This window comes from Ochlerotatus camptorhynchus, unplaced genomic scaffold (genome assembly GCF_037179485.1).
Source record: "Ochlerotatus camptorhynchus isolate MF236.1 unplaced genomic scaffold, CSIRO-AGI_Acam_v1.1 ptg000544l, whole genome shotgun sequence".
Lineage (NCBI taxonomy): Eukaryota > Metazoa > Arthropoda > Insecta > Diptera > Culicidae > Ochlerotatus > Ochlerotatus camptorhynchus.
The window spans coordinates 1-59,317 of record NW_027041027.1 but is presented as its reverse complement, the minus strand read 5'-3'; the positions used below and the strand labels follow the sequence as shown (position 1 = coordinate 59,317).

The 59,317-nt window shown below is 39.4% G+C and overlaps 2 protein-coding genes across 2 annotated transcripts; both read right to left on the bottom strand.

The window, feature by feature from the left end:
* Positions 1-49,373: 49,373 nt before the first annotated feature.
* Positions 49,374-51,331, bottom strand: LOC135713189 (uncharacterized). The gene is made up of 2 exons (XM_065236301.1): positions 49,612-51,331; positions 49,374-49,548 (listed from the first exon to the last, which is right to left on the bottom strand). The coding sequence occupies exon 1, from the start codon at positions 51,283-51,285 to the stop codon at positions 50,095-50,097; it is 1,191 nt and encodes a 396-aa protein (XP_065092373.1). The 5' UTR covers positions 51,286-51,331; the 3' UTR covers positions 49,374-49,548; positions 49,612-50,094.
* Positions 51,332-51,344: 13 nt separating this feature from the next.
* Positions 51,345-55,919, bottom strand: LOC135713198 (uncharacterized). Its single transcript, XM_065236309.1, has one exon. The coding sequence runs from the start codon at positions 55,917-55,919 to the stop codon at positions 51,345-51,347; it is 4,575 nt and encodes a 1,524-aa protein (XP_065092381.1).
* Positions 55,920-59,317: the final 3,398 nt, after the last annotated feature.

Below are 59,317 nucleotides of genomic sequence, written 5' to 3'. Positions count from 1 at the left end.
CAGTTAAAATAATAATCTGTCATCAGCTAAAATGCTATTTTTCGGAATTATGAAACTATGAGATACTATAATGATAATTTTTATTTGTAAGAAGCAAGAATGGGTTGTAAAGTTTGTGTAAGACATAGACAATTAGTCAATTTTGCTTTCATAAGGTCACAGCTAGGAATTTTATAATCGCTGATTGCTCGCTCATCGCGTTGCTAAATTGACAGGTTTTATGTATCATACAAACATTTTACCTTTTCTTATTGCATCTTGTAAATACGAATTATCATTAAATATGTCATAGCTTCATAAATCCGAAAAATAGCTTTTTTAGCTGTAATGAGCATTTGCAAGCTTGCTTCGATTTACTCAAAATGGTGGATATGGTCTATTTGAAAAGTGACGCGAGATTTCTACTTTTTAGTTGGGACGTCATCCAATTATCGAACTCCCACTAACAAGCAGCCCGACGAGAAAACCCCTAATGAGAGAATGATATCTGCAGAACCACCCCAATGACGCCGTCTCAAACGAATCAAGAAAACATAAAGGCTCTCGGAGTGCCAGCCAGCTATCACTCACCTGATCTCGGTAGCCCAGCCGTCGACAGTTCAACTGTGTTGGTCAGATGTGTACACGCAAAATCACCCGCGGGGCTCGGATGCTGAAGCTCTTTTCCGCATCAAGTGAGGCTGAGCTTGTGCAAACAAAGTTCACGTCCGTACGCCGTAGTTCCGCAATTGGGTAAGCTCATGTCGGGTTGGAGGTTTTGCTGCACCTTCGTCTTTGGTTGGACGGGAGTTTCTGGTTGTAGGCATGGTGGGCGATGTGACTTTTCCGCACGCATAGACAGACACGCTGCAGGGTTGGTCATTCGAGCAGCAAATGCATGCAGTAGGAAGTGATTTCGTTTGGCTCTTTTTTTGTGACGTGATCACTGCACGTGTTTTTGATTAGGCACGTGGCTTGTATCCTTTCTAGTTTATGAATATTCACAAATCTGGTTACCTTCGATCGATAGCTGATTGATTTTCATATCCGCATGTTACATTCACTCACGTTTCATACAATATTTGCCGTGCATGTGAGCGTGAATCACCCTCCAGTTGCCCTCGGTTAAGGTCAGAGTGAGAAATAGCTAAGCTGATGCTGGGTGATCTCCTCTCATATCCCTTACTGAATGGCATCAAATAGGGTGACGAGTTGTTTAGCAAGATTTTTTTTTTCAAACCATCAAAGAGCCTATTATAAAAAATGAATAAAATTATATAAAAAAAAAAACATAAATTTAAATCTTTTAAAAGAATTTGGACACACCTTCAGAATTTTCATAACTTCATACAATCTTGTAACTATGAACAAATCTTTTCAAAATTTCAATAAATGTTTATTAATGTTAATCATTTCGTTCGAACTAAAACTTCTACGCAGCAACAAATGTTTACCTGTTTTTATTTCAAATAAGAGACATGCATTATTGGATGCATTATCAAGATAAAATTGACAGCTTAGCATGCCGTGGCAAATTACTGAATCGTACATTCATTTGAAACAGGTAGGGGAAACGCTCTTATAATTGTGGTACTTTATTAGCGTTAGGTTCCTATAGTTGTGCATGGAAACTCAATACACAACTATAGGAACCTAACGCTTCTTACGTACCGCAACTATAGGAGCGTTTACTCTAGCTTGGAAGATTAAATCATTCGCATGCACAGTTGTACACACCAACTGCTAATTTGGTAATAAATTTTCACTCAGATGTTTAAATTTATTTTTCTTTAAAGTAATTGATAGGTTAGGCTCATAGTATACTATAGATATGCAAAGATTAGGTAAAGCTTAACATTTGAATCAATACTAATCAATTTAACACTTCAATTCCGAGATGTGTAGTGAGCATTGCTCACCTCATTTTTACAACGCAAAAACAAATACAGTTTACTACTAGCATTAAAATCTACTTTTTTTTTTACAAATCTATAACAAGCTTACACTCTATTCTATCTACTGCTTCAAAAAGAACTATGTTCCGTCAACTGTGTGCAAAGTTATTAGCAAATGAGCAGTTCGTGACCAAAACTGTGTATGCCAAGCATGGCTACAGCCAGCGCCAGTAGTGTAGTGGTAAGCGTGATTACCTCTCACCCCAGCAGGCCTGGGTTCAATCCCAGTCGGCGCCGCCGGGATGATCTGAGGTATAACATCTCTGATCACGCCTTCCTTAAGGGAAGTAAAGCCGTTGGTTCAATGCAATGTTGCTTTTCCCTCGTTTTGTCAACACGTCAGCTTATTGAATAAAAACAAAACAGATGAAAGTCAGTGATGTCAGTTCTACGCAATTTTTCGTAGTTCTATAGAAATGATTGAGCCGGCGCCGGTGGTGTAGTGGTAAGCGTGACTACTTTCTCACCCCAATAGATCTGGGTTAAATCCCAGCCGAGGATGGTGAGATATTTCTGACGCCTTCGGAAGGGAAGTAAACCTGCCAGGAATGAATACGTATAGATCGGCGAGATGTGGATCTTTGTAGCACGTAGAATATTATCGCTGACGATGATCTCGAATGGCTTCGAATCGGCAGAAACGCTGGTAATTTTTGACATCTCGCCGTTCATCACTTTTGTGCACAGGAAACATGTAAGACAGTTTCCAGCTCATGGGAAATTCTCCTCACTCGAACGAGTGATTGCAAATGAAGGCTAACAGCTTAGTTACTGCGCTTGTACAGCGACAGAGAACAACAGCAGGAATTCCATCCGGGCTAGGAGCAAATGAACTCTTCAACTTTTATGAATCACTGATAATCATTGCAGGCAATATTTCGAACGTGTCCAGATCAAATGCGTCCATCGTAACGTTTGACGTAGCCTGTTCGGCCACGGCGTCGAATGATTTCTCTGATTGGAAGACTGAAGTAAAAAGTGTCGCAAAGAAATCGTACGCTTCTGTATCACTATTGGACTCTCTGATGTCATAGACCACATTTCCGAAGCCCTAAAAGGATTTTGCATCCTAGCGTAGACAAAACTACACCCGTACGATTTGTGGAGTGCAGCATTCAACTTTCGGCAGTCGTCACTCGTTCATTTGAAGTTAGCTGTTGCAAATAAGGATTTATGGACCCGCAAACGACGCTGCCATCCATTGCGTTCTAGTTTTGATTTTCAAGCGATTTGTACTTGCCGAAAGCGGAGTACACCTTGCGTTACCGCAAGCACCATGAATGGACAGGTGTATTTGGAAGAGTGCCTCCGAAAGCGGCTTTTCCCTCTCCTGAAGGCTCACGATGGTCCGACGATCTTCTGGCCGGTTTTAGCATCATGCCACTACACGAAGGACGTGCTAGGTATAAGGCCCTCCAACCGAATCGATTTTTATTTTTATCCGATAAGCCGATGAGAATTCAATGGCGTTTCAATGCGTTTGACTGAATTTAGAATCCGTAGGCCGTGTTTGGGGCAAGAAACAGTGTTAGATTTTTAACTACATAAATATCAACAATTTGTTACTCTTTATCAAATCTTGCGGTACGTACGGAATTGTAAATACATGTAGAAGTCATCTGCAGTAAAAACATTCCATTTTATGAAAAAAATCTGCTTGCGGCAAAGGGCTGGTTGTGCTCAGTAGCATAGCATAGCATAAACCAGCTTGCACAATGTCGTAGGTGGTACGAGCTCCAAACTGTTGTTAAGAAAGAGACCCACCTTCATCCGTTGCAGTTAGATAGTAATTTGTGATTAATTACTACCTCTTAGATAAAGGATGTGTCTTCCTCCAACAGAACAGAGCTGTCCTGGTTACGTCCTTGCATCTGGTGGGGAAAGGGGAGGAATGTCAGTCCGACACTTACTTAAGAGAGATGCAGAGAACTCTACGACCCCTTATAAGTGTCACGGGAAGGGTGGATTTTTGTTAGTAGGGAGGGTAAGCCATAGGATACGCCCAGCCGGCGTTGCTGGCAATCGTTATATCAAGAATTTAATAAATTGAAGCTGTAAGTAGTTTATCTATCCGTTGTTGCTGCCCATTACCTTAACATATTATTCAAAACAGTCTTCAGATTTTGGCATTAAGAAACGTTATCAGCTCGATCTTGTTGCTCCTTTGCGTCTGAAAATGTTTGTTGATCCTAAACATCCAATTCATTCTGATGTGTAAAAGGTTATTAATAGTATGTGGAATTGTAGATTAGAATAAAGATTCGCCCTTGGCCTAACTCCCACTGTCTGGTAGTGATATTATGGATATTATGCCTGCAATAATTTCTTATGAATGCAAAGAAGCTTGAACCCGGGAGTTAGAAGGTGACAGCTCTACCACTGCTACAATAGCCCATTTCAAGAACTCAAGCATTCCGAAGCTATTTTCACACATGATAAGCCCCGCTCCGATAATGATGCAAATATACACCATTGATAATGTACTGAAATTTCCAATCAAGCAGTAGTGCAATACTTGATTGACACGTATTTAGTAAGTTTTCAAATAATCGTCTTGAATCAGATGGATATTTCCTATCCAGGGCAGAGGAACGAAAAGGTATACAAACTTAGCTGAGCAAAGCTACGCGTAGGTTAGAACAGTCGGCACCATATGCAACGAGTAGGAATTTGAAAATTTTCTCTTAATGCACTTTTCAACATCACTTCTGTACTTTCAAATTAACAATTTTTAAAAATGAAATTGTAAATTTATAACATTTTCACTAGAACGAAAACGACGCAGCAAAACAAAAACACGCATTTTTGCAGAGCGGCCTAATATATGTAACATAAGTCCTGGGAAAAAATCAAATGCATGCCATTTGAAATCAAACAATTTAATTTTAAAATCTTCTTCAGGGTATTTCATTCTATTTATAAACTGTTGAAAATGCATTTACAGTACACTCAATGGACCGTTATCTTCGATTTTTCGCAGTGTGCAGCGAAATTGTTGAATCAGGGTTTGGACGGTGTCTTTGACGATTTCTTTTAAATTTTGCTTGATTCTATCAACCAATTGTTGCTCAATTTGAGCTTCCCAGCCGTTGTCGTACACCGTAGCCTTGAGTACACCCGATTGGACGAGCCTGAGGCACGTTTGATGGATTGTCCTTTTTCGGTACAAATGGTATTTTTTGCTCAGTTCCAAAATTATGCATTTTCCATTCGCAAAAGGTTCACGACGAAGTGCACGGCAACATTTTGGTATTTTTCGAGTTGTTGTTGTGTATATTTAAGAGCACGATGACGTTTCCGATAGATTACGTTGTATTTTTTTTATCCAATGGATTGTCATGTTTGAAACATGAAATTTTCGTGCTAATTTGCGTGTTGATTGACCAAATTTGTTTTCAGCACTTGACAACATTTTTTGGTTGTTCTGGCACTCAATTTTGTTGGGCGACCGCATTTCTTTTTATTTTCCGGTTCTTGGCCATCACGACAATCCTTTAAAACACGATAAATAGTTGATTTTGATATTGGCTTGTCTTTGAACACGCTTAGAATTTCACTTGTACTGAGCCGTCCAAAAAAAGGTTGGCCACTTGTGCACATAAATCCACCTTGTACGACATTTTAAATGGAAACTACTGCGCAATTTGAGTTTGACAGTTCAGTAGTAGTATAGATAAACGTGACAAGTGCATTGGTTGACATATGTGTGTTTGTTCATGCCGTCAAATAAACACCTGAAAGTAATCCCAGGACTTATGTTATATATGTTACTTCGATCCATCGGCAAAGGGCGGGTTGTCCAAAAATTAGATCTAAGTCCTATCGAAATGTTAGGCTTTTTATTTATGATCAATCCCTTTTGAGCGATTTTCATCTGGTAGCCCTAATACCGAGCAAGCCATTTTGCCGATGTTGTCATCAAATGACACTTCTCATATTGAATTGATGGCTAATTGTCCGCGTGCGAGATGGAGCCACCTGAACGACAATACTACACGTTCACTCGAGGCGGTTCAGTGTGCTACCGGTTCTTAGCTAAGGAATTCAACGTTGTCGACGCGACATTAGATGCAACACCTTATAAAGGAAGTTAGGACACATACATGTACATTACAACCCGACATTGCATCGACACATCAGTAGCGTGTGCGATATGAGCGCGAGCAAAACGTGTTTCGTGAGGTTATTTCAGAATCATAAATTAATCTAACCTCTCTTCTCCCCCTTCGGAAACGTAGAATCAAGAAGTCTAGAGGAAAAAAGCGCACGCGAGAAGATGATCGTAATTCTGGTGCCTTTGTGGGCTGCTGCCCTGTCGGATGGAATCGCATTTCATTATTATTGTAAATTTAATAATAATAGAAGCCGAGCTATTTAGCATTGACTTTTAAGTCTACTACGGCAGGCTTCGACGTGAATTAAACGGTTTCGTGTTTTCTCATTTGTAGCCGATGTACTGTTTTTTTTGTTCTTTGGCATCTGATGAGCGCACGTTGACTGGACGGGGAATACGTGTGAGTGTACTGAGTGCACGATTGAGTAGCAACCTAGAGGTCATAAATCGAGATGAAGGTTTTCTGGTGCTGATTGGATTTGTGTCCTTACCGAATCGAACAAATCGGTCGATTTAGTTATGTTTATAAATCCAACTAAAAAATATGGATTTAATTATGATTAAGATGAATGTGATGTTGATGATGTTTTTTTCTTGCATAATGTTATTTAACTTGAAAACGCATAATTTTGTAGTAGCAGTCCATGTCCAAGATTATATTGAATACAGTTAGTGGAATTTACATCAATCTAAGCACCGTCCGTGCTTCTATTCAGGGTTACTTCCTCTCACTTGCTATACAAAATCCTGATGAATGTGGGCCTCTTAGTCGAATACCTGTATAAAGAGAGAGAGAGAGAGAGAGAGAGAGAGAGAGAGAGAGAGAGAGAGAGAGAGAGAGAGAGAGAGAGAGAGAGAGAGAGAGAGAGAGAGAGAGAGAGAGAGAGAGAGAGAGAGAGAAGGTTAGTAATTTCCATTTAATTCCACAGTTATATAGCATCTCGGGATTCGATTGTCATAAGAAACATAGTAGGTAGTCAATTTGTAGCTAGTTTGCTGCACTTTCATGCACAACAATCGCGTAATTTTATTGAAACTGAATTTAATTTTTGCACACTCTTCTGGGTAGTGGCAACTGTTAGCTAACTCTACAGCATCTCGAGTCACCTTTCCAGTTTTCTTCAACTTCCACTTGATGATCGCTTTTATTGATTGGGTGGAATTGGTGGCAATTGGTTGGATTAATGTCCTTTTCGAATAAATCCACTCCGATGTCACGATACCAATAAAATAGCTCTCAGCTATAGTTGACAGCTAACAATATATGGCCAATGCCTCTAAGGATCTTTCGGTGTCATAATAAACGGTCAAGTGCGGGTTAGCTTCGAGTCCATCGTTTTTTTTTTGTGGAGAAAATTTACGACCACAACTGCAGATCTACTGTTATATCAGCAGCTTCCAGGAGAGCATGTTAGCAGAAATGAGCCTAAACTTGCCAGGGACATCTCCTCGTGCCGTGGCCATTTCTTGTATTCACCAATTTTAAAATTTTCTCTATGAGTGAAGCTGACCGATTCTCAACGATTTGTGTAAAACAAATTTTATTTTTTCGTCTTCCAACTGTAAAATTAAATCCCTAATGGTTCGATTTTATGTGGGCCACCGTAAAGCAAACCACACGCATCAATATATTGACGCGAAGGGGAATTATTGACAATAATATTGATGATGTAAATTCAGAAATATTGTCAATCTCGATATGTTGACGTCAATATAGAATGTATTGACAATACGATTATTGTCAATAAAAGCAATCGTTTAGGGTCCACTTAAGTGCATATGCGCTCTTGAAGCTGAAATATTCCTTCGCCCATGGTGATATAAAGAATCGTTTGGAAACAATTTCACCTTCTTCTTCTTCTTCCTCGCATTTCAAGCTTATTGCATATCTCATATTAGCTTATTGCGTGCTCTCAACTTAGTGTTCTAGATGCACTTCCACAGTTATTAATTGAGAGCTTTCGATGCCTGTACCATTTTTGCATTGGTATAATTGTGTGACAAGTCCAATCATACTTTTATGCCCAGGGGAGTTGAGAAATTTTCCAACCCGTAAAATTCCTAGACCGGACCGGGAATTGAACCCAGCCACTTCCAGCATGGTCTTGCTTTGTAGCTGCGCCTTTACCGACTGAGCTGAGGGAGGCTCCAACAATTTCACATACAAATGTAATATAAAAATGTTCTGTGCTCATTAGGTATAAAATTTGTTGCGTACATAATAAACAAATAATCATATTTCTGCCATTCAATGAATGCTTACATACTACTGTGAAGATGAAGACATGTACCTACACTGAATAAACTATCCCTTCTATTTTCATAATGATCATAATTCATGTAAAATAGTCACCATCCCTTCGAAGATCTTGTCTTGTATGCAGCTCCATTTAATAGCAAGATCAATTTGAGCTATCGATCTGAATCCACAATATCGTTGTATGAAGGGCCAAAAACGTAGGAGTGGACCCGGAAGCAGAGACACTTACGCGAAATCCACGAGAATTTAAGAATCTCCTTCCAACCATTCGATCCAACAAATCGATTAACGCAATACTTATTAAGCTTCCTACAGGATAGTTTGTTAAGAAGGGTGCGTCAATCAATTTTAAGAAGGGTGCGTCAATTTTCATAAACTGCATCGCACACAGAAAAAAATGGTATTATGCTAGTGATTTAAACATCCACACATGCAAGCATTCCTGCATGTAAACTTCCTTTTCACGTAAACTATCAACTTGCAAGAAATTTTGTTTACAATGATGGACGGGTGAATACAATTTATAAGATAGCTAATGCCATATCTCATAAATTTACATGATCTATAATGTATACGTGTACGATTTATGATGCTCCATTAACAATTGCTAATGACGTTTATGCTTGAATTCCAGAACAGTTTTTGACTTTCTTGCTAGACTATAAAAGGTTTTAAAACAGCAAAAAGCTGAATTACTAAGCAGGAATGTTTTACACTTTGAAATGCTGTATTTAAACTCAATGGATTGTTCATAACCGTTATAAAACCATCATTAATCAGAGTGGATGACAAATGGTTACTGAATTGTTACTTGGGTGTATAAGGCTTCGTAAACCTTTAAGTTGAATCAAATTTAAGTTATTTATGTTCTTAATTCTATAGTTTTAAATTTACAGATAAGCTTCTGGAGCTTCCGCTTCCATCGCACATAGCTGCACCGACGGACTTCCCCAATTGCATCAAAGTCGAACGCTAACGGAACGAGAAGTTTGTCGAATCCTTTGAACTTTTTTTCCAGTTTTCGCAGCTGCATCGGTCTATCAACACCGATTGCATCAGGATATCAATCTATTGCAGCCAACGTTTCAACGGGAAAATTCGTCAAATGTTGTAGAAAGTGAGTAAGTAAATTGAATGAGAAACGAGTGAATGTTGCCAATGAATTAGTTTTTATTGAATTCCCACATAACGAAAAGACGTAATTAATAGTTAAATCCATCATCCAGATCCATCATCGTTTGTATTCAAATCCAAAGTCGTGAAAAATCATGTAACGGCAGGTTGGAAAAATCAGACAGTTCTTTTTGATCCGATCGTATGAAATCCAACATAAAATCTTGGCGCAAAAACCATTCGATATTTCTATGAAATTTTATGGAATAATAATCTCAGTGTACAGTAGTGTATTGTTTGGAATTGTTGCATGAACCATTTTATTAGGCGTTCTCTAAATGGTGAAGTATTGCTCTGCCCCTCGTGATCAAAACAAATGCTGGAGATAAAATCTCGGCGCATGAAAAATAAATTTATTGGCTTTAGCTGCTTAAATTGCATGGAAAATCATAATCCAAACATTTTTGAAAATATTTTATCGTGTGAATGTATCAACCTTCTAGGGCGGTTTTCATACGTTTTGTTTACGTGGTATATATCAGAGAACTTTAGGACAGTTCCATTAACTTGAGGAAAATTTCAGGAACATTATAGATGTCCTGAGACATTCAAGGAAATTCAGAAAAAAACTTGTTCTGAAAAATTCAGAAAACTTTTAAGTACTTCAGGTTCGCTCGATTAACTTCAGAAAAATTTCAGTAACATTACAAATGTTACAAGTACAAAGTCCACAAAACTCCAAAAAAGTCGGGAGTCCCATGAACGTCAGGAAATTTGCAGGAACTTGAATGAAGTTCCGAGAACTTATGGAAACTTAATTCCATTAACATCACAAAAATTGCAGAAATCTTCGAGAAGTTTTGAAAATTTTATGGAAGTTCCATGAATGTAAAGTGTAGTTTCGAGAACTTCAATAATTTCCAGAAGAACATGGAAGTTTTAAGATCTTTAAGGTTAATTCCGATAGCTTCAGAGGAGTTTCATTGATTTCAGGAAAATTTTGAGAACTTCAATAAAGATCAAAGAGCTACAACTTCATAAAAATTGCAAGAACTTTACTGAAGTCGCCAAAACATCAGTTGATTATAAAGCTCTAATTAGATGCTATGTAGCATCAGCAGTTATGAGAATTCCGGACAGTGCCATGATTATCAGAAAAATTTCCGGAACTTCAGGGAAGTTCCGAGAGCTCCAGTGAATCTTCAGTGAAGTTCGAAGAATTTCAGTTAAGCTCCGATAACCTCAGGTAAATTTTGAGTATTTTATGGTAGGTCCATAACATTCAGGAAATAACAAGAACCTTACAAGAATCCTTAAAAATTCTCGGAACTGCAGAAAACGTTGGGACAGACAGGATAGTACCAAGATCCCTATCTTTAGGGCAGTTTTATTACATTCAGCGCAATTCTTTCAGAAAACTTTCAAGAACTTCAGAAGAGATTATAGAACTTCAGGATGGTCAAAAAATTGTAGAAGCTTTAAAGGAGAACCTAAGAAATAGCTAAAGAAAACTCTAAGAAAATGTGCAAAGAACTTTCAGAAAATTGTGGAATCTTTAAAAAAAAGTTCCATGAACCTCGGGCTAGCTCTAGTAACCTTCGAAAAAGCGCAGAGATCTCAAGGACATTCACAATAATTTCAGGATCATTGAAATATTGGGACAAGCTTAATGATCTGTGAAAGTTAGAATCGATAAATTCAGGACAGCTCCATGAATATCAGCAAAACTTTCAGAACTGAAAATCGTTTTCTAAAATTTCATAGCAGTTTTTCGATTTAAACCGATATTCTCTAAAAAGCAATGTGTTCACTGTGTTCCTGTTGGCAAGTTGAATACAGCGAGCATATATTCATGAACAGAATTCTGGTGTTGGTACCAAAAAACTACTGTTGAAATGTTTGAAATCTCGCGTAACATTTGAAATTGGTCTATCAGCTTTTGTAAGCAAAATTTATAATGTGCTTTTCATACGAAACGAACCTTGGCTACGTAAACCAACAACACTATCGGGAAGGGGAATGTTTCCACTTTTAGATGGTGTTGTTGGTTTGTATAGGCAAGCTTAGATTCGCGTGTAAAGGGAATTACGTGTTTTGTTTACAAAAGATGATAGCCCATTTTCGAATGTTAAGCGAGAAATATGTTCTGCGTCCCCTAACCCAGTAAGAAGTTCTTGAAATTTCAGACACATTTTCAGGGAAGATCTAAGATTTTAAGGATAGTTCCATTAATTTAAGGAAAGTACCAAGAACTTCAGGATAGTATTCCAAACATCAAAGATGATCAGAGATCCTCAGAGCAATTCAATTAACTTCGAGCAAATTTCAGGAACTTTACATTAGTTCCATGATACTCTAGGCATTTACGAAAACTTTAACAAAGTTCCGAGATCTTTAGGGATCCAGTCCAGAGACGTTTAAAGATTTTTGAGAAATCCTATTATTTTCATAGATGTTCCAAGTATTTCGAGGAAGATCAGAGATCTTCAGAGCAGTTTTATTATTAACTACAGGAACTTTCATCGAAATAGTTAATTAATAGCAAAGCACAAGTCAAGGAACTATCAATCTGCCTGGGCGAGTTAGTGACTCAGCATATCGAAATAAGTTCTACGAAAGTCGAGCTCATTTATATCAACGGTGTTATTGCAGTGAACATGTACCGATAGATTTATTGGACTTTCCAACTGATTGGCGTCGAGGCTTATCAAAGGCTATGAGGCTTCAAGAGCAAATATTCCAGTACTGTACTCACCTGAATGAGATCAAGCAGAGTTCTGTTTAGTATCGTGTTGATTTTAGTTAACCATGCATACTGAAACAGCAGGAAGCAGGTATACTTGAACGAAGATCATCAATGGTTCGATGATCGTTTGCAAGTACGTTTAAAGTTGGCCCAGATTGATTGTGGTCACCAAATAACAAAACGAGGTCGTTTTGTTCTAGTGGAGACAACATATCATACAATCAGATTTCCGATCTGGATGTAGGTACATAATGCCTAATACTTAATGATCTATGTGGCGTCGTAATTTTGACTCACCTCTGCTCAAGGGAACTACAAACCGGAGCAGGATCAAAGCAGCAGCTTAGACGCTTGGATAACGCAATTAAGACGCCACGTTATTTGGCACTATTCAGGTTGCTACGGTCATTTGGAAATACCACAAGTAGACTGCCAAATAATTTTGATGAATTATTTTGGTCATCGAGCCACAATAGCATCTTAGTTGGATTAGTTCATAGCAAAAAATATGTTTTAATATTACATCCAAGAGCATGCACTTCAATCATGTTGAAAATCTCATGTAATTTTTATGGCCACAAAAATAAACAAATGTAGTAAAAGCAGGGTAATGTCAGTTCATGCACTATATTAATGATAATTTTGTCCATTTTGGCAAGTAATATTACACCATATTTTCGACACGATTGAAGTGCATCCACTTTAATGTGATATCAAAATTAATTTTTTGCTGTGTTGGTAAGTACACAGCAAAAAAATAATTTTGATATCACGTCAAAGTGGATGCACTACAATCATGTCGAAAATATGGTGTAATATTACTTGCTAAAAAGGACAAAATTATCATTAATACAATGCATGAACTGACATTACGCTGCTTTTACTGCATTTGTTTATTTATGTGGTCATAAAAATTACATGAAATTTTCGACATGATTGTAGTGCATCCACTTTGATGTGATATCAAAATTATTTTTTTGCTGTGTAGTTGTCTCAATTTTAGTTCTCCGATAAACCATCCGGGGTTGCATCTATGAATGAGAAAACGAGTCGAACAATGTGAATTTGTCTCTATTTTTCAACACTATCTCGTGGAACGTGGTGTGACATTCAATAGGAAAAATGTAGTAAACAAACAGGCGACCAATCCACATTTCCAGATCGTCCTAACTATTGAGGAAAAACCCATTGCAGGGTGATTCATATAGGGGTGGTGGAGGTAAAATGGACACCCTTAGGGGATTCTTCATGGTGAAAATAAATCTCAATAGTATAATTTTACTTTAACTTATTTTTTTTTATACGAAATAAAGATATTAACTTAGAAATATAGAGTTGGTTGGAAATGCTACCATGAAGCTTTAGTGTGATGGTTTATTAGCTAGAGAATGATTTTTAGAAGAGGGTAGGTGGATGCAGTATGAAAATTGAATAGAAGTTGAAAATGAGCGAAGGGCCATTAATGCGATAGTTTTTTGAAGATAGACGCACATCTTTTGCCTAACCCGTACGTTGTACGCGGAGACTTGAAGTATGTCTCCAAGTCTACAGGCAAAAAATGTGCGTCCCTATTTTGCTCATAAACTGACTGCGGCTGCCGTACTCTAACGGAACTATCCACCTACCCTCTTCTAAAGATCATTCTCTAGCTAATAAATCATCACACTAAAGCTTCATGTTAGCATTTCCAACCAACTCTGAAAATCGCTAACTTCACGTATGAAGTAACATAAAAACACTTTGAATGTTAGAAATATAGTATTTAAAAAACAATAATTTATTAACAAAAATGCTTTTTTGTGGAATTTTTTGTTGGGGATGGATGTAAAAATTTGAATAAAATGAGCGTTCAATGGTAAAGTTGGTAAAAGCATTTTTGTTGATTATTTAGCAGTGAGGTTACACGCATAAGATATAAAGTTTTCCAGAATTATTGATTTATTTCTCATAAATATCGTAATTTATTTTTTTTTTTCCTTTGGTTTGTTTTTTCCGTCGATCTTGTTTTCCGTGCTGAGCACCAATGCTACCGACGTGCCAGGAAGGCAGCTCCCACACCTGGACCCTACCTATCGACCCATCAACTCATGAACCGGGGACCAACGGCTTTACTTCCCATCCTAAGGAAGGCGTGATCAGAGATGTTATGCCTCAGAACCCAGGCCTGCTGGGGTGAGAGGTAATCACGCTTACCACTACACCACCGGCGCCGTTAAATATCGTAATTTGTACTGGTTAGTTAGGTACGAATGATCATCATGTGAAATACACAAGATAATAATAATATTTCATTTTATCACATTGACAAAAGTTGTCTCTCATATACCATGTAACTTTATCTCGATTCTTAACATCTATAGTTGTGATGAAGACCTACATTTTTTAAATTGTTTAGTAGTTATGACAGTTTTTTCCCTTTTTTCCTAGTAAAATTATTGCAAAAAAAAACATGCGTCAAACTACCGCATCAAAACCACCAAACCACATAATCAAACACGACCCGGCGTGACTACCGTCAGTCTTCAACCATGGCCCTCATGATCGTGTTAAGGACACACCTAATAACACATAAAAAACTAATCAGTCGAGTGACAAGCTTGCATGTTCGATCGCGACATTTATTTTCTTAACGAATCATGCTTCTACATGAAAAAAAATCTTAATGCATTATTCGTAGGAACCTAAACGTAAAAACCGAGGAACATGCCTTATGCGATCGAGGTCATCCCTCTCGAAAATGGGAAATCTCGATTACTCCTCCGAAGGGACGCATCCGCTCCCGCAAACAATTAATCCGATCCCCGATCTGGTGCAACCGGCATCTCTCCTACGCATGCCAACATCACCATCAGATAGGGGAAATTTTCCCCTACCTAACAGCGGCGCCAGCACGCGCAGGTGAGCCACCAGCCACACCAAACCGACCATCAAACGCACTGGCCACAAAAGCAGACACGTTCTCTCGAAAATGCAACCGAGAAATGTATAAGAACAATCTTCAACTGGAACGTACTCACCAAATCAATATATCCGGGAGCGTATTCCCGATGCTTTATTATAAACAATTGCTTATCCAGCGATTCAACCACACAATAACTATAAAACACTATTCTTTTTCAAATCACTCTGTGCACAAAAGCAATGCACATCGCTCAAACCTAACAATAGCTCAGTGCGGTCGAGTCACACCGGCAACAAAGGGAAGCGAGAGCACAACAGGGGGAAACATCAACACAAACCTTTCCAGATCAAATTATCGCGCCCAACTAATCAAGTGCTAGCACCGAAAAAATCCACGCCAGCACAAAGACAGCCGAACTCAAAAATATAAATAAAATAAATGTCTGCAGTGGTGAAAAAACACAACCGTTTTCGACCAATTCTCAAAGCGAACTCATGATAAAAAAAATAATAAGAACATTAATAACTCTGAATTCATTTTGAGGATGGCGTCTCACATTTTTTCATTCTGCTCACTTGACTGTTTTAGAAAATTACTGAATTATTTGATTGTCATGAAATAAGGAAGCAAGATAGGTGCATGATAAAAACAGTGATATTTAACGTTTTCCCAACCAAACGAGTACCCGCCTGCCCATTTAACATTCACCTCCCCTATTTTTAAACTCTCTTATGGTGGTAAGCACCAACCGGTATTATCATCGGATTAAATCCCAGTCAAGAATGTCCGGCTGCATTGATGTCGACATCAGAGTTCATCAGCACGACTCTTAACAAACATTTTGCAGATCATCCAAATAGGGTCGGTATTAAAATTTAATCCGAGTTGGAGCTTACCGTCATTAAGGTAATCCATAAGGCTCACAATATCCGGTTTAGCAAACGCAAATCCAATCACTCGTCGTCTCGGTTTAATATTGCGCAGCGATTGATAGATAACCATCCATAAAATCAACAAATACGGTCTGAACAGTTGGGCAGTATTTCATCAGAAAGTATGCAAGAACTCACCACTAAGATTAATAGCAACGAATCACGATCGAACAATTTACACCCATGTATCGATTGTTACCAAAGATAAACATTTTGAGGAATTCAAATCCATCAGCACCCCTTTCTGAGCTAAACCAGCTCCATTAGTCGTCTATACGAAACGATACGATATAAAAAAAATCAGACCACCGTCATACAATTAATTCCACTTCCTACAAGTGGTGAACCTACAATATCACGAAATATAATTGACGATCCCCAATCGGTGAGATATAGAATGAAAAAAATCACCCAACAACATAAACACCACCTGCAAAGTTCACACTCCAACGCGGACTTTGAAAAATCCATTCCTTGTCTTGTGTCAGAACCTCGCCGAACTGAGCACACAACTATGCCCATCAGCTAAACCAGCAGCGCACATCGAACGGTTCACAAGTTTATCGTCCACCGAACACTCCAATGGCCCGCGCAATATCTGGAGATTGACCTTGGAATATTTTTTCCTCACTTTGACCGGTAACAACAATAAAAAATGGTTTCAACCACGCGGACTTGCCTTACTGGACGCATTCCTTGCTCTCGACGAGAAGGGGGTTGGTGAAGATTTTTTTTCTTCGTTATTGTTGTTTTTCAGATAGCTGCGTGATCGTTCTGAGAGGCTCAAAGCGGATGGCAGTTTGGCGTTCACTTACCTACCTACATATAAAATTAAAGCGTGCTTCACCAAGTGGAACTGCTAGGCTTCTGTTTGCATTGTAGTGTGGTGCAGGTGATGATCAAATGGCCAATCGGAACAAAATCATCGCAAGAGGGGAAGCACGAGCCCAAGTGAAAAAGTGACCGAGGCTGATATGCAGTTGAATGTGCTCCGTAGATTGTACTCTGCAGGGTTGAAGGATGCCGATATCGGATGTGATTGGCGGCAGCGAAATTAGGCTGGCAATCGATTGTGACTACACACTTAGAAATAACTAATTTTACTCGTGACGGAATCCGTCGTTGACATAAAAGATGAGACGTAAACAAACAGGTCATGTAATATTAAGTTCTCCGAGACTGAAATGTTCGTTGCTTGACGAAATGTACGTTTGATTGAGCTGTATTTCGCATCTGTTATGACTCAAATTTATGTCAAAATTGACGCTCGTATATGTCACTCTCAGAGCACCTAAATTTACATGATTTTTTCTAAGTGTGTATATAATTGGTAAACGTACGATTTGCAGTTTTTTGGGGTCAATCACTCTAACGACTAATAATCGTTTTTCTCGATGAATAGTAATTACTAGCAACTTTCAGATCTGTTTTTAGAATGGTAGCTACCGGAACTGTTTTGTAATTTCATGGCAATTACCGCATATTATGATTAGCAATAAATGCAACTTCAATTGATCGAGTAGCAGACAAATCAATCTATGCGATTGAAGTTCAAAGTCACAAAAAAAAAGCAATAATCATTCACACACATCTCTCACTTGCACATGTTCTTGTTCAGTGCAAGGCTATTGAAGGTTGCCTGCTGAATGGACACTCCCTTTATCGATAACTTGATTTGTAATAGATACAGCCTGATAATTTTCCTTCCTCTTTTCTTATCCGCTGAATTTAATCTTAGACGGTAGTACGCACATATAAATATACGATGTAAAGCTTGAGGTACCGCGGTAGGCCTCCACCACTAGCAAAGTGCTGTATACGAACGTTGTAGCTACAAAGTGCACAATAGCAGCGATTGGAGGTAACGTATAATCAGCACAAATCTACGGCTATGAATCACAACAGGCGGCCTTTGCGAGTGAGTTTTGTCGCAATCATTGCAACGGTTGTCTGGGTAGAATTATTGTACCCTTCGTGGCAAGTGGACGATGACAGCTTTCTGCTGCGAACCCTTGAATTAAGATGTTATCGAGATTAAGTGATCAATGTCACATGGCTGTGCGTTTTTTTCGAAGCTGTTTGTTTTTAGTCTGAAAAGGCTTGTTTTAATTACTAGGATGAGGCTTTTCTTTTTTCCTGGTTATTCACTTCACACTGAAACTACACGCCTCCCTAATAAAAATGGTATGGTTAATTTTCTTAACGACGTGTTCGGGGTATCATCCACATCATTTGTGGAATAGCTCAATCATTTGGGTTATCCTTTGGTTTGTTTTTTTCCGTCGATCTTGTTTTCCGTGCTGAGCACCAATGCTACCGACGTGCCAGGAAGGCAGCTCCCACACCTGGACCCTACCTATCGACCCATGAACTCATGAACCGGGGACCAACGGCTTTACTTCCCATCCGAAGGAAGGCGTGATCAGAGATGTTATGCCTCAGAACATCCCGGCGGCGCCGACTGGGATTGAACCCAGGCCTGCTGGGGTGAGAGGTAATTTGGGTTATCGTTCGTTTATGGAAGTTTTGTATTAGAGCTGCACTCTAATATATGTGATTTGAGCACATTCACAGCTTTTAATTAAGAACCTCAATATTTTTTGAATTCCTAATTAACTTTTTTTTTCTTTTATTTGATTTCTATACTGAGTACCAATGCTACCGACGCCAGGGAGGCAGCTCCCACACCTTGACCCTAGCTATCGACCCCTCAAACTCATGTACCGGGAACCAACGGCCTTACTTCCATTCCGAAGGAAAGTGTGATCAGTGATTCTATGCCTCAAGAAACTCCCGGCGGTGCCGACTGGGATTGTACCCGGGCCTTTTGGGGTGATAGGCAATCACGCTTACCACTACACCACCGGTGCTGCTTGTCTTAATTCACTTGCAATCATCAAAATGGTATCCATGAATTTCTAGAAACCTATTGCCTCCTGAATTGTATGGTGAATTGCTATTTGCGTGGTAGCAATATTAAAACATGTTTGATATTCTCGTACACCGAGGTATACCAAAAGGATATAATATAATTTGAAAAACAGATTTTGACACAAAGGTTCGAGTGTCAAATACCGAGATCAGAAAATGTCGGTGTGTGTGGGTATGTGTCGTATATGTGTGGATGTGTGCTACTCACTTCATTTTCTCGGCGAACCGAATTGAGTAGAACACATTTCAGATTGTGTGTTTTTAGCTCCGGTGGAATCGTATCAAAAGTTCTGGTTCCAGAGATATGACAGACAAAGTTAAATGTTGTTATCAAACCCTAACTAATGGCGGACAAACAAGACGCTTCTGACGTTTGAACCCTCATCTCAACCATCACCCATGGACATGGAGGTTGACGGTTCTGAAGCAAATAGTTATATTTAGTCTCTTTATATTTGAAACTATGATGATTTCCCATAGTGAAACAAATCACCTTCATAATGCTTCAGTATGCCTCAAACGATTAATTCTTGGTTGTTAATAGAATTTCCATGATGAAATCGGCTGCTTCATGCATACTGAGCATTTTTTGTTATAGTACAGCTTTTCCCCGAAGAACGCGTTACCCACTGAGTTACACCCACCGCTTTGTCTCGGTGGGTTTTCAACCAAGCGCTCTGATTTTTCGAGTTATATGCATTTAAAAAATATGTTTAAAATTAAAACACTTATTTTCACATGTTTTTCTGTAATTCCATATAACTCGTAAACAGTAGGCTGTGAAGTTTTGATTTTTTGAGAAGAGTTGTTTTTTTTTATCAAGCTAAACAACTTTGCTCAAGAAGTAAAGTCTTCAAAACGCCATTTCAATGCATTAAAAAAAGTTATAGTATTAATACATGCTCCACTAAAATGAAGAAATCTCAAAAACACCAAAATATACCTCTCAAATTTTGATATTTTGTTCATCGAGTATTGTTAAATTTTAGCTGAAAATGTCAGGTTGCGATTTTTTGTGCTTTGCAAGATATTAAAGTTCAAAAATTGTTGTTTTTTCGGTTTTTCAATAATATCTTTAAAATTTGAAGCTTAAACCAGTATGTTTATTCACAAAAGTTATTTATTTATTGCATTTGCATAAGAGAAAAATATAACATTATATGGTTGTCAACAACAGAAAGAAACAGAAAGAAAAAAAAACATATTTTCGAAAAAAATTTCTTTAACTCCATATAAATCGGAACCAGTAGGCTGTGGAAATTTACGTCTTGAAAAGAGTTGTTTATTTTGTCAACAACTTTGCCCAAGACATCGAGTCTCCAAAACGTCAGCGAAAGAAGTTAGATTGTGGCGTCATCTTTGCGGAAGAGTTTTGAACTATTTGTTTGTCAATAGATGGTCCTTATTATGCTGAGAAACTTTACCAAGACACCAAGTCACGGAAATGCTTCGTTTAAGAGTTATTAATTTTGCTCCGCTAGATTGCATTTCTGGCCCAGTGTGCATTATAGGGAAAACAAATCAAGCTGTTCCTGACGTTTGAAGTAATTTTTTCAAAAGCTGTTATGGCTATTGCAAATTTTTTGTTGAACTAATTTGCCTTCAAGTTGGAGACTAATTCTCCTAATGATACAGTCCCTTTGACCAGGAAATGCTATGGATACTCCTGGAGAACTGATATTGAGAGTATAACATTAACAGCACTCATGCATGTTCCGAATACCCCGGATAGTCCAAAATGAAACGAGGATTTTCAATACCTTGTTCAGACTACAGAAATATAACATGTTAGGGAACATGCACAAATGAGGTAGCATTTTAGGAGGACCAGCCATGAAGAAAAATACACTACAAGGAGAGAGACCACAGTTGGTGCTTCACAGAACGTAAACAAACGGTAAATGTAGTGTATTTTTCTTCATGGCTGGTAACCTTAAAATGCTACATCATTTATGCATCATCCCTTATAATAATTATCGACACACATTATTTTGTCAAAATAGCATTCTAACATATTTTAACTTAGTTGAAGATGCTAATTTCAAATAACAGACTGTAGTGGTAATTTTTATACGATAGATGGAGTAGATGAAAGCATAGAGTTGATAGTTCCATTAGAGTACGGCAGTGTGAAGATTGTATATAGATATTAGAATAGCGAACTAGGACAACTTTTAAGGAAGGTACAAATCGGTTTTTTCATCTCTCTTTACCAAACTCCCCTTTTGGAGAGGGATGGTGAGGGGTGTCCCCCCTTGCCACCACTGGCCGCTCTCCAAAGGGGGAGTTTGGTAAAGAGAGATGAAAAAACCGATTTGTACCTTCCTTAAAAGTTGTCCTAGTTCGCTATTCTAATATCTATATACAATCTTCACACTGCCGTACTCTAACGGAACTATCAACTCTATGCTTTCATCTACTTCATCTATCGTATAAAAATTACCACTACAGTCTGTTATTTGAAATTAGCATCTTCAACTATGTAAATCGTTGACTTCACGTAGAAGTAATACTAAAAACATATAGTCAAAGTATATTTTAGCTGCTTAGTCTGAACATGGCATTTTTTTATATTTTATTATGAGATGTTTAGCCTGTGGCTAGTTAATCTCATAAATAATCGGCATAATATTACACGAGGAAGGCAAAGGTAGAGATATTTTTTTAAAAGAAGTGATGCACTCTGATCGAAATTCATTTTTACAATCTGCATCTTCCTGAAGAAGCAAATCCAATGTCGTTACAAAGCTTTAGAATGAAGTGTAAAATCAGATGCAGCAGTTCCACGCCTTATGACAAATCGATCAGACGTTATCTTCTCCAATTTGCATGAAAATTTAAATTATTGTTTGTTACAGTTTGTTACGCTAGAACTAAAACTTAACCTAAATTTTAAAGCTTAATACCAAGTTAAAATCATAAACCTACGGTGACCATTAATTAAATCCAACAGCTAAAATAACTCAAAATATAAATGACCTAAAAGCCAATGCTCTAATTACACACAGTACGGGTCAGCGTCATGCTGCACCACAAACCATCAGGTGAAGTACACCCTGGATATTTAATCCAAAAAGTTAGAGCTGGTTGATTTAGGCACGCACTGACCTTAACACAGAAATAACTAAATTTACACGTGACGGAATCCTTATTTCACATAAAGGATGAGACGTAAATGAACATATCATGTAAAATTAATATCTCCGAGACTGAAAAGTTCGTTACTCGACGAAAAATACGTTTGATTGAGTTAGCTTGTGCGTCTGTTAAGTATGACTTGATTTTATGCTAAAATAGCACTCGTATATATCAGTTTCTAGGCACCTAAATTTATATGAAATTGTCAAATTGTGTTCACCTTGTGTGCTTTGAGTGTCGAGAGAATTGTGTTTGGTTGTTCCGCCAGTTCCGGTTGTTGGTCTAGAGAAATTGGCTTCTTTCGTCGATCTGTGAGCGGGCGATAGCAGGGAATGTCTGAGCGCTGATGTGAGGTTGCAGGGAGGGGGTCGACGACGAGAGTCTGTGAGTGTTACTTGGGACCTGACGCAGTGTTCAGCTTGAATTGTGGGTTAATTGTAGTAACTGTAACCATTAACAAGTACAGTGAGCATGCATGGGGACGTGGGCGCGATGATCGGTTCTTTTCGTCGACTTTCTCTTTTGTTAATAACTCGCTAGATTTAACGCTTCTCGGTGCGTTTGCTGTTGCATTTGATAGCCTATACAACCTGCTACAACTCTGCATTGAACAAATGCTAGAAAATTGGTTCGCTTAGCTGCAGCAATGCAGCAAGAGAAGGTCGATGAGGAGAATCGATCACCGCGTGTGCTATGCATGCTCACTGTCGAACTGTTGAATTGTTGGCAGCTACTCATTGGTTATTAGAATGGAACCCATCGATGAGTGGAGCCATGTTTGGTTCGTACCGTGCATGCGTAGGGTTTTTTTTTATTTTGTGTTTAATTTTGTCTCAATTGACGGTTCTAGAAGCAAACAGAAAATTATCGCGTAACTTTTCAGAAGGACCAATGAAACATATCTGCCATTTTCCGCCATGAATGCATACATTTTGCAACACTATTATTACCGTAGACAGTGAATAATAACGTTGAAAATTCAGTAGAAACAGTAAAATCGCAATTTTATTTTGAAATTAATGCTAAAATATATTAAAAAAAAATCACATATTACCATATGACGTTTTGACTAATCAAGTTGTACATCGGACATGTTACATTGGACAATTTCTCTCAATGACATAATCAATGACGTTTTGTTATAAATGATACTAGATTCCCTACCACAGATTTCGGAGTGGAGTGCCTAACTTTAGATTGGTTTTCCATGCCCCGCCTTTAGAAAGTGAGCAACCAGTCATAATAGGCAGCCCAAATTCCGAAGTATCAATCACGCGCCCATCAGTTCAAACTGTACATTGCACAAATTTTGATCTATGATTATGTTGATTAAATGAGAGTAAATTTGGATGGGTGTTTTTGTATCACATAGCAATCTAGTTTAAGTTTTACAAGTGATTGAAAACTAGTGATTGAACAGATGAGCAAAAAACAGCAGTATTTTTTCATGCGTTCATATTAATTTATTTTTAATGATGGCACGATGCTTGACGGTGCCAAGTAACTATGCCTTTGGCGGTTGATCTAAGGGAGGCACATATTGAAATTATTTATTTTCATTTTATTGTTCACTTCAACAGCATACTTCTTCATGGACCAAAAAATGTTGAAATTCAAATAAAACAAGGATAATCTATCCATTCAAAAGAAATCCAAAACATATCTGAAATGCTGGATTCATCGATATAAATTATTCAGGTTTATTTCAGCTCTTCGATGATAAATCACAAAAAGACAAATATTAATATAATCAACCTTCTGCAGACTACTAGATCTACCTAACCAACATTAGCTGGAACAATAATAAATACATATATTGTGTTGCATTACTCATCGAAATTATTAACATTATATGCATATATTTTTTATACAGGTTATAATATATAAAATATTTCTCATTGTGCATGGCATCATTTAGATGAGATTCCCATTTTATTGTTAGTCCTGTCAGTTATACATCACACTTTACACCTTACATTTACATCCTTACATTATTGTAAAGAGATAATATCAAGTATAATTAGAGATAAAAATATATAATTGCTTAATATAACCTTGAAATTTCAGTGTTACATCCACTTGATATTGTGAGCTGAGGAAAAATAGAGCTGCATCTTATTATATGTGAAATATTTATTATTTTCAGTGCAGAATATCAACTATTTTATCGTTATAAAATTATATTCATTATTTCATAATTTATGTTCTGATATATTTCATTCTACATTACATATATTTTCATTATACAAATAAATACTGGGTTGGGAGGCAGCATCAGGGTATCAATTGACCTGAAACTGGACGATGGAGTGGTATGACAACCGGAGTCTAGAAGGGACTAAATACTATCATTTTCTTTATCCTACCGATCCGATTGTGGTGGTGTGAATTTTATTTCAACAGTTTCAGGGAAATTGACGCGCCCTTCTTTACAAACCATCCTGTAGGAAGATTAATAAGTATTGCGAATTGTGTTATTCGATTTGTTGGATCGTATCGTTGGAAGGAGATTCTTGAATTCCCGTGGATTTCGCGTAAGTGTCTCTGCTTACGGGTCCGCACCTCCGTTTTTGGCCCTTCATACAGCGATATTGTGAATTCAGATCGATAGCTCAAATTGATCTTGCTATTAAGTGGAGCTACATACAAGACAAGATCTTTGAAGGGATGGTGGCTACCTTACATACATACATACATACAATTGTCAAACTGTGTTCACCTAATTGTAAGCGAGTTTGTTGTGCATTTTTAGAACAAACAAACAATTTTACTGATCTTGACCACCGGACATTAAGTGGAATGGTAAAAATTGGTGTTCTGTAAAGCCTGTTGGCGAAATCACTCGATGAAGACCAAGGATCACGAAGAAAGTACGTTCATTGTATCACTCTCCGGACCTACTGGAACATTGACCAATAGCTACAATGGCCTCACAGTCAACCGGCCCCTAGCCTCTTGAAAAACGTTCTTAGAATGCAAAACCTAATGCTAAGGCATAAAACTCTAGAATCAGTGAGAAAATTGCTTTTGCATCAGTGATGAAATCAATAGGATTATTTTATTTGATAATTTTTGTTTATTGTCAAGGTACTATCACGTTTAAATTATTAGAAACTAACACTTTTCTCCACATGAATACCAAGTTCTCGTTTACACTGAAAATATTGTTTCGTTATTTTTCCACGCTCATTTCGTAGAAACGGGTTAAGTACATAAAACCTTTTTTCGTTTTTTTTCCTTGATTTGTTTTCCGTCGATCTTGTTTTCCGTGCTGAGCACCAATGCTACCGACTCTAGCGAGGCAGCTTCCACACCTGGACCCTACCTATCGGCCCATAAACTCATGAACCGCGCATCAAAAAATAAATTTTAATATTACATCCAAGAGGATGCACTTCAATCATGTCGAAAATCTCATGTTATTTTTATAGCCACACAAATAAATAAATCCAGTAAAGGCAACGTAATGTCAGCAAATGCACTGTATTAATGATCATTTTCCCTTTATTGGCAAGTAATATTACACCATATTTTCGACACGATTGAAGTGCATCCACTTTTATATCATATTAAAATTAATTTTTTGCTGTGCGGGGTTCAACTTCTTTACTTCCCTTCCGAAGGAAGGCGTGATCAGAGATGTTATGCCTCAGAATATCCCGGCGGCACTGACCGGGATTGAACCCAGGCCTGCTGGGGTGAGAGGTAATCACACTTACCACTATACCACCGGCGCTGCTGACCTTTTTTCGGTAATTGTACGAAATATTCGTATTGCATGTTGTTAGTTATGTTGCGCATTATTCGTAAAATACAAGAACTGAATTTCGTATTGACGTAAACACTGCCTACAAGAATAGTTCGTGCATTCGTAAACACTACGAAACTTTTCATAAACATACGAAAAACATTCGAAAAACATTCGAAAAACATTGCAAAAAGGACAAAATTATCATTAATACAGTGCATGAACTGACATTACGCTGCTTTTACTGTATTTGTTTATTTTTGTGGTTATAAAAATTACACGAGATTTTCGAAATGGTTGAAGTGCATCCTCTTGGGTGTAATATTAAAATTTATTTTTTGCTGTGTAGGCCACACCATCGATATCATCAGGTTGGGATATTTTAAAAGATTCTGGAACATGCCACATGCTGCCGCAGCACATAGTGGTTTGGATTCCGTTGCCGTTTTCAAAACTCCATGCACATTAGACTGATGCAAAATTTGAAATTTTCGCTCCACAGTGTTCAAACGGTTTCAAATCGGGTCCTGATTAGCCTCCGAAAGTTTAAACTCATTTGATAAGAAACTGACTTGGCACAAACCATTTGAAGTTTATATGGAAATTACTATGGGAAAACAAAACTTTTTGTTCATTGTCTTCTAGTCTTTTTACAATATGTTAACAAATTCTATTGCTATTCTTATGGGAATTTTTATCTGCTACAACTTTGCAGAAAACGTTTTTCAGCAAACGTCAAATTAAATAGTTATTAATTGTTTAAGAGATTGATAATCTTATGGCAAGATTAAGCAACTGAATTGTGGGCAACACTGTATTCTGCAGTGTGACATAGTAGCCATGATTTTGGTCCTCTATTCTACGCGCCATAAACACCAATGTTGCCTGCTGAACAGTTGATTGAGCATAATCACAAGACATCAGTGACTTGAATCATTAATAATTTTTGTTTCTTACATTTGATCGAAAAGTGGTCTTCAACAAAGTTGAAGCTGAGAAAATTTTCAACAAGCTAAGCTATCATTTTATAAAGTAGAGTGAACTGGTGAATTTTGAGATAGATATGGACCGAAATTTTGGTTTCTTCATAGCAATTCCCATATAAACTTCAAATGGTTTGTGCCAAGTCAGCTTTTCACTAAATGAGTTCAAATTTTGGGAGGCTAATCAGAGTCCAATTTGGAACCGTTTGAGCACTGTGGAGCGGAAATTTCAAATTTTTCATCAGTTTAATGCACATGCTACGATCTCACTATAAGTCAGAGATGCTGCCTGACATGCAACTGAATTCAACATCCTGGTTCAAAAGAAAAATGAAGATTTTGACTTTTCTGTGAGTGCTCCTGTGTTAATTGATGTCAATAACAATTTTACTTTGACTTCTGAACAACTTATTTTTATTTTTACGATTTATTCGTGTCCATTTGCATTTATTTTCGTACAATGAACGATATTATTTTGGTAGTACACGAATGCTTCGTATTAATTCAAATCCATGCATTTTTTCGCACGAATAATTCGTAATTATTTTATAAAACATTCGTAATGAGCATGACAACGCTTCTTAAAAGACACGAATATTACGAAGTAAACGAGTTTGGAAATCTAAACGAAACCAGATTCTTACAAAGTACGAATCTATGTCGTTGCAGATAACAACGAATAGATTCGTAGCACAAACGAGCGCGTTCGTTGCATAAACTAAATTTTATTTTCAGTAAACGTGTTGTCAATAACACCAACTAAATTAGATATGGGGATTCTTTTAATGCCGGGCAAAATGGGTCGCAGGGTCTCAGAATTTTGCCATGGGTCGATAGATAGGGTCCAGGTGTGGGAGCTGCCTCCCTGGCGTCGGTAGCATTGGTACTCAGTACGGAAAACAAGATTGACGGAAAACAAATCATGGGAAAAAATAAATCAGGAAAAACCATTTTTTCACCTCTTACCGTCTCTTGCCCCTTACCTCTTGGAGATATTACTATCGGTACAGTTGAAAAATGGGATAGCCCACTAGCGAAAATCGATTTTACTCTCGTTCTGTACGTTGAACATACTGTCGCAGGTAGTGCGCTGTATAGTGCATCATTGTTCAATTACAGCGCCCAGCTTCCGACACTATGTTACCACGTACATAACGAGAGTAGAATCGATTGTCACTAGTGGGTTATTTCGTTTTTCAACTGTACCGATAATACCGAAAAACAATCGAATTTTTCAGGATGGAAAATTTCTCGACTTTCCTGGGCACAGAGTATGATTGCACTTGCCACATAACATTACTAATGCAATTCTTGGAACAGTCATACTTCGATATAACTTAACCTCGATATAACGTAAATTTTGCATCGATATAACGTTATTTTCGAAAACACTGAATTCTTAACAATAAATTTGCTCGGATACTGTTTCTAAGGGTATAACCATATTTAAGGATTGTTTTGTAATTGATTTGATTGCAATTGACTATTTTGAAAGGTATATACAAATGTACATAATTCAGGTTTAATATTTTTAAAGCGAATTTGCGCAGGCAGTTTGAATGATGCTAGCATGTGACCGAAATTAGCATTCGTAGCTTCATGACTCTTACAGATAGCCAAGAGCACAATGGTTCAAATTTTTCAATACATTTGTATATTGCTTCAAGGATGTAATCTTTGCTATCAAATTCGTTCGAAGCATTTACCTTTGAGCGGCAGATGACACGATTGTACCTGTCTCATAGCGTTCGTATGAGAAAATGAAAGAGTTGCCAGTCTTCTTGATTTGTTGTCTTTGCTAAAAGGCAATATTACGTGCCTATAGTTACTTGGGGTACCCACTGTTTGGGATTGTTTTAGGCCGTGCACATCGTAGTTGCTACTCTATTACTGATCAGAACGAGTGAAATTGCACGGTTCATTGATTCATTCTATTTATAGATCAGTACCGACGCCGGTTGCGTCACGGTCACGGTCTTTAGAGAGGAAAAGGATGATTAGTTTGACAATCGTTGTTACTAGAAACCGAGTATACCTCTGCATCGCCACAATTGCCGCGGGAAGAATAATGTTGTTTTAGTGGACCGGGTTATTTTTAGAACAGGATTCACTGTGGTATTTCTTTCAATTTTGCATTTAAAAAACCTGAACACCCCTCATTTTGAAGGTGTGTGTGTGTAGAATGTTGCTCCTATTTTGATTTTGGAATTCACTCTTCAGTTGTCAAAATGCCGTCCAAGCAAGAAGAGCAGCGTATCAAAATTTTGCTCGCGCATCGCGAAAATCCGAGCTACTCGCACGCAAAGTTGGCAAAATCGCTAAAAGTTGCCAAATCAACCGTTACAAATGTAATTAAAGTGTTTGGGGAACGTTTGTCGACAGCCAGGAAGTCTGGATCGGGGGGAAATCGAAAACCGGAAGCCGCTGAGACGACAAAGAGAGTTGCCGGTAGTTTCAAGCGAAACCCTAACCTCTCTCTCCGAGATGCCGCAAATAAGCTGGGTGTATCGTCTACAACCGTGCATCGAGCCAAAAAACGAGCCGGACTATCGACTTACAAGAAGGTAGTGACTCCAAATCGCGATGATTAACAAAATACGACGGCCAAAGCGCGATCCCGGAGGCTGTACACGACGATGCTGACGAAGTTTGACTGCGTGGTAATGGACGACGAAACCTACGTCAAAGCCGACTACAAGCAGCTTCCGGGACAGGAGTTGTGTACGGCAAAAGGAAGGGGAAAGGTAGCAGATGTTTTCAAGCACATGAAACTGTCAAAGTTCGCAAAGAAATATCTGGTTTGGCAAGCCATCTGTACCTGTGGCTTGAAAAGCAGCATTTTCATAGCTTCCGGGACTGTCAACCAAGAAATTTACGTGAAAGAGTGTTTCAATAAACGTCTGCTGCCTTTCCTGAAGAAACACGGTTGTTCCGTACTGTTTTGGCCGGATTTGGCATCTTACCATTACGGTAAAAAGGCCATGGAGTGGTACGCCGCCAACAACGTGCAGGTGGTTCCCAAGGACAAGAACCCTCCCAACACGCCAGAGCTCCGCCCAATTGAGAAATACTGGGCTATTGTCAAGCGGAACCTAAAGAAGACCAAAAAAACTGCTAAGGGCGAGCAGCAGTTCAAGGCAAACTGGCTTTCTGCGGCGAAGAAGGTGGACAAGGTGGCTGTAGAAAATCTGATGGCAGGGGTCAAGCGTAAGGCCCGGCAATTCGGATTTGGAAAAGCGGAAGCCTAACTGAATATTTTTCCTGAATTTTATACTAATTGAACTTGAAAAAGAAATTTAATTTGATTTTTTAAATAAACGATTTCACCGATTTACACGCGTTTTCCCTTGACCAAATTTTGACCGTATCACCCTTTACTATCCTTTGGTTTTATTACTCCGAAAAATATTATTTTAGCTGAAATGAGTACCTTGATGCTAACATTAGAGCCATTTCCCCTAAGTGATGCGATCAATGAAAAGCAGCAGACTGTTTTAATTTCAATTTAATGGGGACAGTATAAAGGACAGTGAAAAATTGCAAAGAAGTGAACAGGCCTGGGATTGACCTCATGATCTTCTGCTCAGTAAGCACAAACGGTAATCATTAAGCTTCCGAGTCTTGTCAATTTCTCATTGCCTAAATTATAAAAAAAAACGGAAATGCAACATAAATTAATTCTCACAGCTTCCATGCTTGTTGTACACAAATTACGTAACGTATTTCATGCTAGATTTAATTCCTGGCCCACTGCAAGGGTCGTGTGGATTTAGTTAACTGCAAACATTTTTTTTTCTCACCTTAATTTTTTTTTTTTTTCATTTTGGTCAATCTGTTACGTAACATTTCCCATTACTCCCCCTCCTCCCTACGCAACAATAAGTAACGCAAGCTGGACCTCCTCCCACCGCCTTCATGCGTTATAAAAAATTTGCACGAAGCCTAAGCTTTCAATATAAGAACAAGGTCGAGCCGTTTCTTAACGCCCGTTGTCAAGTATTTAGTCAATAATATCCAAAAGAGCAATTCTTCGGCGATATGACCGATAATATCCTTTTCAGTAGTCACCACAGACAACCTGTTTGGTGGCAATTGGATTCTGAAAAAACGACAAAATTGCAATCGTCGCCGCTTTTGCGTTGGAGGTGGTGTTATAAGAAGCATCCCCATACTAACTCACTTGGAACGTATGTAGGCGATTCGGTCCAGTTCATTCAACTGAAGAGTGCGAAGCAAAAATGTGCGGTTAGAGCATGATTGTCACTTTTAGCAGCCAAGTTCACTGTGTTGTGCAGCTTTTGGAGGTCATCAACAACAGCAGGGAAATCTAGGATTCGTCCGCCTGCTGCTGCTGCTGCAGTGTTTCATTTATAGGCAAATGTTCATTAAGTGAGAACAATTTCAATAAACGCATATCTTAGAGCTGATTCAATCCAGATGTGTATACACGATGGCAGAATGGAAATCCGCAAAGTATGATTAGCAAGGTACAAAGCATAGATAAAAGCAAGCCGACTCACCCTTGGATCTGATCGTGACAGAATTTACAGATGGTGGAGTGATTACACACCAGCCAGCGACCGGTTGGCTGCCGTTCTTAATGCTTATCCGGTGAAGGCAAGATGTCTTCTCGGCGTTATTTGTCGGAGCAACAACAACCAAGCATGGAATCAATGTGGCTCCATTCATCACGTACCGAGAAACGAGACATCAGTCTCCAGAAGAGTGGAAGATACATTTTCGCTCTGAAGCAAAAATCCTGTTCCCCGTCGTGTAGATTAAGATCTTGGTCGTTCTTAGTGTGAATTTTATGAAACCGATGACATCATTCGGACAATTTTAAGCAAGACACTGTGAATCTGCGAGTGGCACATTTAGCAGTTCAGCTTGCGTGAGTGAGGGATTCTGATTAATGGCAGTTGCTTGAAGAATCTGATCGCGATTACTGATTGATTAGCTTTTGGGTGGTATGCTCGTTTGTACATTCGCTCTGAATACCGATGGTACAATTCTGAGCAAAGTCTATTTTTTTTAATTTAAACGTGAAAGACATGATTTGAAAGATTGCATATAAATATCAAATACTAATGACAATAGCTCGGTAGCCAGTTCTGCTCTATTAATCACTTTCAGTCATATATCATGCCTCGTTAACACTTCCTTGTTTCGTAATGGTTGTTCGTCCCACATACCGGTTTGCGAATGAATATTAAACATCATTCTGTCATATTGCATTTGTGCTGCATACACTCCGAATATCACATCATTAATAGCAAGGTAGGTGTGCATACCGTATTTTCCTATTTTGCATTTTTTTTTTGATATCATGCCATTTTTTCAGGTATGCAGTAATTTCCATCTATAAGAATACATGTTCAAAAGTTCATTTCTTTATGACTTAAAAAGATCTCGCGTCCTAACCATGGCCATCCGGCATTACATATTGCATTTTGCTCACAACACATGCAAACATTCTCGTTGAAAATCACATTTAGAACATGAAAGTTCAGGACTGTGGAGTCGGAGTCAGAATCGTGGAGTCGGAGTTAGAGTTGAACCGAACATATCAAATCAAGAAGACTGGCAACTCTGCCAGAACCCAAGCGATAGATTCAGTAGCGCTGCGCTCGAGCGAAGGTGGAAGTAACGCATAGAAAAATGAACAAATACACACTGAGATTGTAATCTTTGCTATCAAATCGTACGAAGCATTTATCTTTGAGGGGCAGATTACGCGATTGTGTTGGTCTGATAGCGGTCGTATGATGAAATGGAAGAGTGGCCAGTCTTCTTGATATGTTGTCTTCGGTTGAACACTTTGTTGGCCAAAAGGAGTCGGAAAAAAGTACTGACTCCGACCCCCTCTATTATAAAAAAAAAAATGTTTTGTATGACAATTACTAGACCCCCCCTCACCATTTCTTTTTTTTTATATCTAATACATGCTACGGCATTTATGGATGGTCCAGCACCAGAAAAAAAATGTTCACTAGTCTGTCCATTTTTATAACTGAGAGTTAGTAGTAGCTTCCAGTTAACTCACATGTGTTTTACGTGTTAATTTTAGCATGGTAGGTTACTCGAGCCAAGTCCAGCATCGAAATCAGTGTTATCATGGTAAATTAAGAGCGGCCCAGGTAACAATTTGATGCTTTAAAAGTGTTGTTTAAGCGATTTTAATTCAGCCTTAGTTTGAATAATTGTTGTACATTGTTGTTAGGCGAAAACTTAACAGTAATATAAATTATAAGGTTTTAAGGCATTAATTAACAGTTTTTTCCAACCCTTGTTCAGCCTTTCAATTTTTTTTTCGAAACAATTAATGGAAGACCGCTTCATATCCTAATTTTTTTATGGGAATGCTCTTACCGTGTTGTTGTTGTTGTAGCTTAATAATTGGATTTTCAAATTTATATTGTTATTATAATTCTAAAAATTACCTTTGAATTTCGTGATTCGAACTGGCAATCGCTGATTCACAGGAGTCAACCATAACTTCTGGACCACTTAAGCGTATTTGTGGCAAAAGGTTTGATCATTGACTTGAAGCAGGTCAAATTTAAGTTGAATTATAGCATCCGGATTAGTATTATACAGCAATACAGAATTGTAAACAACAACAGTAAAACATTCCTCTCCGTAAAGTGCAGTGAACACAATGTGGACAGAAGTGCCCGGTTTATTGATATGATTACTTTAATTCTATTTTAGTGGCATAATTGAGTTATAATTTTGGAATGCGGTTTGAAAATTCAGTTTAATATAAAGAGGTGAATAGTCAAACCACAGGAAACTTTAGATCAGCTAACTTATTGAGGTTGAATTATGGGGATACAATTCACTTCATGCACTATTTATCAATTTCGGAGATGAACCAGCGTTCGGCTGAAAGTCTTTTTAATAAAGATAACGAACTAACTTTATATTCAGCTTTGTACACCTTAAATCAACAAATAATCGGCTTCTGTTTGTACTGTTCAGCTTGAATTGTTACTTGGGTGGTTATTCATTGATTTTTCATTGATGCACTCGACTATCTCAAATTCATGCGCCCTCTCTAAGAAGCGACCATAACTGTAATTTAGTAACTTACACACTATTGAGTTCCTTGTAACGAAAAGAATATATCGGGTAAAACTTGCTTTTAATCAGCTTATCATAAATTTTAAACATACTAACATAAACGCTAAGATGTTTTATTTAAAACGTTGCAGTCTTTAGACTTCTCCTTGGAACTTGTAATGGAACTGTTCTCAAGATCTCTGTTCTATAAAGATCTCTAGACTTCCCTGAATTTCTCTGAACTTTTTAAAAGTTCCATGAAGTTTTCAGAAGATAATTGAAATGGCATGAAATTCTTCGGTCTATGCTACAGAAATTTTCCTGAAGTTTTGTTACTATGTTCTTACTTTCCCTTAGTCCAAACGTGGAAGGGAACGCTCCCAGGCACCTTCTAGCATGAAGAAAAAACATGAACAACATGAACGCTAAAAGGTTCATCAGGGTTGAATCCAACTAGGTACATTAGTTTCACCAAATCTAACCTCGGAAAGATTTCAGAAAGCGAGGGGTGGGAAATTCCAGCATTGGGTGAATTTTCATCGTCGAAACACGAATAACTCAGAAATGTGCGAAATTCTAGAAACACCTACTTCTTCACAAATCAAAAAAGAAAGCATGCCTCGATAATTGAAAGTTTATTTTAATTGTTTACCTAACATACAAAATCCTCCGTGATCACGTGTTTTATCTGTTTCCTTTTTACTATACATGTCAATTAGCTTATGTGTTTTATCTTCGGACTTTTCTGTTCTTGCATGCGAATTTGTGTTTTTTAATCATCAAACCAGCGCGACTTACGGTTTTGGTGGTGGTGATAATTGTGACTTACGGTGGTGGTTCCGACTATCGGTGATGGTGGCTTACGGTTTCGGTGGTGATGGTGATGGTGGCTTTCGGTGATGGTGGCTTTGGGTGATGGTGACTTTCGGTGACTTTTGGCGTGATGATGCCAATTGTCTTGCAGCCTGATGGAGGTCGTCTTTAAATGGCGACTAATAATGGCCACAACAATGGTTTCACTGACCATGCGTCTCTCTGACGACAATGGACTTTTGTCTATTGAATCGCTATATTGATGGCGAACGTGAATCCACAACTTGGACGCCGAAAACTTCCCTCTTCTCTCGTTGTCTCCTAGGGAGTACACGCAGGGTTGATTTCTGGCTCCGGAAATTGTATAACGTCCACGTGTGTCCACGTTGGGAGTAAAACTGGAAATAAATGTCCGATTTATGCACAACGGACGGAAAAAGGCCTAGTCAGGCCTGTTAAAACAGACATTAGTCACTACCACTCATACACACCATAATTTCCGCGTAGAATTGGAAATCGCCACCACATTCTACGAAACTTTACCTTTTTCCGATCTTGAATGTGTAAGACCCGCTTAACGGAAAGAGACCACAATGCCTTATGTTACACAGAACCCTAAATAAGGTAACACTGACAATTAATTTATACACTACTAACCAACAACTAACTCTTTACCTTATTAACTGTAAGTAACACTACTTCTACACGTAACACTAACTCCCTTACTTACATTAATTTCTACTAAATGAACCCCATCTACAGACACATAGGTGGCTAATGTACTACTTTGCACACGGCAAGGTGTTTTTAAAGGAGGTGGTGCACTTGGCGAAGCTAATGCAAATCGGTTTATGAAACCAACGGTTACAGTTTATGATACATACTTCTTCAAGCTCATAAAACTTCCTTTAAAATCTCTTAAATTCCCTAAGCTTCTCTGCCCTTGCCTGGAGTTTTCGTTTCTTCATGAAGTCCCCTGATAATAAAAATACTGCAGTTCTCTGGACTTCCATGAAATTCCCGGAACTTCTTATAGTTTCTCAAAGCTTATCTGAAACTCATAATGCTGTACTGAATATATAGAATTCAACATTTACAGATCTATCTTATATCTCATATCTTATATCTTAGTACCCTCTTTCAAAAGCTACAGATTTTTAAACTTCCCGAAAGTCTGAAAATAATATTTTAAGAAAAGCGGCGCCAGTGGTGTAGTAGTAAGCGTGATTACCTCTCACCCCAGCAGGCCTGGATTCAATCCCAGTTGGCGCCGCCGGGATGTTCTGAGGCATAACATCTCTGATCTAGCCTTCCTTCGGAAGGGAAGTAAAGCAGTTGGTCCCCGGTTCATGAGTTGATGGGTCGATAGTTAGGGTCCAGGTGTGGGAGCTGCCTTCCTGGCATCGGTAGCATTGGTGCTTAGCACGGAAAACAAATCCAAGGAAAAAAAAAAATATTTTAAGACCTCTGTGCTTCCGTGAAGATCTCTAGAGCTAGTTATTTTGAAAGTTTCCACAATTGTCCTAAAGTCAGATGATTTATTGATAGCTCTGAAGTATTCTGGATATCTCTGAAGTCATAGAACTTATTAAATGTTACTGCAGTTTCCTTGAAGCTCATGGATACGTCTTGAAGTTGGATATGAACTCCTCGGTATTTTCTTTCATTCATCGGTACTTATTCTTACAATTTTTTATCCCTCTTGAAGTTCTCTAATCTTTCCTGTAAAAAACTTTGTAATATTTTAAAGAATTTGGTTATAATCTCGATTTGCGGGAGGATTTTTAATTTTGAATGGAAAAATGTATGGGAAACGGAACGATGCTATTCATTTCGTTTCCAAAAATCCAAATATTGCTCAAATTACACCATATCTCGAACTTAGATTGAGAATCTATATATATATAAATGAATTTCTGTCTGTCTGTCTGTCTGGGTCTGTCTGGCTCGGAAACTACTGAACCGATCGGCGTGAAAATTTGTATGCAGGGGTTTTTGGGGCAGGGAAAGGTTCTTATAATGGTTCTTTAAGAGGGGCTCCCATACAAATGAAACAGAAATTTCTGCATAACTCGAGAACTAATCAAGTAAATGGAACCAAATTTGGCATGTGGAGATCATAGGGGGTAGCCCCTTACATAATAGGGGAGGCTACGTACAATAAAGTATGCTTTTTTTTAATTGGTGCATAAACTCAAGCTAATATTCAATCCTGAGCAAGGCCAGACACACTCAGCTAGTACTATATAAAACAACTTTGTCGAAGACTGCAAATGGATTTGATCTATGTACAAAAGGTTTCTAATATTTCACTTAAGACCAAGTGATCCACACGTACCTATAAGCTCATAAATACGCCAGTAGGTATGTGTGGAGCATTAGTTCTAAAATAATATAGCAATAAGTTTTTTTTTTCAAAAATCTAATCATTTTGCAGTGTTTGGTAAAGTTGTTCTGCATAAAGCTATGTCCATTTAGAATCCGGAATAGTAAAATCATCTGTATCTCGGTAACGGATTGACGTACAAATAAGGATAATACATCAAAACAAAGGTAATTTACTGTTCTTTTAGGAAACAATATCAATACAAATCATTTCTCTTCGTTTCTAATGAAAATTCGCACTTTCTTCTTTATTCCTTCCATCAAACGCTGCACACCTCCGGAGTCAACTTTCTTGGCACATTTGTTCCACATTTTGGTCATCTGAATCGCGTCCCGAGCCGTTTTTCCACTTTTCTTAAGCTTCCGCTTCATTATTGCCCAAAATCTCTCGATGGGCCGGAACTGCGGGCAGTTGGGTGGATTTATGTTTTTATCGATGAAATCTACGTTATTATCGCGGTACCACTGGACTTCCCGGCTGTAGTGGCAACTCGCCAAATCTGGCCAAAACTTCACGGGACCTTTATGGGCTTTAATGAAAGGTAGTACGCGGTTTTTGAGGCATTCTTCCTTGTACAGCTCCGAGTTCATCGTCTTATTCATCACGAACACTTTGGTCTTTGCTCCGCAGCTGCATATCCCTTGCCAAATCATCAGTTTTTTTTTTTTGGTAAATTTGTCCATAAAAGCAAACTTAAACTTCACAGGAACATCTCATCGTGCCGTCGCCATGTAGAATTTTTGGCCAGGAAGCTGTCCGAAATCCATTTTGACATAGGTTTCATCGTCGATGAGCAGGCATCCTTGGTACTTCGTCAAAACCTGCTGGTAAAATTTCCGAGCTCGTGTTTTGGTGACGAAACTTTGCTTCAACGTTCTGTTTGGTTGCTTGCTGGCTTCCATTTGGAATAATTTTTGACTCACTGCACGAAACACCGTGAAATTTATACCACAGAAAGTAGGCGCCTAGGTAAACAAACCGCTGTAAAATAATTCTTGCAACGGTCACTTTCCATGCCGCTGCAACACAATAAGTGATTCCGGATTCTAACTGGACAGAACTTTAGTATTCCCAATATATTAAATGAATGTTGGCATGCAAATCAATAGGTTCGTTTCATTTCCCATACATTATCCCATACATAATTTAAAATTCTCCCGCAAATCCAGATCATAATCCAATTCGTTCAAATTGTCATCGATATCATCATCATCATCCATCATCAATACACATCGAAAGCAGTGGGGAACAGGGGGTTATGATCCACCATATAAACTTGGCCCACCCTTATGCATATAACATTATATAAATCCAGTCTATTCTGCAAATGTGTAATGATCTTTTTAAATTTCCTTTTCAGTCGTATATGTAACCTAACTGTAGCAATTATGGGACCGTATGTTAAACTTGCAAAACCTAACAGTTAAAAATGTAAACTGAACAGGACAGTATAAATCGTTAACATGTAATCATTTCTTACTGTTCTCTTTGAAAAGGTATAATACAAAATAATGTACAACAGACAGCCCATCTTGAAGTGTTATCTTATACTGTATGTATTGTTGTAAATTACTTGAAAGGAAACGATAGGATAATTGAACAGATGACAGATTGATTGCAGGAAAGCTATACCCAGAGATGATTGTCAATCTGTTTATGAATGCCTCGCATGACTCTAAGATAGGTTTTCAGGTATCCTCTATTTATTCTTCTTCCTACTGAGACCAAAGTTGAAATGTTCAGAAATATGAAAGCGTAAAAGAGGCAATGGACAGTAAATCAAAAATGCCTGCTTAAATAGCGGCTAGTGTTGATCAGGGTAAGGTGCGTATTCAGGGAGAGAGTGGATCACCTGGAGGATGACAGAAAAGCCTATAAAAGTAAAAGCTGCGATAGAGTGGGGGTGAATAAGAGAAGCAAAAAGCCAAGCCCATCAACGGTATTTGGCTCTAGGAGTCAAAGGTCAAACGCTCTTCCAAACAAGGGACAAACGTTCGTAGGTGATGTTCCTGATGGAAGCAGAGAATAAAGCTGCAAGTACGGACGAGGTTTGTTTTATCCATGGATTTCCACGATGCCTAAGTGGAGAAAGTATAAATATCATATAGACACAACTGAACATAGGGGCCATGTATAAATATGATGTAGCATTTTAGAGGGCAAGGAGTAGAATCTGCATTGAGTTTTGTAGGCATGCAGCTCTCCAAATACTAAAGAGAGACTGTCATGGCTCAGGGGATTATTTTTTACTGTCGTCCCAAGTGGGCTGGTGAGTCTCTGAATTTTATGGAATTTTATCTGTAGTCGGGGTTATACATTTTCCCGGAAACGTTTAATTGATTTTTTTTATATTCCAAAACATCACATACCTGCTTCGAAAATCCATAAATCAAGAATCACTGTATCATAAAAATGGTGTGTAGAAAAATAATAAGGAAATTATCTTAACAACCCATAATGTGCGGCGCAATTTACTTTGGTGCATTCTGTAAAAATACAAACTCAGTTTTTTTTCAGCGGATCATTTCAGACTGCTAAAACGTATTGTGTCATCTTATGAAAAATACCAAGAGCAATAAATGACGACAAATTTTTGCAATAAGTCGCGCCGGTGGTGTAGTGGTAAGCGTGATTACCCCTCACTCCAGCAGGTCTGGGTTCATCCAGTCGGCGCCGCCGGGATGTTCTGAGGCATAACATCTCTGATCACGCCTAAAGGGGGGGGGGGGGGGGGGAGGGATAAATCCGTTGGTTTCCGGTCCATGGGACCAGGTGTAGAAGCCGCCTTCCTGGCGTCAGTAGCATTTATGCTCAGCACGGAAAACACATCAAGGAAAAAAAAAGGATCAGTATAAAAAATTATAATGGTTTCTGTTGTGTGGTAAACAAAACGCAATGTAATTTAAACCTACACACATTCAAAGTAACCATGACTATGACTGTCTATATTTAAACCTGGGCCTTTCGAAGACAATCCGCTGCCACCTTCAGACTGCTGCGATGGATTTCAAAATAATTAACAAAACAAATCAATGGTAGTTGCTGAGTTTGTTTTTTCGTTTTGCGATAGCAATTGAAAAGTGTCATAGAGCTTGTCTACATCGTGCATCGGTGAATTGGAACATGATTATGGGATCTATTTTGAAGTACTTTGTGAAAACATTAAAGATTTACTTTTCCTCAAAATTCAATAGTCTTCCTTTATTTCTTTTTTGCAACAGTAGATTTTGACAGATCAGATTGATTCGAAAATCAGATAATTTTAGCACGATTTCATATAAAATAATTATCGAAATATGGTCCATGAAGTAAAAAAATCTGTAAAACTTCACTTAAGTATTTCAAAATGTATTTTTATTATGGATACACTTTTTTTCCCTTGATTTGTTTTCCGTCGATCTTGTTTTCCGTACTGAGTACCAATGCTACCGACGCCAGGACCCTACCCCCATCAAATTCATGCACTGGGGACCAATGGCTTTACTTCCCTATGCCTCAGAAAATCCCGGCTGCGCTGACTGGAATTGAACCCAGGTTTTTGGGGTGAGAGGCAATCACGCTTACTACTACACCTTGCCATTAATAACAAGCAAAACTATTCTTTCAAATTGTTCTGGTTCAATGATCATAAACATATTTCAATTGGCTAATAGTTCTGAAGTGCTCCTATTGCACCAAAGTATTCCTCAAACATCCATCGTGAAGATGAATAAGAAAGATTTGGATTAACGATTATGTGAAATTATTGAAAAATCAAAATCTGATGTGCGGGTCATTACTGTATTAAGTATCCAATATTTCCATGGAACAAGGGCCGGGGCCAACTGGTTTACTGCCATTTCAACAATGTTTCGGCTCAGAAAAATCCCAACGTCCTCGACTGAGATTGAACTGGGAGATTGGGAACTAAATGTAAAATTTTTCGTATTTTTTTTATTAAATTTACATCAGTCCCAAAAAATATTGTTTAGCCCTTCAAGGATAAAAACTGTGTGGAAAAATGATTCCCGATAGAATATTTTGAAATTAGCCACAAATGAAAGAGAAGCATCTAAGATTTCGTTTGTAGGGTGTTTCTGCTATACTGATTTTTTTAATTATGTTGTTCTGCAATATTCACCGTGACAACTCACCCACCAGCGCCGTCTCCTGATTCTGATCATTTGGAAAACTTCCATCTTTTGCAAAATCGTTCATTTAAATTAGGCCTTTCTTATGTCGGGTATTTTCTTTTTTTCCTTGATTTGTTTTCCGTCGATCTTGTTTTCCGTGCTGAGCACAGGCTACTGATGCCAGGGAGGAGGCTCTAACACCTGGACCCTACCTATCGACCCATTAACTCATGAACCGGGGACCAACGGCTTTACTTCCCATCCGAAGGAAGGCGTGATCAGAGATGTTATGCCTCAGAACATCCCAGCGACACCGACTGGGATTGAACCCAGGCTTGCTGGGATGAGAGGTAATCACGCTTACCACTACACCACCGGCGCCGCACAATCGGGTATTTTCATTCAAAATGTGTGCACAAGAAGGTACTAAGGAGCTTAATATTGTTTCGAATCATCTCTACTAATCCTGACCATAAGACAAGTTGTTCAATTTAGTGAGACCTTTTAGTTGGCATATCCTTTTTTATAAAAAGACCGTGGATATCGTATACTAAAGCAAAAGAACGGAAGAATTCCATAAGAATTCAAGAAATCGGTATGAATTTCGTTGATTTGCCTTATGAAAAATAATGTTGAAATGGTTAAAGGCGTATAAAAGCTACCTCATGTTAGACGAAAAACATCCATAAGTCACGCTTATGAACTTCATATGTATCGAGCCTTATGAAATTCTTATGTTTGTTTGCGTCAGTGTAGCTGCTACTTAGTTTCTGATACATTGAGGCAAATAAACTTAAGAATTTCATAAGGCTCAACTTATGAACGACATTTTTGAATTTCATACGCACGACTTATGAAAGATTTTCGTCTTACATTAGGTAGCTCTTCTACGCCTTAACCATTCCATTTTTTCCAAGCGTTGACAGACGAGTGGTTCAGTGAAAGAACCCATAATCTCAACGTCCATGGTTTGGTTCCAGTCTGTCAGTTTTATTTTTTTTTGTCGACATGATCTTTTCTTGGCAATTCTTTTAAATGCATACTGATTTCTTGTGGCTATAATTCATAAGTGGTTCTTATTGATTTCATACGTTCTTTTGCCTCAGTGTATAGATGGCGCTTGGGATTAGCTTATCCATCTTCAACGTGCTAGTTCACTACACAGAAGCAAATAAACTTAAAAATTTCATAAGGCTCGACTTATGAACGACACATACGAATTTCATAAGCGTAACTCATCAATGATTTTCGTCTAACATGAGGTAGCTCTTATACGCCTTTAACCATTTCATTTTTCCAAGCGTTGAAAGACGAGTGTTCAACACACGGGTCGTGTAATTTCAACGTTCATGGTTCCAGTCTGATCCGTTTTATTATGTTTTTTATCAACATTAGAATTTCATAAAATCAATGAAATTCATATCGCTTTTTTTTTGGCTAAAATGCATAAGTGGTTCTTATGGAATTCTTACGTTCATTTCCTTCAGTATACTAATTGAAGCTATTTATAGATCAGCACCGGGCGCCGACCACGTCCACACGGTCTCTTCTGGGAAGGGGAAGGATGACAACCGTTGTTATAGTGCCCGTTTTTACTTCTGCTTCTTTACGATTACCATTGGAAGGAAAGTTGTGTTAGTGTGGGTCAGGTTGATTTTTATCTGGATTCACTGTGGTGCGATGCGAGCGGTTCAAATCTCATCCCGGACAAGTCACAAATGACCCAAGATGTGATGTTGATGACTGTACAAAAAATAATCTCATATTTTCTCCATCTTGACTTTTGACGTATATTATGCGAGCTGTCTCTGAAGGCTCCTGATGTATATATAGGTCATCTTGATATCAAATGTCATGAATATGATTTGCCATAAAATTATATAAAATATGCCCATTGTAAGACAGTGTAAATATTTATCATAATATCAGCTATAGTCTGAGTATCACATCGTTATCAATCTAGGAAGCTCAAATCTAACTCTGTTAACTCAGCAATTTTATCTATTTTTTTCAGTGTCAACACCCACACTAAAACTGAACTGTAGATGGCTACACAAGCTACACAATTTTTCGGCCAGAATGCGGAAGACATGAACTGAATAGCAAGCTAGTCATAAAAACTAAAGCACAGGTGCTGCGTAGTGTTATAATGACATGACATTTACTTCTATCTGTATGTGGTAGTCTACTACCTACAATATGAGCGCGAGATTGAGGTTTCGCTGCTCGGTCTCGATGGAATTTAATTGTTATGTTGTTTTTGCCATCATTTATAAAATGTACAGCACAAGACCGTTGAACGATAGGCATCTCAACATGGATGGACCGATTTGTCAACCAACACACAACACCATTACGTCGCATCCATCTAAGGCCTATGATGGGTTGGTGACTTTTTGATGTGGTTTATCGCGTTTTAATGAGTAGTCGTGATTTCCTTAGTTGCTGATTATGACCTTCAAATACACGAGTAATAACGATTTGTTCGGCTTACCTAGTGAACCCTACTGCGATAACCTTTATTCATATTGTTGTTGATAATCTAGTTCTGTAATTTGGCACATATTATAACGATAAAAGAGTGTTAAGAAAATGTTTACCCCACATATATAATTCATGTTGATACAAAATGTCAACGAAAATATCCAAACCCGGAAGGATGTCCGCCAGACTTATGCCCATTTTAACCATCACCCCCAAGTTTTGAAGTTCATTGAAAATAATAAAGGATTCATTGTATGCCGTAACGTCACTCACAGAACTTGATTGCATTACTTTTGTTGTAGATTCCGTTGTTGTTTTCAAGTATCTTTAATAATTGACAGAGCTGAACAGTGTGCGAGATTTATTGTCGGTTGTACCGTAGCTGACTGTTTTTTCAAGGAGTACGTCCTTGAACTCCACTGCTAGCGCACGTTCGCCTCTACCGCTGTTAGATCGATGACTGGGCTTCTCCGTGGTTCGTCCGTTCGTTCATTGGCTCATTCGGTCGATGTGTTCGATTGGACCGTATCGTAACCGACATTGAACCGATACAAAACAGCCCGTTTGTATGATATACGGGGAGAAGTGGCGATGGCTGTTTTTTTTTCTTTCTGATTCCCTGCTCATTTGCTTCGTCATTCGATCGTGAGCAGGATTAGTGTTTTTTTTATTTGTAATCCTATCTCCGCTTGGACGAAAATTGATTTCGAGCAAACACAAAACATTCCTGGATAATTTGAACGTTTGAGGGGGAGTAGAATGATTGAAATCTATTGTCCTGTGTGAGCGAGGTCAATTAAACGACGAACCCTTCATCTGAGATTGTCAATCGTTAACGTCGTGGGATTTTACATTGAAGAGGTTAACGGACATCAACGTCATTAACAGCTGGCGATGACATTTTAATTTATATTTTAATTCATTAACTGATTGAAATTTTACGGATTTAACAAAGCTGACAGTTGTGCTTGATTTATGAACGTTGCGTATATTCCGGGAACTACAAATTATAATAACTCTTTAATGTTCAAGAGATGAGAAACGGATTATGTCGGTTTTCATATGCTATACCAGACGTGAGTTTCGGTGATTTTGATAAGGTTGCTAATATTCGCTAAGAAGCTGCGCCTCTATCAGCTGAGTTAACAAGATTTAGCATGTCAAAATATTATGAAAACTAAAATATAAGCGATGATGGAGCAGATTCGTAGCTTGGAGGGTCTCTGAAGGGTCATTTAAGACTTAGATTATTGCTTATTATTAACTCCATATTATTCATAAAATTAAAATATTTATTATTTCTCATAGTATTTGTGTAGATCAAAATTATTTGCTTTGTTATTAACATTTGAAAATTTCAGTGGCATCTACCTATCGTTATTGTTCTTGAACAATTTTCTATTGCTAATCGGTCTCCGGGGTCGTCACATTTATTTTCATCACATCTTCATCTATTTCTTTTTTTATCTTTATTTGTTCTAAAAAAAAAAAAAAAAAATTACATTTCGTTTTAACCTACGTGATGCAGCTATTACATTAACTTAGTTGTTAGTATATAGGGGAAATGGATGTAATGTCGGCCTAAATGCTCCTAGCTTGGGCCCATACATAAATTCAGCAATCGACTAAATTTTCAATAGCGACCAAAACTATCCATTAGTACCGTCCCAATGACGATCTAGATAAATTTGATAAATAGCAGATTTTTAGCGATGGGCCGAATCTTAGATCCATAGGCCAACATTAGAGTCATTCAATTTAGTATTTTAAACAGGTCTTCTGAACCTTCATGTCAGTATAACAATCGCAATCTTAAACTATAAACTAAAATGAAATCTTATCTAAATACAAAGGGAATTAATGGTTGCAATTGAGGATTGCAACCAGGTTTTGCCTGAAATTATTAATTATTTTATTGGACATTTGTTATAAAGTATCAATATTCGAAATTTTTTGTACTTCTGTAGTAATGTACTAGGGAGGGAACTTTAAAATCATCTTCAGAAATTTGTTCTGAATCCTACTAGTACTGTTTCCAGGTAGTGCAACTCCTAGACCATATTGGCACAGCATAAAGCATGGGCAGTCTAAAAACTTGTTTAAATGTTAGAAATCTATTCTAGAGGATACAAACATTTTATATATTTGTTACGTTTGGCTTGAATGCCCTCACTGTGATATTTAAAAGTTAATTTTTGATTGATTACTAATCCAAGATATTTCACTTAACTTGACCAAGACATTTGAACTACGTTCATAGTGACTATGTGACTACTACTAGATTTCAGTGTGTGGGGATATTATAAGTTGCGTTTCGGAAGTGTTAGGAGAAATCTTCTATTTTTGTAAATACCGTGCACCAATAAGCAATGTCAAAATTAAAAAAATCTCAAACATTTCGTTTTCGAGTTTTTTTTTTTATTTATTCAAAGGGGAATGTTTCTCAGAGTCTTAAACTATGTTAATCATCGATCGATTTTCTACTTGCTGCAATTACGGCCTCCACATGCTCCACCAATCCAAATACCATAACGCTAGCAGGATGCTTGGTCAGATACACTTGTGCTCTTCGGCCGCGTATTTTACCGGAAGAGAACTAATATACCGGTTGGTTCTGGAATTTGATACGGGATCGACGGTAAACATGCTCTCGTCGGTGAACAGGATTACCGGATTTTTTCGCTTAAGGAAGTTCAAGATTTTCTTGCATCGGTCGAATCGTAGCTCCCGGATGCGGTTGGTAATCATGTGTGTGTTTTTTTTTTCGTGCCCTCGACTTCGCCCCGAAATCTTCCGTGCCGTAAAGTCACTGATCCCGTGTTCCTTTGCCATTTTCCTTATTGAACGCACTGGATTCACCAACATCTTCCTTTTGATAGCAGCGATAAACCTCGGAACCCGAGCTGACCTCGGAAGACCTGTGGCCACCTTCGCGGATAGGTGTCCTTTCTTTTCTCTTTCTAAAACCATTTGCGCGTGGGACAAATCACGAATACGCTGCCACTTCGTCATGGTGCAACTGTCAAATTAAGTAAATCATATTCTTTTATACACAGCCTACTACGGTATGAGCTATAGGTTTCCCTGGGCATAGAGTATCATTGTGCTTGCCACACAACATACAAATGGTATTGGCATCGAAAGCCCTCGATTAATAAATGTGGAAGTGCATTTAGAACACTTAGTTAAAAGCCCACAATAAGCGAATATGCGATAAGCAATAAGCTTGAAACACGAAAAATAAGAAGAAGATTGTTAAAAATCTAACATTACTGCTTGATTCCAAATTCGTTCTACGAGTTTCAATTCCATTCTAACGCATTGAAATACAATTAGATTTTCTTCGTCCTACGGATGAAGGTAGAGTAAGTGGATTCGCTAGGAGCACTTCTTTTGTTTTGAGAACAATGAGAGTAAATATTCATACAATGCGCCCTAATAAACTTATGAACTAACGCATCAGAACAAACGTATTATTAATCTGTGCAAGGTGAAATTATTGATATTGTTGTTGTTTTCTGCTCGATAGAACGGAAATGGACAATTACAAAGAAGTAGCGATGAAGATACCAAGTCGATACAACTTAAAAGTGCACTTTTATTAGCAATTCCACGATTTTTAAGAATCCAGTTTCAAATGCAAAATACAACATTTTGATACTTTCTAATCTTGTAATTTGAGCTTTTTCAAATAAGTTTTATTTAATTTAAATTGAATATGCACAATTGTAACGCGTAACACAATTTCATTTGGACTGGGTTTATTTTGATACATATATTTTATCAAATTTAATTCAGTTTAATTAAGTATCAATTTATTAAAATGTGTACAGGTAAGTTTTTATATGAACAAAATTGAAAAAAGTCCTACTTGTTTAAGCGAGAAAACATTAAGATTTATTTTTAAAGGAGACATTTTTTGTAAAGATTTATTTCGTTCGATGATTAAAAATTTATGAGTTTGAGCAACATTAATTTTATAAAAATCGGAAAAATATTTTAACTTGATAATCAACTTTTAAATACATCCGGATATAGGGAGTATGTATCCGGATTTCAATGCAGTACGGTATCATTTTAGTTAATCATCAAACACTTAATATAATCCTCACTCTGAATCAAATCGTCTCTGGTCTTGAATCCATCCCACAGCTCTATGATTACCTTCACGGAAGTCACAACATTTATTACTGGTTTTCACATATGGGTAGTAGTAAACTAAAAACTCACAAGCAAACAAAACATCAAAGGCAAATAGTAACCTACCGAACTTCAATCAAATTGTCTGCTCAGAAAAGGTCATCCTTCAATCCAAAAAATCCTTCACATATCACCGTTTTTGTTTGCAACCCCGTAATTCGTTTATGGATCCAATAATTAATCAATCAACAGTCCAAATGCATAATCGTTGTCATCAAACACTGGAATAGGCCAATAGAACGCTGTCGAATGGTGAATTGCGCGCACAAGCGCGGAAAGTAGAACGTGGTTGACCATGTCAATACTCTAAACCGGAAAACCTTGTAGAATTAGCTATACCCACATGAGACACTATACGCGATCAATATAACTATGAGTAAACGTGATATCACTATACTCCTGAAAGTTGCGACGTTGTTGACCGCCGTCGCTGCAAATTGATTCATTCCTCTGCTGGTACTGCCCGTCGTCCACGGCAACCGTGTGTTAGTAAGGCAGTATGTCATACAATTTACCCTCACTTGTTTGTGTTCGGCTCGATTGTGCTGAGCTGGATATTCTACAAGGTACGGAGCGGTCAAGCGGTATAGGGTTGAGATGTCAATATCCCAGGAACAAGAGTCGGCAGCACTACTCAACACAAGCGCAGAAATAAAAACGGAATGCGGGTGAGTGGGGCCTTTCCAGTTCCCTGATTGGCGAGTTATTGAACTTGTACGAGGCTAGAATGTCACTCACTCGTTCGCCTACCCAACTAGTAGTCGTGGCGAGATGGTGTTACTGACCGAGTGGCCTCGTCGTATCTCAAGTTTTAGTAAACCGCATATATTTCTGTGGTTCTTCATAAGAAGTATAATGGAGCTTGATTGATGCGTGTGCGTCTGGTAATGAAAAGCAAATCTAAATAAAACATTGAGTTCCTGAGCAAGAACTTTTTCAACTTGAAATTACAAAAAAATTATGTGCTTTTTGTGATGCCTTGTAAAGTAATCTGGAAGGTAGTATCGAGAAATCAGTACGTAAATCATAGGCACTTTTGGCCCTTCCAATAATTTTCAGAAGGAACATAGTATAATTTCCAATAATTTTCATAACATTTCCAATTTTTTATCATGAATAATTAAAAAGGTAAGTAGTTGACATTTGAACCATCGATCTATGTTCCGAAACGCAATATTAGCGGGAAAAATATTTACTCCGTTTCTATTAATTTCACGGGGTTTGAAGAAGTTGTTTAGAACTAAACGGGTAAATTAGGGTGATCCTCATTCTAACTTAAATCAGGAAACCAACTGTTTTGATTCGCATATTTAAATAAAAAGTGGCCTTTAAAAACAGTTGTAGGGATAAATATGAAGCACATTTTTGCTCAACCATGTTTTTGGAATAGCTGAACATTCAAAAGTCATGAGTAATTTTAACACAAATAACATTCAGTCATCAAATGATAATATCGCAAGTACTTGGATCGATAATTTTATTCTTGATAGAGTATCTGTTCGCACCCCTCCGGTGCGAATGAAAAACGATTTTCAAAAGTAGGTCTTTTGACGGACAAACTCAACTAAAATATATTCAAAATTAACAAACTATTTACATTAAACAAACTTACAATCGACACTTACAATTTAGTTTTTCAACGCCTGCAACTCCTCAATACCAATCTACCTTCGGTGGGCTTAGCGAGGTCCTATCAATTAATTAAATAAAAGACACTGAACAACATGTCACCTTTACATAATATTTAACTTACGGTAATTGAACAGTAATACACTAAATGCAAACATATCTGCTTCCCGCGGTACAACAGTGGCGAACAATCTATGATTTCACAATATTTAAAAAGCTACAAATAAACTAATAAACTACAAATTACACAACTTACTAGGTACAATAATCGGCACAAAACATAATTCACAACAACAAAAACACATCTATCGCGATGGAGTCTATACTCTCCTGCTGGGGTAAAACAGCTGCTGGGGTAAACAAAACAAAGTAGTGCGAAAGCGATGGCCGTGTTCAGCTTATCCCACTCACTATCGCACCTCTGTGTGCATACATTCATATATGCGCCTCACTGCTACAGCGACGGCAAGAAACGTCAAAAACGGGCGCATCAAAGGGGCGCGTTCACGGTAGTTATGCTACCGCAACCCTTTCAGGCCTGACTGCAACGGCAACATTCCCCCGCCCGTAAACCCTGTGGCTGGTTCCATCAGGAACAGTACGGGGATTACTCCTTCGAAGTGACCTCCAGAACGGCTAGCTTCGCTACCGGTCTGACCTTCTCGCCTCTGCTTGTCTGAACGGACGCTGAACGGACTCTTCCGTCACTCCCAACGAACACCTTCTTCACCACGCCTCGCTCCCAGACGTTTCGCTTCTCTCCATCTGCCACGAACACCAAATCTCCAACCGCTACTTGTCGCTGATCCACGAACCACTTAGACCTCTTGTTTAACATCGGCAGGTATTCCCTCTGCCAACGATCCCAGAATCCATCCGCCAAGAACTGTGCGCGATGGTAGCTACTACGCAACGTGTTGGCCAGGTCAATGGGATTCCTCGACGGCAGACACTCGACCGATGAACGACCACGCAAAAAGTGGTTCGGCGTCAACGCTTCCTTGTCTTCCTTCACGTTGGTGGACACGTAGGTGAGTGGACGAGAGTTGATCAGGTTCTCCGCCTCGATCAGTGTCGTCTGCAGGATCTCGTCCGTCAGCTTCCGACCATCTGTGAACGTTTTTAGTGCCTCTTTCACCGAGCGCACCATTCTCTCCCACGCACCTCCCATGTGTGGGGCAGCCGGTGGGTTAAAGGTCCAACGAGTCCTCGCACCGGTAAAGGTATCCGCACATGCTAGATTTATTTCCTTCAGCAGATCTCGACTGGCACCGACAAAGTTCGTGCCGTTATCCGAAAGGATCTCGATCGGACTGCCACGCCGCTTTACAAACCTCCTGATCGCCATTTTGCACGACTCAGTCGTCAAGTTGTACGCCACCTCCAAATGTACCGCTCGCACAGTTAGGCACGTGAAAAGTGCCACCCATCGCTTTTCCTTCCTTCGGCCAATAGACACTTCCAGTGGACCAAAATAGTCTATGCCGACGTACGAAAACGGATCGACCCTCGCCGCCAAACGCTGCCCTGGTAAGGGTGCCATTCTCGGAACAATTGGCTTCGCCTTTTGAATCTTGCACCACACACAGGCTCGCATCACTTGATCTACTAGCGCTCGGAGACACGGAATGTAGAATCGCTGCCGAACTTCGTTTACAACGGTTTCTCTGCTGCTGTGCCCATACTGCCGATGGTAGTGTTCTAATAACCTTCGAGTCACCACGTGGTCCTTCGGCAGAATGATCGGAAACCTCGCATCAAATGCCGCATATTCCGCCGCTTCTGTACGACCTTCCATCCGCACGACACCATCCTCATCCAGGAACGGCGCAAGACGATACAGCTTACTCGACCTCTCTAGTGACATTCATGTACTGTCGAATCCTTGTTCTTCACCAGGGTCCTCACTTCGTCGGCAAACTCGTCTGCCTGAATTACCTTCCACAAAACTGTTTCTGCAGCTTGGTACTCCTCCTGTCGCAACGGCACATCCACGGCGGGGAACGTTGATCCTTGCTTGACACCTTTCCTAACGGCTTCGATCGGCAGCTTCTTGACGCGTCGCCGGCAGTTGGACGCGAATCGGAACACTGTTGCTAGGGTCCGCACCATTACTGTCCAACGCGAAATATGCTGCAACCTCTCCGTAAACCCCTCGGGTAACACGATGTGATGCAGCAGCACGCTCGCCCGGAGCTCTTCGGCAACTTCCACCTTTGGACGCTTTTGCTTCGGCCATTCTTCCACTCCGTGATACAGAAAATCCGGTCCATGGAACCATCGGCTTCCCGACTTGATCTCCGTTCCTTTGTCCCACTTCGTCAAATCGTCCGCTGGATTGTCCTTCGTTCCTACCCAACGCCAATCTTCTGGATTCGTGATGCTGAGGATCTCGCCAATACGATAGGCAACGAACGGCTTATACCTTCGTTGGTCCGATTTCACCCATGATACTACCGTATCCGAGTCACACCACAGGAACCGCTTCGCTACCGGAAAGGAATGGGCATCGCAGATCGACTTTGTTAATCGCGCACCGAGAACAGCCGCTTCTAGCTCCAACCGTGGTGTAGACAGGTACTGTAATGGCGCCACCTTTGCTTTGGCCTCGATGAATGCGCAGTGAACGACTTCGCCGTCCTCGAACCTGAAGTAGGCCACGCATCCATATGCCGCATCTCCAGCGTCAGTGAAAACGTGTAACTGCACCGTTTCATAGACCTTCGAGTCCAATCCACCGAGGTAACACCGTGGAACACGAATCTCATCGATTAGATGGAATAGCTGTGTCCACTGCACCCACCGCTTGTAGTGAGCTTCCGTGAGCTTCTCGTCCCAACCTATGCCGCTACGCCATAAATCCTGCATTATGATCCGTCCGTGTATCAACAGCGGAGCCAGAAACTGCTTCGGATCGAACATGCTGGCAATGCACCGCAACACAATCCTCTTTGTTGGCCAAGTACCTTCCCGAATGTAGGGCTGAAGGTCTTGGCGAATCTCCGTTGAGAAAACGAAGTGATCACCTTCCGGGTCCCACAGCACTCCCAGGACTCTCTCCGTAGCGCAATGCTTGTCTACTTCTAGTGGTTTCACCACAGACTTCTCCTCTCCGAGCTGACGTAACACTTCCTGTGAGTTGGAAACCCAGTTCCGAATCTCGAACCCACCGTTGGCGTGTACACGTCGCACATCCATCGCTAGTCTCACCGCTTCCTCTACTGTATCGGCACTGTCGAAATAGTCGTCGACATAGTGCTTTCGAACGATAGCTTCGGCAGCCTCCGGATACTGCTCGGCATGTTCCCGCGCGTTCAAGTTTTTCACGTACTGTGCGGAGCAAGGCGAACAGGTCGAGCCAAAGATAACCACATCCATCACGTACGTTTCCACCACTCCGTTCGGACCCACGAATATGAACCGTTGTGCCTGACGGTCTTCTGCACGAACCCATGCTTGATGAAACATTTCCCTAATGTCACCTCCAAACGCCACGTTTCTCTCGCGGAATCCACTTATAACAGCTGGTAGCAACGTTATCATGTCTGGACCCTTCAACAGCTTATCGTTAAGCGACACTCCATGAGCCCTCGCTGCCGCATCCCAGACCAACCGCACCTTGCCAGGTTTCTTCGGATGTACCACGTAGTTCAGCGGTAGGTACCAAGCTTTACTCTTCGGCGTCTCCTTTAACTCCTGCTCGGTGATACGATGCGCGTAGCCTTTGGCAAGATATTCTTCCAACTGCTTCTGCAAACATTCCTGCACTCCAGGATTCCGGTTCATCCGAGCCTCCAAACATCGCAACCGCTTCATGGCCATGTCTAAACTCTCCGGAAATCGAACATCATCTTCTTTCCAGAGTAATCCTGTCTCGAACCTGCTACCCACTCTTCGAGTGGTCTTCTCCAAAATCTCGCGTGCTCTACGATCTTCCTTCGATTCTAAACGAATAGGTGACACTCCGACGTCTTCAAGTTGATAATGTTTCTTCATCGCCTCGTCCAGATCCTTATCCGATTTGCTGCACTCCTCACACGAGCACCGATGGTGTCCCAGAAAATGCACCTTTCCTACGACGTTTGGTTGTGGACCATAAGCCGTCCAGCCGAGCTTGCACAAAATGGCAACTGGTTTACCAGATTCTCCGATTCGTGAGTCCAGCGGGGCGATCAAGTGAAGATTATCGATCCCCAGCAGCACCTTCGGTGTAGTTCTCTCGTAACTGGGAATGTCGATGTCTTCAAGGTGCTTAAACTCCTGGACCAACTTCGCTGAATCCAGCTTCTGTGCAGGGAGGTTTAACCTGTGCACCGTATGAGCTTCCAGCAGATCGTATCTACTCGACGAGTCTCTGGCAGATATCTCAAGCACCACTTTCTTCGACTGATACTCCGTGCGCTGTACGCCGTTTGTCCAAGTCATCTGCAGTGGTTCCACTGGTCCATCGGCACCCAACGTTCTCACCAATTCACTGTCCACCATGGTAACCGAAGATCCTTCATCGATGAGTGCTAGAGTATCTACTCTTTTCTTGCCGTTGTATAGCGTCACTGGAACCATTCTAAACAGAACTGCACATTTCGACTGACGATGACTATTACACTGCATCTGAGTTCGCGAGTATCCGGCTGGTCCACCATGAAGAAGGGCATTGTGGTTTTCCGGACAGCCATCTACCTTGCAACGAACTCTTATACGACATGATCGTTGTCCATGGTCATAAAGGCAGAGTGGACAGAGGTTCAACCGAGTCACCGTTTTCCACCGCTCTGCAACACTCTGTTTGAGCAATTCCTGGCAGTTCCTTCCGTAATGCCCAGACTTTTGGCACACGGAACACTTCAACTCTCGGCGCTGGGGTTGGGGTGACGAATTCTTCCCAGCTGACATCACACTCCCAGACCGGCCGCTATCTCCATCCGTGACGTGAACGAAAGCCTTCGTTTGTGGTCTATTTCGCATCTTACCCTTCTCCTTTGCATCTGCCTTCTCGAAGGTTGCTTCCAACGCCTTCTCTACGAGACCTTCCATGAATGCACCGAATGTTTCCAAGTCGACTGACTGTGCGCGTCGCTTGTAGTCCACCCACTCCATGGCATAGTACGACGGCAGCTTCTGAACTAGACTCTGCATCAAAATTGGGTTCTTCAAGTGGTCCACCAGCCCGGCCGCTTTGAGATGCTGAGTAAACTCTTCGACGGCACTTCCGAACTCGATCACCGACTCCAAACTCTCCGAGCTTGGTCCCTCTAGCTGCTGGATCTTTGTCGCCAATCTGGTTGACAGGATCTCCGGATTCCCGAATCTCTTCCTCAGCTTCTTGATGATCAACGGCACGTTCTCCGGCAAAAGTAGACGATTTCGAACCGTATCCAATGCTTTCCCCTTCAGAGCATCCTGTAGACGGACCAAATTCTCTGCGTTGGTGAATCCACAGGACTGGTTTGCCTGCTCGTAGGCGCTGATAAAGATAGGCCACTCTTCTGCTGCTCCATAAAACTTCGGCAGGCTCCTCGGAAATACCTGTCGAGACGCTATCTGGAGCCGTGTCGGTCCATCCGCAACCACTTTATCGCCTTTGTAGTCCCCACCGTCGAGGATTGACTCTAGTGCTTCATCATCTTTCTCGAAAGACGGACGAGGCAGTCTCGGATTTGCAGAAAGCAATGATCTTATTCTTGTGGACTTTCCTGGTACTGGCTTCTGGGGGTTACTTCCATTTCGATCTTCCAGAAGTTCCTTGAAACGATCGAACAGGTCCTGGATATCATTTTCGGTGGACCTTTTCTTTGGATCTTTGCGAACCGCACCTAGACTCTTCGGGAGCTGCTTCTCCGGCTGCGGTTCCCCGCTTTTGTCCATCGATTCAACTTCGGCCTCTGAATCTGATTCGCCATCAGAACCGTTGATAATCTGTGTCAGCTCCATCCGTCGCTCAAGCGCCTTCTTCCGTCTAGCAATCCGCTTCCGTTGAAGTTCGAGGATTTTTTGCTGATTTTCATCCTCAAGTTCGTCCAACCGGTTTCTTTCTTCCAAGTCTCGAAGTTCTCTCAACGCACGAACTCGTGTTGACTCCGCTGACGGTACACTGGCACTTTTCCGGAGCACACTTTTCCCAATTCGGCTACTCTTCGGTACTGAATCGGTGGGATTAACGCGCGCGGGTAGACTTGAATGACGATTTAACGATTTTAAAAGATCGTTTAAGAATCTAGTGTGGTCTTCTGACTTTTCTGTTTGCACATCTAGTTCTTCATCGTCTGAACTTTCCTGCTCCTGTTCTGATGTTTTATTTGTGTTGCCATCATCTTCATCCTGCGCTACTGCCCTACTAATGCGACCTTTAGTCGAAGATATGTTCTTACTCGCTACCTTACCGACCTTTTTCCCGCTACTTTCCGTCTGACTTCCTGGATGATTGATCACCATCGGATGAATCCGAGTTTGACCTGGTACACCCAACGACTGTCTGATCGATCTATCCTCACCGACACAAGTCGAGCAGAACCAGACCACCTCCGCAACAGATTCGTCGACACCAACGCACTCGAAGTGGTACCATTCTTGGCACTTTTCGCACTGTACACTAGCATCTTAGTCCTCATCGCAGTCACAGCACGGGTATCTGTAGGTCTCCATTGATAAATTTTGAGGATGTTCGCACCCCTCCGGTGCGAATGAAAAACGATTTTCAAAAGTAGGTCTTTTGACGGACAAACTCAACTAAAATATATTCAAAATTAACAAACTATTTACATTAAACAAACTTACAATCGACACTTACAATTTAGTTTTTCAACGCCTGCAACTCCTCAATACCAATCTACCTTCGGTGGGCTTAGCGAGGTCCTATCAATTAATTAAATAAAAGACACTGAACAACATGTCACCTTTACATAATATTTAACTTACGGTAATTGAACAGTAATACACTAAATGCAAACATATCTGCTTCCCGCGGTACAACAGTGGCGAACAATCTATGATTTCACAATATTTAAAAAGCTACAAATAAACTAATAAACTACAAATTACACAACTTACTAGGTACAATAATCGGCACAAAACATAATTCACAACAACAAAAACACATCTATCGCGATGGAGTCTATACTCTCCTGCTGGGGTAAAACAGCTGCTGGGGTAAACAAAACAAAGTAGTGCGAAAGCGATGGCCGTGTTCAGCTTATCCCACTCACTATCGCACCTCTGTGTGCATACATTCATATATGCGCCTCACTGCTACAGCGACGGCAAGAAACGTCAAAAACGGGCGCATCAAAGGGGCGCGTTCACGGTAGTTATGCTACCGCAACCCTTTCAGGCCTGACTGCAACGGCAACAGTATCAGAAAAGCCAAACATACCGCAATATTAAAGATTAAAAATGCAAGAACAACTTGTTTTTAAATGGAGTAAATAAGCCTAAAATATATATAAAATTATGTGTAACTCATAAATGCCTCAATATAGCAACTCGCTGTCTTATGCAAAATTGTAGGCTAAAACTAGTTCTAAAAGCCTTCCAATCACTTCTTTTTGACGAAATGTAAAACAAAAAGAGGCACATAAAAATAACTCTATGAAATGTCAAATGAAGAACTATATACAGCAAACAATTCCGATTTTTATTGTTATGTAAACATTCATTCACGTCAACTTCTATTTCAACTTGTAAGCAACTTCCATGCTGAACACCAATGCTACCGACGCCAGAGAGGCAGCTTCCACACTTGGACCCTACCTATCGACCTATCAACTCATGAACCGGGGACCAACGGCTTTACTTCCCTTCCGAAGGAAGGCGTGATCAGAGATGTTATGCCTCAGAACATCCCGCCGGTGCCAATTGGGATTGAACCCAGGCCTTCTGGGGTGAGAGATAGTCACGCTTACCACCGGTGCCGCTGCTTTTCGAAATGTCTGCACAGTTCGAAAAAGTAGTGTTAATTTCTGTTCAATATGATGCACATGAAAGGAGCGTCACATATCATATAAGTAAACATTATAAATCGTGTAAAGTTCTGAGACATTTCATGAAATTTTGCAAATATTGTATACAAAAGTCCATCTTTGTAAACAACATTGCTAACAAGTTGCTCGTTTGCATAAAATGACATACAAGTTTACGTGAAAGAATGTTTACATCACAATTAAAATTCAGAATTTTTTGCTGTGTGGACATGGCAAAGATGCTTGAAATAATATTCGTATTCTTATTGGAATATTTGAATAGGCTGGTCTTTATTTAAAATTTAAATCAAATATTTAAGTTCCTTATTTGAAGTTAACATGGTTTGAAAAAACGCAGTAGGCTCTGCCCGCGAACGGTTTGTTTTGTTTTCGCTGGCGCTGATTTCATCTTTTTTTCGCATATGTTTTAATTGTACCATATCAAACAAATATTAGTTTTCGCGTGTGGATAAGTGTTCTTCATTTACACTATCACGTCTTAAGAAGTTTGTTTTAGTAATATTGTAATTAACGTGAAAAATCTGGGACAAGAATTTGTTTCGAGTAGCTGTGTTGCTGTGGTGTCGCGTCGGTCGGTTTTTCATTTCGCTTGTTTTTGGTGCTTTGCCTCCCTCCCAAGAAGAGTTTTACCGGGTATTTTTTTTTTCTTTTCTTGGTGCTGGCGTTCTGCCTTCCGGAGAATGCACGCGAATGAGGTGTCAAGCAAAAATTCGGTGCAAATGAAAAACTTCGAATGTGATTCAAAATGTCTTGTTGGGTTGTAAGAACAACGCGGAAGATTTTTTCGATTACCGCGAGTGAACAAACCGATCTTTTTCGGAGGCAGAATTTGGTGAGATCCATCTTATTTATAATCAATCATAACTGCATATTTCGATATATTACTAAATACGCGCCAGATTTCGAAACATCACATTGTATGTGAAAGTAACCTCGGAATGGACGTGAATTACCAGGCTATCTGAAATGGGTTGCTGAATCTGCAGTAGAGCTATCGCTTTCTAACTCCCGGACTAAACTTGCTTAAAATTATTACATCAAGGATTGTTGTAAGCAAATTTCTTCCATAATACCACTGCCGGCCAGTGGGGGTTAGATTGAATACACACACACATTATTTGAAATTAACATGGTTTCATTCAGCAAATTTGAAGAAACACATATTTTATGCAGCGGCGCCGGTAGTGTAGTGGTAAGCGTTATTGCCTCTCACCCCAAAGGGCATGGGTTCAATCCCAGTCGGTGTCGCTGGGATTTTCTGAAACATAAGATTATTATACCGAAATCTGTGAAATTTTACCGAAATCTCAACCGCTGAACGTTCGGTAAATAATTCGGTGATATTTCCCAGTATTCCTGTAACTTTTCAACAAATATAAGTGAAAAATCATAGAATATCTGTGAAAAATCACCGAACTGGTTACCGAACGTTCAGCTGTTAAGATTTCGGTAAAAATTCACAGATTTCGGTAAAATAATCTTAGTGTGTAAACACTCTGATCACACCTTCATAATAAAGCCGTTGGTCCCCAATACATGATTTTATGCGTTGGAGCCTCCCTGGTAGGTGTGGGAGCTCCCTCTTTGGCGTCGGTACCATTGGTACTTAGTACGTAAAAACAAGATCGACGGAAAAAAATCAAGAAAAAAAAAACATATTTCATGCTTCTTTTTTTTTTGCATGTTTCTGCCTAAAAAAATCAGTACATCGAAAGGAATTTCCCAGTCATTACTTTTCGAATGAAATTTACTACTTGACTGGGACTTGCATTCCAAATATCAAAGTGGTTCTGCCAGCCTCTTATCCAGAAAAATACGTATTTCTTTGAAAATTGTTGTAAAAGAGCATAGCAG

Coding starts and splice junctions, on each gene's coding strand:
- LOC135713189 (XM_065236301.1), bottom strand. CDS start 51,285: ATGGAAGGTCGTACAGAAGCGGCGGAATATGCGGCATTTGATGCGAGG.
- LOC135713198 (XM_065236309.1), bottom strand. CDS start 55,919: ATGGTGATCAATCATCCAGGAAGTCAGACGGAAAGTAGCGGGAAAAAG.